Source organism: Chanos chanos, chromosome 1 (assembly GCF_902362185.1).
Source record: "Chanos chanos chromosome 1, fChaCha1.1, whole genome shotgun sequence".
Lineage (NCBI taxonomy): Eukaryota > Metazoa > Chordata > Actinopteri > Gonorynchiformes > Chanidae > Chanos > Chanos chanos.
Genome location: NC_044495.1, coordinates 51,986,247 through 52,058,335, shown reverse-complemented (window position 1 = coordinate 52,058,335; position 72,089 = coordinate 51,986,247). Strand labels below are relative to the sequence as shown.

Sequence of the window (72,089 nt, the reverse complement as noted above, 5' to 3'; positions counted from 1 at the left end):
GGTAATTAACACAGGGGTTTTTTTGTTGTTGTTTTGGGGGGGGGGGGGGGGGGTTGCCAAACTTTAACATGCAAAACCGTATCCTTTTTCCTCTGCAATACTTATTTGGAACCTGGCTTGTTCTTGGAATTTTGGCTTTGTTAATTCAAGGATAAAAAGGCAGGCAATTTTCAACTGGTGATGCTTTAGTGAAAATCTGGCTATGTTACAGATGGGTATTACAATAAACATCTTACCTCAAGCCTTCTCTGCAACCAAGGTAGTGGTGGATTCATTTGCGGAGAACAGAGAGACATAGTTTAACACCTTTAACACCCTCTGCTGCTTTACTCCGTTCAACAAGTTAGACCACTTTTCTTTTAATGAGTGGGTGATTCACACACCCAGATGACTGACACATTCACAATCATCCCCCACTTCACAAACCCCCTCTCACAAACCCTAAATACCTTCACCAGAGAACACACAATAAACTGCAAAACAAAAAGGGTGGCAGAGCCAAACAAAACCTATCTGCACTAAATAACTTAAAACCCAAAGACACAAAAGTGGCATCCACCTCTAACCTAACCCTATACAAAGTGACACACTAACACGGGGATCCCCCTTACCCGTCCTCCTCCCACGGTGACCAAATGGAACCAAGGCCAAGACGCAATCCAGAATCGAAGTCAGCAGATGAAACAAAGTCAAACACGGTGCAGGCAACTTTGTAAATAGCAAAACACATAAGGTATGAAGGATCGAAACAGCTCATTCACACTTCGAATCAGGCATCTTTAAATTGTGGTGCTTCGTCTCTGGTTGGCTGGGCCAGAAGGGGCACTCCGTCTCCGGTTGGCCTGGCCGGAACGAGGAGGTGGGACGCAACACCAGGCCAGACGGAAATTCACAGCTGCTTCGCTCAGTGGCTGGGTACCTGCGTCAGGAAAGTAAAGAGAAGAGAGAGAGAGGAAAACAAGACACAGGCGAAACAGAGGGTGGAGAACAAGCCAGACAAAACAAATGCACAGTGAACCGCACGTAACACAGGTGTTGCAGCCTTTCATTGTTGTAATGAAAAATACTGTTGGCACATGCACAGAGTTGAGCTTTTATTTCTGATAATAGTATTTCCAAGAAAGAAACCTTATCTTATTCATAAGTCACGCCAGAGTGCAGGGGATATTCCAGAAAGTAGGTTTAGTGAAAACTCAGTTAACTCAGAGTAAGTAGTAAACCTCCGAATAGACTAGCCCTATGGCTTCATTCTCCTAATGAAACAAAGTCAGAGGGCTACTTGCTTTGAGTTAACTAACTTTTCACTAAACCTGCTTTCTGGAATACCCAGGAAAGGTAATGTGCAAAACCAGAAATGGGAATCAAATCCAGGCAGTCAGAACAAGCTCACACACAGGAATATCAGTAAAGCAAGTCAGGAAACAATGGATCAGTACATGTGAGAAAACACAATACCTCACAAAGAAGTGCTTGTTTAAGAGTCTCATATAAAACTGTTCCAAACAATGTTGGAAGAATGGTTTAAAAAACAAAAAGTAAATAAAATAAACCTTGGTCCATGATGAAATTTACATTTTAAACTTCTAATTCTGTCTGTACTGTCATTAACACATTGAATGCTTCCTACTCTTAAGAGAGCAGGACACTTTTCACACTGCTCCTTCTCAGCCTTTCCTTTTCTGTCATTTCCGTTCTTTCTGGATTCTTTTATTTTCATTTTCTTGCATTTAGTTAAAAAGGTTAGTGAAACCAGCAGATGTTGACAATAAACTTAAGTGGTTAGTTTTAAAATAAAACAACTTTGTAGGAGCAAGTTGAGTCAACTGGCAACAATTTAAGCCGTTAAATTGTTGCCAGTTGACTCAACCTGCTCCTACAAAGTCACCTTGAAGCTGGAACAAAACAAAATGGGATTCAGCTGCAGTGGAAAGTACACTGAGCTACTACAGAGGATTCCCATTTTGGAATCAAAGATTTTTCTGTTGTTCTTGTTGGAATCAAAGATCTTGTTAGAATCAAAGACTGATGCCATTTAATCGAAGAGGGATTAGCCACCAGACTTAGACTTAGACTGCTTTTATTGTAATTTCCAGATATGCATGGCTCATACATACAGGGGAACGAGATTGCGTTACACAAGGACCACAGTGCCACATAAAACAAATAACAAATAAATACCACATAAAACAATAAATAACGTACAATAAATAGTGAGAACAAAAAAAAAAGTGTTGAGTTATAAATATGACACAGAAAGTACTGAGTGAAAACAGAAAGTCCTGAGTAAAAGAAAGTACTGAGTAAAGAGCAAAAACTTCGACAACATACAATATTTAAAAAAAAAAAAAATCCTACATATTACGAACCTAGACATAACAAACACACCTGGCACAGACAGTGAATTACTAGCAGCAGCATTGGCATTGTGCAGGTAGGTGAGTTGTTTGGGGCGCTAGTGCAGTTGATTAGTGCAATTTTTGTGCAAAGGAGAGGTCAGAGAGTTGCTGTTTGGAAGTTCTGAGTGTTCAAGCTGTTGAGGAACCTCACAGCCTGAGGAATGAAACTGCTGCATAGTCTGGTGGAGGCAGCACGGATGATCTGGTACCTCCTGCCAGAGGGTAGGAGGGTGAGGTGGATGTGGGAAGGGTGGGTAGGGTCCTTCACGATGCTGAGGGCCTTCCAGGTGCACCGTGCATTGTAGATGGCCTGTATTGATGGGAGAGCAGTTCCTATGATCTTTTCAGCTGTCTTCACTATCCGCTGTAGGGACTTGCAATCGCAGGCTTTGCAGTTCCCATGCCAGACAGTGAGACAGCTGGTCAGAATGCTATCTATGGTGAGATAGAGGCATCCCACAAAGTGAGTACAGCAACAGTTCTCTCAGGGAATACAGAGAATGTGCCCCAACAGGCTGATATCACTGTCAGTGGAGTGGCTGAATGCATCGACCTAACAAAGCCAAGTGGGAGTACTGACCGTTGGCACAAGCACAGTGCCAGACCCAAACAACGAAATGCTAAAAGGTCAGTTATTAGCTCAACATCGGTAAACTCAAATGTAGCCAGACCTGTGAACCCCAGGCATCATCATCACAGCAGTATACCCAGGCCTGCAAACTACAACAGTGCTCATAGTCTCAGAGGAAACCCTCAGCCCCTAAGGCTGCATAACAGATTTGAATGCCTCAGAGAGAGGAATTTCCGAGGGAAGAGACTGGAAGTAGAAAATGATCAAACCGTAATACCAGAAAGGTAAGCGCAAACAAGAAGCATCTCTTAACACATCTTCAACCCACAACTCTAATTCTTGGTGACTCTGCTGTCAGACATGTAGACAGAGAAGGGATGATTACATGCTGCCTTCCAAAAGCATCCATTTCTGACATGAAAAACAGACTTTCAGAAATAGTGTCAAAACTTAAAACTATCAAACGCATTATAGTGCATGTTGGTGCAAGTGACATTTACACTGGAACAGTATTACCTTCAAGAAGATTTTATGGAACTTTTTTGTGGCCTAAATGAGTTAGGAAGGCAAACTTTTATCAGTGGTCCACTCCCAGCACAGGGAGTATTTTGTGTTTTCCCGGCTGCTCAGCCTAAACACCCGGCTTGCAAAAACGTGTTTTTCAGCTGGGATGAACTTTATAGATAATTTCGACCTATTCTGGAATGGCAGAGAATATTTCAGACCAAATAGCACAGAACTCAGCTGGACAGGGACCAAAGTTCTAAGTAACAACTGTCTTTTCTCTCTCCATCACCCAACAGCCTTGGGGCCCTCCGATAAGCACTCAACAGCTGTACAGAGTGACTGAGAAGAAAACAACAAGAACTCTGTGGAACCAAAACATCTGCCCCCACAAGCTGAAACAGAGGTGTTGTGCCCAACCACCTCCACTGGAATGACGCAAGAGCATGACAACAACAAGGACATAGCTGGAATGACACAAAGCCAATCATCTGCTCCAAACTCCCAAGGATCTCAGCAGTCAAATGGAGATCATGAGCACACGGAAACAGATGACATTGGCGTGCAGAAGCCACTGTTATCACCTCCCAAGCTTGAGTACAGGCCATCTGACAAGGAGGGCCATGCTAAGGCACCAGCACCTGACCCACTCAGGGAGAGCCATGCCAAGGCAGACACACCAACATCCCACCCCAATTTCCTTGACTCCTTGTCACCATTCCCACCCCATTATCTGAAGTTCTCTGAAAGTATGGAGAGGCTGTCTCCATTGGTAGGCTGTCTTTTTCTACCGAGACCCAATTCCAAGGGCCCAGCACCCAAACCACCTGCTCCACCCCCACCCTCATTCCCCACTTTCTCTCGTCAAACCCACCTCTCCCAAGGGTCCAGCACCCAAACCACTTTCTCCACCCCCACCATCACTCTCCACTTTCTCTCCCTCCCACGTCAGTCCCACCTCTCTACCTCCAGCACCTTGTCCAGCTATCACAGAGACAAAGAAACCTCCTGAAGAGACTCAAAGACAACTCCAAGAGCTGCCATGCAGAAACACTGAGTCTCGCAGAGGTGTCTATTTACAAAAACCCTCGGTTCAAGTCAGGGCACTCTGTGTTCACATACTCAGCGATACCTATCTTAGTCAGAAAGTGAGCATTTTTCAGAGAAAGTTGTTTATGAGTGCTGCTAGAACAGGTAGAACAGGTAGAAGAGGCTACACTATTCAGAGAATCTTTTCAGTCCAAACAGTCATCATTTGGTGACTTTATATCATTTGAATGCCTATGTGCTCTCATTAAATGTTCTCCTCAGATGTTGTTAATAACTTATTTTTAGTTAGTTGTTTTTAACTATGTACACTTGGCTAAAGTTTTTCTTGATGAGCTAAACAAGCTATTTTCTCTAATTTGTACGGATTTTGACTGTCTTATCATATCAGGGGATTTAAACTTGCATGTAGATAATCTGGAGAACAGTTATGCTAAGGAACTAAATGCACTACTTGATACCTTTAGCCTAACACAGCATGTACAGGGGCCAACTCACTCTCTTGGACCTCAATATCTCTAGGTCTCAATATCTCTACAACCGTCAAGGACTTGGCCTTATCTGATCATTTCTGCATGTTTTTTAATGTGTCTATGTCCTCACACATTCAGAACAGATCTATGACTGTAAAAAAGGCAGTCATAAATGATCACACAGGTGCTCACTTAGAGCAGGCACTTTCAAGGACCTTAAGTCAACTGTCAGAGTCTGTAGATGATTTTCTGTAAATTTTAATTCAGAAATGGTAAATATTATGGATGACTTTGCTCCAGTAAAAGTTAAAGCAATCACCAACAAACAAAAAGAACAATGGAAACAAAGTCAAACTGTTAAACTCCTGAAAAGAGAGTGTAGGAAGACCAAAAGACAATGGTGCAAATGAAACTCCACATCCACTCCTGCAATGCCGTTCTGCAAAGAATAATTTATTGGACAGTGATTTAAAGTGTTTTTTTTTTTGGTGTGTGTGTGTGTGTGTGTGTGTGTGTGTTTTCACTTTTCTGTACAATTTATTCACTCAATAATGTAATTAGGTATTTTTAATCTTGTGTGTGTTTGAATGTGTGGGCTATGTGGTCAGCCACGATTCCAGTGGTTCATGACTGTTCAGTAGTAGGATATTGTTATGTGTCTTCCATTTCCCAGCCCAATGTTGTCTGTGAATCTCTTGGTCCTTTATGGATTTAAAGCATGCCTTGCCTTTTGTCAATTTATGAATAAAAAAAGATAAAAAGATATTTGTTTAAAAACATTTGCAATAGTAGTCATGGAAGGAAAACTTAGTATGTTGTTTCCACAAGATCAGATCTTGTATGTGTAGAAACATATGCACTGCTGACAGCTGAATGGCTCGTGGACAAAATTAGCTAATGCATATGTCTTAATCCCTCAGTCACAGTAATGGGTCACCACAACACCCAATATCCACATGCATTCTACTCAACATTTCTTTGTGTAGTAGCCTATAACTCAATAGACCCATTTATGAGAAAATCTGTTTTGTTTTTCCACTTTGGTTTAAATGTTTTGATCGAATTAACAGGGTGAGTAAAATATCTCTTGCTGATGTAAGTGTTCAAACACAAAGCCAATTTAAGGGCAGTATACCAACAGAGAGATCACGCAACATAACATGTGGATGGCTGAATAAAACTAAACATTTTACTTATTTACTTGACATTTTCCCATGTCAAAATAGGCATGCGAACCAAAAGAATGTGCAAACTGTGTTATATAACAATGCACCGCATAATCACATTGCTCTACGCCAGTTCTCAGAGCATTACAAGATCATGTTACACATCAGGACAGTAGCCAAGTGAAACTTTTCACTTTCCTTGGTAACTGCAGTAAGACCGGTGTTTCAGCCTCTCACTGTCGTAATGAAATAGACACATGCACAGAGATGAGATTTTATTTCTGTGCAGCATTTCCAAGAAAGAAACCAAATCTAAATAATAAATCAGGCCAGTGTTCAGGTGTCACAACCTGCACCGCCATTTTGGCCTTTTAGTTGGATATGTCTTTGTGCTCCCGTTCTGTGTCTGTCTCCGCCCCTCACCTGTATCTGTTTGTCTAATTATTACCTTGTTAATTTTATCCAATCCTGTTTTGCCCTGTTTAGTTCTCCCTTGTATTTAAGTCCTAGTGTTTGCCTTGTCTTTGTCTATCGTTGTTTGTGTTAGTTTGCACAACTGTTACGCTGCACCTTTTTGTTATTGGGTTTTTTGTTCCTGTTCTACACCTGTATTTTGATCTTCAGTTCAAGTAAAGTCTTCCGTTTATCACCGTCAAACATCGTGTCTTGCACTTGGGTCCTGCACCACACCACCAGCGTGACATCAGGAGACGTAATGACCAAAACCAGAAACGAGAACCAAATTCTGGCAATCAGAACAAGGTCACACATAGGAATATCAATAAAGCAGGTCAGGAAACAATGAGTGAGTGTGCGAAAACACAATGGCTCACAAAGAAATACTCAACTAGGAGACCCATGTCGAGTCTGAACACGACTAGGCTGGGAGGGTCAAAGTCAAGCAGTGGCCAGAAGTTGGTGTTAAAGTTGTATTTTCTATGAGTTTTAAACATGCATCAACCAGAAGACCTGGAACTTTCTTTTACTCTGTATTTGCATGTTATTTTTTGTGCATTTGAATAAAACATTCTTGAAATCTCAATTAAATGATTGCTTTTGTGCTCTTTATTGAATATGTTATTTACATTTATGCATGGGATGGTTTCATGTCTGAGCAATGGCACTTAACAACATCTTGTAGTAAAAGCCTAAATCTCACATGTTACATTATTTCCTATATCACAGCCAAATTTCTTTTACTGACATGTCCCTTTTCAACCACTATGATCCCATGTTAATACTGTAAATACTCAAATACTGGTCGTTTACCTCAACTGAAGAAAGAACCAGGCCTTTATTATTTGTTTTATTGTTAATCAAGATCGCAAGCAAGTGTCGCTTTTCCACTGCATGGTACAGCTTGACTCGACTCGACTCCATTAGGCAAACCTAGTTCCTGGTACCTGGTATCCGATACTAGTTTTTTGTACCTACTCCATCATGGTTCTAAGCACGCTGAGTATGTACCAAAGCATGATGTGAAAACACTGCAGACTACTGATTGGTCAGAGAGTACTAACTGTTTGTAGTTGTTTGTGTTTATTTCACTAGCAAATCTAACGTGTTTGCTAACGTTAACTCCAGGTTAGTAATTGAAACAAAGGATGCTCTCAATGCATTTTGGAATGGCATTTTTTTTTATATGAAAAAATGCTTTGACCAGCGGTTTTCATCAGAATTAAAGTTATGTGTGAACACAGCCTAAACAAACAATGGTCCTATCGTTCTTTCCTTGTCAATTCTAAAAAGTCTCTGGCAACATCGCTTACAGAAGCTTATAACGCTTTCCATTGATAAGTTAGGTTACCCACAAAGGTAGCTAAAGTCATGTTTATCCGTGGAAGACCACTAACGTTAATGAGCGGTTAAACTATAGCGTTTAACTTATTCTGCCTAAATGAAGTAATGGGAAATATCTGGGACTTGCATGTCTGTAGTTAGAGTCGATGCATTGGAAATTATTAAACCATATGGGGACGCGTAAATAAACGTGAACCGAACAAGTGTCTAACATGGCTTGCTAGCCAAACAAAGTTATTTAGCTGCTCTTTCAAATGTGTAGTGTGATATCCCAAAGTCAAAAGTCCTTGTTGCAGATGGTCATGTAGTATGACGACACCATGACAGTTTCTTGCGTCATCACCAGCTACATTACAGGGATACTAAGTGCAGTGGAAAACCAACGAGGTACCACCTACCAAAAAGCGAGTAGAGTCGAGTCAAGCCGGTACCATGAAGTGGAAAAGCAACAAAAATCTTAACCAAATATAGTAATGCTTCTGGCTAAACTACAAAACTAGCTAACTTAATTAAGAGCCTTCTGAAGGTCCTGTGTTTTTGTAGATTTCTCTAAGATCTTGAATCTTATAATATTTGGAGGTGATATCAGAACAAAAGATGCTACTAGAGGTTGAGAGAGGGGATCACACACTTGTTACGACCCCCGGTCGTTAGTTCTTGCGTATGTTTCTGTTGTTTCGTTGTGTGAGTGTGTGTCTTGCTGCTGTTGGTTCGTTGTGTGGGTGTGTCTCTCTGTGCAGATGTGCGGCGACGGGATTGGCTCCACGAGGCACGTGGGATTCCGTCGTTTTTCCTGTAGACTGCGGGGAGAGCTTTTAAAAAGGACCAACGGACCAGCGGAGAGGCGAGGAACAAACGGAGAGAGATTTTGTTGTATTGGATTAGTGGGCTATGTGTTATTTGTTAAGTGTTCCTCCTTTGTAGAAATGAAACCGTTTGTTAATTGTGTGAGTGTTCTGTTAGTTTCTGTTGTGTAAAATCGTGTTCTCCGAGTGTTTGTAATTTTTGTATGTGCGGTTAACATCTGTCTGTTTCCGCCCTGGGAGCTGTAGGGGTGAGCTGCCATTTTTTGTTAACTTTATCGTTTTCTCCTGTTTTTGGTTAGATAGGGAGTTAGATTAAGGTTTGTCTTTATTTTGTCTTTCCTTTCTGTTAGAGTGGGTAGTTCTTTTTTCTAAAATAGTTAGTTTTCGTTTTGGTTATTATTTTGGCCTGGGCAAACCCCGACGCTATTCTCCCCTCTCTTTTCTTTTATTTTTGTGTAAATAAAATTGTAAATATCATTGGCAATCATATGGTCTCGGTCACTTTATGTTGCGCCCAGTACCCCTAGAGCTGGGACGTAACACACTGTATGATGGACTACTGGGACTTTTGCATGGACATTGTAGTTCCTGTGAAAACTGTGCTCTGCTTTGCTAATAACAAGCCCTGGATAACCAGCAGCAATGTGGAGATAATGTGGAGAGAGCAAATGAGTTAAGCCTGTTCTATAACCAGTCTGACTGCCCTGTTCCAGCTTTAACACCTACTGTCTGTCCAGCCATCACCCCCTCGCTTCCCCCCATAGCTGCTCTTGCACCCCTCCCCCAGACTGTCAGCACAGACAGTGCACCCCCCCTGCAGCCCGTCCTCTCCCCCTTCCTCAGTGCAGATCAGGTCAAAGGAGAGCTTAGGATACCTCACTCCAGAAGAGCAGTCAGCCCGGACAAAGTGTGCCCAAGACTACTTAAGACCTGCGCTGCTGAGCTGGGGGAACCCCTTCAACACATATTTAACCTGAGCCTGTGAATGGGGAGGGTTCCCACTAGTGATGCACGGATCGCAGTTATATCTGGCAGGCCGAGTCATAAAATTTAACTCTCTGATTAATAGCAGATGGGTTGTGGGTGGTTGGAACAATACATTATTAATGAGGAAAATATTAATTACATTCTCAAAAATGTAAACATTTTGTAAGCTTCATTTTTTGACAGGCACGAATTAGCATACTAGTCTCTCATTGAGCCAATTGCGGCGTCCATTTATCTTAAGCTAATTGAAAAGGGAGAATTAAAAACAAGAAAAGGAAGGGCAGAAAAGTTCTGTGTGGGAGCAATTTAGCAAAAACCATGACGAGTCAAGTGCTGGGTATGTCACATACAACAGCATGGAGCACTAGACTACCAGATGCCATTTTCATTTTACCAAAAAAGAAGAACTTTTACTTTTCAATGAAACGTTTAAACGATACACAGCCCTAGTCAGGGCCTAAAAGTGACTTGGGCTGCAGCTGGATGACACGCATGATTGGACAGAGAATACGGACATTCTTTTCAGGAAGTGGCAGACCTGGCTCTATTTCCTGAGAAGGCTGGGGTACTTTAACATCTGTAGGAAACTCCTGCAGATGTTTCACCAGCCCATAGTTGCCTGCATCCTCTTTATGCTGTGGTGTGCTGGGAGGCAGCATTAACAAGAGAGACACTGGCTGGACAAGCTGGTCAGGCAAGCTGACCCTGTGGTCGGTATGGAGCTAGACTCTCTGGCGACAGTGGCAGAGACAAGGACACAGTGCAAACTGCTGTCTATCATGGACAATGACTGTCACCCACTGCACACGACCATAACAAAGCAGAGGAGTACATTCAGTGGCAGGTTGCTGTCACAGAGCTGCTCAACCTCAGAGCCATTAAGGCGCTTTCGGACCGAACAGTTCTAGGGTCTAATTCGATAGGAACTACCCCCTGTGGAGCTTCCCCTAGAACTACATTCGTTCTAGGGCCTTTTTTCTGTTTGCTTTCGCACCGCCAGTAGGAACGCTGAAGTGACGTAAGCCGGCCGACGGTATAGCAGCTAAGAGCTGTTGTTTATGACTAACCAGGATAGCTGCACATTTTGAAGTACAAATTTAATGACTTTTAAGACCTTTTAAATACCTCCAAAAGGAAAAAAAGAACCATTACTGCGGCAAAAGAAATCGACAAACTGGACTACAGTATACGCAATGAGTTTTATTGAATTTGAATGACAGAAATATTGATTGCACATTAGATAACCTATAACTGCCTTCTCATTAACGAAAATAAAATTGTATGGCGATAGACCCAGTCCAATGGAGAAAATAATTTCCCAATGCATTTATGCATTTACCACCGCAGTAGCAGTGAATGACTTGATGGGCATAGTACTTTTCGGGTGCTAGCATAGCGCTTGTGCCTGACCCTTGCTCGCAGCATCGTGTTTTTTTCCCCCCTTTTTCCCCGCCGCAGCCCTAAAATCATAAGCTGGATAAACACACTCTTATTTTAGGTTAAAATGCGGATCACAGCCACACAAGCGGACACACAAGCACCTACCGAAGCGGAGTGTACGCTACCTCTTCAATGTACAAATATACATTGGACGTTGCAAAATGGTCATTGTTGGGGGATATAAAATACCGGTAAAATAAAACATAAAAACCATGTGCCCCCTCCTACAATTCCAGACATTTTGAGACATGAATATCAAAAGCTAAATGAAATAGGTTCTAAGACTTCATATTTTGCACGGATCTTTAAAAATGGCGGTTGCAATCATCGTATACCTGCGTCTGGACCAATGGCTGTACACCTACGTCACAAGGTTCCTATTGTGCTGCAAAAGTACCTACCCTGGAGTAGGGGCTAAAAAAGCCCCTCAAAACGGCGTTCTTAGAACTAAAATCGTTCTAAGTTCCTGCGGTGCGAACACGCCAAAAAGGGGGTACTTTCTCCAACAGTTCTAAGAACTATGAAAAGTTCCTCCGGTGCGAAAGCGCCTTTAGACTCTTCAACTCTTCCCAAGGGGAGGTGGGGGGTGATTGAGTACTAGGCCTGACGCTCTGCTCTCTGTTTCTGTTTTGCCTGTTTTTTTGTGTGTGTTTTTGCTTTATTTCACTGGCTGTATCAGCCCTGCTCACTAAGCTACTTATTGTCATTGCACATTCTTTTGCACTGTGAAAATATTTATTGTCATTGCACATTCTTTTGCATTCCTTTTGCACTGTGAAATTATTTATCTACCGCGTCAACATTCTCCATATGTACAGGAGTTTGTAGTTCAGGTCTTTAGTTCCTCATGTTTACATTTATACAGGTCAATTTTAATTTTATTTTATTATCTCATATGTATTGCTAAATGTATTTATTTATTTGTTTATTTATTTATTGTTGTGTGTATTTAATAGTGTTACATGGAGCTACTAGGTACCTAAATTTTCTTTGGGATTAGTGAAGTACCTATCTGTCTATCTATACATCTGTCCATCTACGCTGGACTGGGCACTAAATTGGACAATCAGTCTCTCCCTTATTGAAGTGTTCAGGAGTTCCACAATCCCTGGTGTCATCATAAGATATGACATTAGTGTAGTGACAAAAGGATTCTGTGACAATGTCACTGAGCCCATCATTTCTATATGACCTTTCAAATAGTCTATATGACAGGTTTACATTAACATTTTACGTAAGGATTTCCCTCCAGACTATTATGTATTATCCCAGTACCATTTTTTGTACTTTTTTCATTGCCAGTGCAGTTCATAAAAGTTAGAGGCACAGTCTTTAAGTGGAGTCTGTAGTGAAACTGTGGCTGACCAATTCAAAAATCTCTGCTCACAAGTTGTATCAGTGTTTCATCAGGCTGTCAGTTTAAAAGTTAATGACGTTATATGAGTGATGTGATATGGAACTGTTTTCAGATGGTGGATGTATGGGAGAACAAGTAAAACTTCATGGAATGACACTGATTATCAGAAGTAATTCATTTCATAACTCTATGTGTATCTAACATTTATTAACCAGGGTGGCTTAATTATCTCTACAACTTCCTTTACCTTTTCTTGTGGAGCCAAGGGGACAACCCATACCCGATGGTACACTCCTTTTGAAATATGCCCTGCAGTTCTTTATCTATGCGGTGTTGCTGACATACATAGTGAACTATTCCCCTCCACTACACCAAGGCAACACATTAGTATCCTCACAGCACCACTAAGAGATAATACATTTATGTCAGTGTAAGCTCATTTCAGGTGTGTAGGAACAGTGTTTTTGTGTGTTTGTTTGTTTTTCTCATTCCCAACTGTGTTCATGAGTTTGTTTCCACGTTGAGACAGCAACGGCATGTAAATTTTAGGCAATAACAAACAAACTTGTGGGTAAGCAACTGATTGAGGAAAAAAAAAAAAATATATATATATATATATATATATATACCACTCCTTTGCGGTTGCATTAGTTCTCCAGGATGCCGTTTGGTATTTCAATAGCTTATGTTTAATGGAAAATAGGATGAAATCTTAATGGCACTGGTTGACATGTCAGGAGCTACATTTTTAACTGCTTTTTAACTTTGCTAAATATTTGACACTTTTTAAACACACTTGCTAGAGGGTCATTCAAATGCCAGTCTCATGTATTTACTGGAACATTCAGTGAGATATCAATCAACCTTGAATAGAATTGTGTTCTGAACTAGTTTTACTAGTCTCACAAGTTGTGGCACCCTGAGGTCAGGAGCAGTAGGGCTTAGATTTAGTCAGATGAGCCGAAGCAGCTGTCCTTGCCCCTATTGGATGCTGGCTGCAGCTCTGACATCATTGCTACATATCCATTAGTACTTATTTCATCTGTACCTGTTCATCTGTAATGCTTTAAGGAGTCTGTGACAAAAGCCTTTTCCCACTCAGTGACTGCACATGAATTCATATTCCACAGATTCTCTGTGAAATTAGTTCTTTACTCCTCACCTGAATACCTGGTAACTGAAGTATTTACTGCTGTCAATGAGGTAAGTTGTTGTTCCAGTGTCATGAGATTGTCCTGTCGTTCTTGCAAATTATGCTGGGTTAATATGCCAATACTTTTTTTTAATTTAAATAATAATGGTTTGCATATTTTGCCATAATTCTTTTATGGTTCATGTAACTTGTAACATGCAACAGAGAGTGCTTTCACTGTGAGAGGAGCGATGTACCAATAACAGACATAAAAATACATTGTTACAGGAAGACAGCAGTGGACACTTATCAAGACTTACATGTAGAAAACTTAAAAAAAAAAAGGATAGAAATAATCATAATATTACTGTCTATTTTTTATTATGTTAACATATTTATATATTATATAATATTACTGACTACTATTACTGACTACTTGTTCACCCAACCCCACAGTGATTAATTTCTTCTGCCTTATTTAATCTCATGTACATTCGCAAAGCCTGTTATATGAACAACATTTGTTGTAAAATCCCAACAAGGACAAAAATGCCCCGTTACATTTTATAATTTAAATCGATACAAAATTGGTCCGTTTGAAACAAATCTAAGTTGCACAGCAGGAAAGCATTTCATTGCCATTGTCTTGACATTGTGACATTGTGTGTATGAAACTTGAACACCATGAGGTTTTATTCCTCCACCTAGGGAAAGAAGAGGTATGTTTGCTACATAGCTTTTTTATGTTTTCATCCTTATTGTGCTCTAACAATGTGAATACAGACTAAAATGTTGGGTCATTTTACTGACTAAACAAACTGAGTTTGCATTGTGCTTTAAAGTAAGGTGGAGATGTATCTGGGTTTGTTTGCATAGTTAAAGCTACAAAGAAATAATTACAGTATCAGTAAAATATCAGTAAATGAATCTAACTTTACATATAAATACAGAGACTCTTATCAGATATTACATGTAATGACCTATGCTTTTAAACACAATCATGAATGTGTTAAATTCATGTCCCTGCTTGTTCTATCCTATTGAGAAAGACACTCATGTTAATATTTTGTGTAGCCTATTAAACCAGTCAGTACTCATAAGTATGGAAGCCCGTTTCCGCAACTCAAAAGGAAAAAAAAAGATCACAACTCGTTATTTCGAGATATCATCTTGTTATTTACAGATAGTATCTCATTATTTTGAGATATTATGTCACTATTTTGAAATATCATCTCATTATGTGCCTCAACGCCACACCTGAGTGGCGTGTACATAATAATCTCTGTGGGTCCTAATTATCCATGTATTCTTTCGATATTGGACACGCTAAGGGAACTAGTCAAAGCGATTTATGATAGTCTAATTATGTTAAGTTATGATGATAATAATTATGGTGACATTACTGGAATTTAACCAACTATAATTAACCGAGGCAGCTGAAGCAATCAAAACTCTAGTCAGTCTGTGCGTCGTGTTATCACAGACAACAGAAAGCCTGACAGAAAGATGTTATGTATGTCATCTAAAGAATTTCACAATTTGTGAGTCCACGTCTAAAATAGCTTTCAGTGACTGAATCCATCATTGTTCTAGGCTAATTGTTCACTCCTCTGCTGTTGACGACTGACCGCCACAGATCAGAAACGTCTCAATTTTGAATTAGCCAACTGTCTAGAAATAATAATATAATATCTCGAAATAATGAGGTACTACGTCTAAATAACGATATACTGCTTCAGAATAACGAGATACTATCTCTAAATAACGACACACTATCTCAATATTTCAAGATAGTATCTCTAAATAACGACTGATTGAATAAGTTGTGATCTGTTTATTTTTTTCTTTTGTGGCGGAAATTGGCTTCCATACATAAGTGACTTTGGGAGAAATTACTCTGGGTATGAATGTGTGCGTTTGTCTGTATGCCTGCCCTGCGATGCACTGGAGACCTGTCCACGGTGTTTCCCCGCCTTTCGCCCTATGGATAGGCTCCAGCACCCCCCGCGACACTAATTATCCTAATTAGCAACCCTAATATATGTTGTATACAGCGCCATCTGTTTGTCGGTCACAGTTACAATGAATAAAGTCCTCAAAAGTTCCTTACCATATTAAGCATTCACAAAATATGTTCCACCTTAAATGACACTGGATAACATGTCAGGAACTAGACTACGTGGCAAAGAGTGCCAGCATACTTCGTCGCATCTGACATATTTCAAGCTGTCCACAATGTTCAGTTCTCAAGCTGCACAGATACCGTTTAAGCTTATTTAAAAATAAGTGCCAAAGGTGTCCCAGATGAAAAAAAATCTTGTCATATGGTATGTTCAAGGTTCGAAGCGATGGGACTTAACTTAATGCGGATGTTCACAAACAGATGCAAAATCGTATTTGTCTGTAAGCCCACGGACCTAGCCATGATACTGGTTCCGGCATGCACTCATTATCGCCAAGGTGAGTTATAGATGACGAGCGCCGAGGCGGTTATGGTTGTCTGGCAGTCTATCGCAATGCCAGTTAATGAATACAAATTTGCAAATGATAAGCTCGGCATGTCTACAATACGTTGTCAGGACAACCAGGAGTTAATGGTCGCCTTTCAGCGTGTGGCTATTGTATGTTCATCGACCATTTCTGCTTCTCCTTTTGCCGTCGCTCACCATTAAATACCCTGCAACTAGTGTGCGTATGTACACCCTTGTGAAAAAGAAGTATACTTAAATATGTTAGCAGTAGATTTGAAGTATCCAAAGAGTAATGTTTTACGTTTAAATTCAAGCATGTTTTAATTCAATTCAATTAATTGGAATGAATGAATGAACTGAATTAAAATGAATGAATGAATGAATGAATTCATTCATTCATTCATTCATTCATTCATTCATTTTAATTCAATTCAAAAGTATGTTTTAATTCGATGTATTTTAATTACATGCACTTCAAGTATACTTTAATGTTTTTTCAAAAAGTATGTTTTAAATGAATATATTTCAAGTTTCACTTAAGCACACTGTTCTGGAATGCATTTCAATGACTATTTTTGAAATATTGAGGCGATCTTTTAAAGAAAGGAACTTTGTCATAATGGTAACTTAAGCACATTTAAATTGTGCTTTAGTGTACTCTGCTGAGGGGCACGTTGTTGCAACAATTTCCATTCCATTTTAAAACATACATTAAGAGAGAAAATATTTTCAATTAAACTTTAAACTTTGGGGATATATACTTACTAAATCTTCTGTTTGCCTGTTTTTTTTTTGTTTGTTTTGTTTGTTTGTTTGTTTTTACGCAATGTCAAAACAGGTTTAGGTTATATATTTGCATTCTTTTAAACAAAGTGTTTTTGATGAAACATTTTTGTTTAATGCATTTTTTACATTCACTTTTAACTTCATGTCATACATACACTCAAACTCTACAACTGAATGCATATGTAGGGCATTTTATTTGAAGCAAAGTAGGTAAAAAGGTAGTCTTCAAACAACAGTGTACTTAAGTGCAATTATATTGTTCCTAATTTTAACACCAAAAGACAATGGATCTGAGCAGTGATTCAGTGTACCATGACTATGGGCTATACTAACATAACGTTAGTATACGTCCGTCTTTAACTGTACTAAAGTACACGAAGGGGAGCACTGTAGCATGTTGGGACACACAGTAGTATGCCTTGGGGCGAAGGGCTGTTGCTTTGTCCCAGTTCTTTATTGTTGCGTTTATGTTTCCTTTTGTGTCTAGTAGAAGTGTATGTGTATCATTCATAATTCGACACCCGTCTCCACGGTGACCCCTACTGACAACGATTCGCACAAACGTTGACAAATTCTAAACTACTTATTATGGTGGGTTATGCCACGCTATCAGTAAATATGATCAATACATATTTACTAAAATCACCATACAGCAAACAAAGAAACATGAGCTTTCGGATTGTCAGAGACAGTAAAATGGGACTGTAATGAACAGAGTGTTTCAACAAATATATCATTTTTTTCTGTTGTGTTGTGTTTATCAACATCTGTGATGCTATTTCAGCCGCTTGGTATTTCAGTTTCATGTGTAAGACACGACATTTAGGAAGATCATGTATTGACAAAAGGCTTCTACGTTTATTGGGATACATAACCACATGGGTTTTGTGGGTTTAAGTGTACTTTGTAGCTTATGAAGTGTAGGCCCCTTTAATGTACTTTCTTTGTGGAACATCATGTGGCGGTCAAGCCCAGCAAAGGAAGCCCAAACCTCACCTTTTGATCTATATTTAATTTCCCCCTGTTCCCGTTTATCCGCTTTGATTAACAATAAAACTAACGATTCGCAGAGTAATCAACACCAATCGCGTGAACACAGTAAATGATTACCAGTGTCATTTCGTCACTATGTAGCATTTGTTAGGCTGTAGCTACACGTTCTTGTAATTGCTGGACAATTTAATCATTTGCTCTCAGCCCGACGTCAGAGAATGTGACATAAAATGCGCTGGTCTGCTTTCCAAGTTCTGGTGTGTAAATGCTAGCGAAACGCCTTGGATTGTCTGAAGCGAAAACTACAGCGTGAAATTGTTTAACAAGGATGGCAATTATCTGGATACGTATTGGAATACTAATACCTCAATGTATTTTACATTGTAGCTTTCTTGTGTTACGAAACTCAGATTTAAACAACGGAAGTTATTGAAATCGATCTCAACTTCTGAGAGTAGCCTAAACTTTTAGGTTAGAAATAACAGGATGCTTTACCTGTGTAACGCATCGGCGTTGAGTGCAAATCACAATAATATAGTTTGCAAAAAAACGGTAACTCTGTCCCAAAATGACATTGATAATCATTTACTCTGTTTACAAGATCGTTGTTGATTATTCAGCGAGTCATTAGTTGTATTGTTAATTAAGGCGGATTAACGGGAACAGGTGGAAATTAATGATAAATATAAAGGGGAGGTATGGGCTTCCTCTGTTTCCACCTCAGCAGCCGCCACGTTTGAGTGACTGTAGCTAATTATACTTATGGAAAATGAAGATCAATACGGTAAATGGTCCTGACACTGTCAATCAAACGTAATAGCGGCAGGTACACCACCTGTCCAAACAGGGGATGAAAACGGGGGTGAAGCGCACTGAACCTTCACTTAGCCTTTATCATGTGACATGGGCGTTTTGAACCAAACTTCGGAGCAGCGTTTCGAAACGTCTGCGCTTCGAAAACTCGGCACAGCGTCGAAACGTCAGTGCCGAGCGTCCCATCCCTAGACATAACTGAAATGTATAAGTCTCTGGTGTGCGTGTACGTGTTGGGAAGTTCAAATCTTTTTACTGACTCGGATTTTTGAATCTTGTTCAGTAAAATCAATGTCAATGTCAAGTCATTCGCTCTTTTTGTTCATTGGAGCTAGTTTGGCACTGCAGCTGTCATCTGAGTGATGACAGGAAGACAGTTCTCAAACACTAAGAGCAACATGGTTTGCTTCACTTGGTAAAGTTCACTTTTGTTAAGTTCTTACGCAACATTTTGGACCCTAGCCTACTGAGTTATTCAGCTGAAATGATCAACAATCAACTGCAATTAAAATCAAACAACGATAAACAGTACCTCTCTCAGTAAATGTTCCTTCTTATATAAAAATAAATGTAAAAAAAAAAAAAAGACAATATTAAATAAATTAAATAAACACTTAAATAGTGAGATAAAACGAACAGGGGAAAATGTAACAATATAGCAATAAAGTTTCAGGACTAAAATATAAAGCTGAACAAGTATTTTTGAAAACTATGTACAGATGTGCAAAACGTTCAGAAAAAAAAATCCAAAATAAAGTACTTTAATTCACATATTTACTCTTCTTATTTCTTCCTCTTAGAAACTATCTCAGCATTCTGGAATCTGTGTTTCCTGGCTTCTCTGGAGGCAAAGTCAGTCATTATATCACTGTATGAGATCTGACGGCCAATTTTGTTATTGATACTAATTAATGCAAGTCCACTCCATTTTTCCTCATCCTCGGTTTTCTTCCTCTTCTTTTTCTCTGCTCCAGAAGGATATGTCCTTTTTGCGACATTACTTTTTTTGCTGCTGTTTCCATCGACGCAGAGGAGAGGACTGTAACCTAATGTTAGTCTGACTGTGCTTGTATCAAAATACAGTTAACGTCTGTAACAGCGCGCATGCACATGAACATGAACGTACACCGGCTCTGACAGAGGCAGCGGGAATCGATTAAACCAGTAGTATTAGCTAGCCAGCCCCTTAACATAATGTTTCATTTTTGTATGACTACCACTGACATAATAAAAAAAAGAAATTCAAGAGCTCTTGTGGGACATTTCAAAAGCTCTTGGGGGCCCTCTGGTGGAGGCTCTAAGCAGGCGCTTATGCGTCGGGCCAGCCCTGCACAATACACACACACACACACACACACACACACACACACACACACACACACACACAGATCTTAAGATCTCTTTAATTATTAACTGCATGTTCTATTAATTCTAAATAAACAGTTTACTTGATTATAAGATGATACGGTGGAGATGTAACCAAGTTTGTATCTATAGCGAAAGGTATGCTGCAAAAACGAAACCCTTTCAGAGTTGTATGATGACAATGTGTCTGTTGCATTTGTTTCTTCTCTCCACAGGTTCCACAGTCAGGAATTGATTTGAGATGGGCAACATGAAGGCAAAGCAGTGTCTCATTCACCTGTTAGCTGCTTCCATATTGATTACCTGTTTCCAGCTTCTATTCAGGTTAAATATAGTATTCTCAGTGAAGTATTTAACACAGAGCAACATTTATGAGAACCGCATGTCCATTACTCCCATACAAGACACCCCACATTTCATGGTTTCTGCTTTCTTTGATCACAGAGAGACAGAGACTATTCGAATAATTAGCATCATTAAGAGGGACAGTCTGAACCCACTTTACTGCATTTACTGTAATGCTCACAACAACTGCCAGGCCGGCAAAGCAGATGTTGACACTCACAGTGATCATTTTGGCTTCCCATTTGTGGCTTCAGATGTGTTGTGTCGAGACAAGTACATCCATGATGCTACACATGTCACAATCTCAGTCACCTCAAACATTTCAGATACCCACAGTAAAAAACTTCTTCCTGTCAAGAACGGGCAGAAAAGAGATTCATTCCCTTACAACTTCACTGTCTGCATCTCCAGCCTCTTTGGGGACTATAACAATGCTCTGCAATTTGCCCAAACCATGGAGATGTACAAGCTCCTAGGGGTGCAGCGAGTGGTCATCTACAACACTAGTTGTGGTCCAGATTTGGAGAAGCTACTGCAGCATTACAGAAGAGAGGGTATTCTTGAGGTTGTGCAGTGGCCCATTAACCAGTTCCTAAACCCTTCTCCGGGATGGAACTTCAAGGAGCACAAGGGGGACCTCCATTACTATGGTCAGTTGGTCACTCTTAATGAATGTATTTACAGAAACATGTACCAGTCCAAGTATGTTCTCCTGAATGACATTGATGAGATTATTATGCCTTACAAACACACCAGTCTTCCATTGCTGATGGAGAAACTGCAAGAAGAGCAACCGAAAGCAGGCGTCTTTCTCATTGAGAACCACATCTTTCCCAAAAATCAATTTGAAGACAGTGGAAAATTCAGTCGCCCAGAGTGGAAGGACATACCAGGTCTCAATATCCTCGAACACATCTACAGAGAGCCTGACAGGAAACAAATTGTGAATCCAACTAAAATAATCATAAACCCAAGGAGTGTTGTCCAGACATCAGTACACACCACACTCAAACATTATGGTGCGGTTTTCAAGGTCCCATTTGATGTCTGTCGGATTGTACATGTTCGAATACCTCTACAAGGGGGCCTAACCAAAGACAAACTGTTTGTGGACACAAGATTGTGGGATTTTGAGAGGGAACTTGTTCCAAATGTAGATAAGGCACTGCAAGGGTCAGGTCTCCTGAAGCATTCATCACAGAAAACTCATTTTCTGTTATGCAAGTCCTTTTCTTTTTCATGTTGACATTATGAATATAATTTTAAAAAACAATGATTACATTTTGTTGTAGAAAAATAAATGAGTCTGTTTTAAATAAAATATGTTCATACTCTGTATTTTCATGTCTGGATAATTACCAATATTATTGTGATTAATGTTTTTCATGGTTGCACTTTTTCAAATAAAATCAGGTTTTGTAAATAAGAGGGGTAGAGAAATACTTTTCCTTTACATCTAAATGGTTCATATTCATTTGTTTTTCCATACACCACAAAATTTACATGTTTTGTAAAGTATTGCATATTCTTTGTTTGCTTTTCATTAGGACAGATTTCCCTGCATGATATTAGTTCAAATATGAGTATTTTCCACAGATCATCAACTATAATGCTTATGACGTCCAGTTCTATTTCTGCTGTGTTGGGGGGGGGGGGATAATATGTCCCCCTGTTTGTCTCTCTCTGTCTCTCTCCCTGACCCTCTCTTCCTCCCCCCTTGCACTGTCTGATGTAACGTTTTTCCCCCACTGGCCCCCTGGGCCAGTAGATCAGAGTTTTACTGGTCCCTTGTGGATTTTTACTGGCCTAGGGGGAAAAAAAGAGTTCAGAACTTTTCCATAAAACTGTTTATTAACCTTATATACATTGTCATGATTTGTCCAAACAAACAGGTTCTTGGACTTTCCACGGCTCAAGATCCTGACAAAAACCCCTTCCAGGTCTCTGCCATTCACATCAGCTGAAGAGTCTGACAGAACACTTAAAATTTTTGCTGCTTTGATTTCTGCTGCACAGCCCCCACAGCTCATTAAACATAACATCCACAAACCTGAAAACAAACAAAGGACAAGTTAGGACAAGTACAATATTGGGTGTATTTAATGTGTTTAATTTATTCACTCCTACCTTAGTGTTCATTACTATTTTGAAAATGGAACAGAGGGACTAGGCTACCAGAGTCAACCGTGGACAGTATGTGACTGGCACAATTGGCAACAATGTTAACAAGCATACGGATAAACAGCGCTTGCAAGTGTCAACGCTGGACTGGAGTTAACGACTACCATCGCCAGAGCAATGCAATATATTCATAATCCAGCAGCAGTGCCGAGTACCCAGCATGTCCGCGACAGCTCACTTACAATTACAGTTCTCATCTTTTGCAGACTGAACGTGAAGATTGGATATTGAATAACATATGTCATTCAGACCTGTCAACCCTCCCGTTTTTTCCGGGTTTCTACCGTGTTGTAGCCTTCTCTCCCGCGGTCGTGCCGTTTTAACATTTTCGAATCTCCCGTATGTTTAACCTTTCATAACGTCAGGTTCTGGGGCCTCGTAGCAGTGGCGTGAAATTTCTTTTCAAAAGCAAAAGCGGACACGACTTTCACTTACGGTCAACATCTTCAATCCACATAACACAGCTAATGGAAACGCGCACAGACATTTCCTTAGCCGAATTTTCATGTATGCCCTTAAAATACGCAAATGTGTTGGGTGGAAAACCAGCTGCTATCTCCTGTTGAAGGTTTACACCACTGCTAGTCAAAATCAAACTTGTTAATAGGCTAATATAGATGTCAGTCAAACCCATCAAGCATTATACAAATAAAAAATAGCAATGCCAGTTTACTATTTAGTACACTATTTAGTTCACTATTTAGTATGGTATGGTGCGAAAATAGAATGGCATTGGACAACAGTAGGCCTACAGTTTGTTCTTTACTGTCACAAACTGATAAAGATGAATCCCAATGAAGACTAGATCACCTTGGAGATTAGTTTTCCGTTAAAATTCAAACTATTACTGTGGTGAGTGCAGGGCTAGGTCTAAGTGTGGGAGAGATGGCTAGTAGAAGCTGAGAGAGAATGGGGTCTACGGGAAAGGCTGTGGGTGTGTCAGTAAGAAGGTCAGAGAAGTCTGAGTCGGTGAGAGTGTAATGCTGCATATGGAAGCTAAATGGGACTGTGATTTGTGGTGAGCAGATTGGTCGCTGATGGTAGCCAGCTTCTCTTCAAAGAAGGTTGTAAAGTCATCAGCAGCAAGGCGGGTGGGTGGATGAGCTACAGGACGGTTGAGGTGTGTGCTGAAAGAGGAAAAGAATGTACATGTTTCTGTAGAGCTGGTGATTTTGTTCTGATAATATGAAGTTTTGGCAGCTGCAAGATGAGTAGAATAAAGATGATAAAATAGATGTAAGTGGACATAAGCGGTTGAGGCAGGAGGTGAGCGTGGAATAGAGTGTGTTTGTTACAGCGTACATGTTGAATGAGGAAAACTGTTGAGGTGGGGGAATTGTGGAGGAACCTGAGGAGGAATAGCAGGCGGCAGAGAAGGAGTGTAGGTTGCAACGAAAGGACTAGGAGGCAGGGAGGCTGCAGGGCAGGTAGAGACAGTAAATTTGATGAAGGAGTGATAAGACATACAACTGTGTGTATGGATGAGATCTGGCTGGTTTCCAACTATGTGCATAGATGGGGTGTGGAGCTGTTTCAGATCAGATGAGGTCAGGAGGGAGAGAACATTAGTGGTTTGTGGTTTATTCATATGGATGTTCAGATCTCTGAGCAAACTGAGCGGACGGCCATCTTCTGAAATGGATGACAGCAGCATTTCCAGTTCCTTAAATAAGTTTTTTAACAGACCTGTTGGGCGCTAAATGACAGCAATATGCATTTTGACAGGGGTAGGGACAGTAAGAGCATGATATTCAAATGCAGTGTTATTGCATAAGGAGATGGTCTTTACATGAACTAGGACTCATGCAGGTAGATTGCTGGTCTTTACACAAATAAGGACTTGTGCAGTTAGATCCAGGGGTCTAACAGGGTCTTCACATGATGAGGGCCTCACACGAGGGCTAATGCTCCTCTTCATGCTGTTGTGTAAGTGCAATCAGTTCCCTGAAATGATGTGGTGCTGATTGTTTACAGATGACAACATGTGGCTAGTTATCAAAGGAAAGCGAGTGGGTGTTGTTGCCGTTTGCAAGTGAAAATGTACGAAACCAAGATGACATGACTGAGGTGCTAATTCATCTTTAATGAACCTATTGAGTTAAGCAGCACAAACTCTCACAGATTCCTTAACTAACAACTAGTCTTTGGCAATAAAGAAACCAAGCTACGACACGAAATTTGTAAGATCATTTTTTACACAAGTTTCAAGTTTCAAGTTCAAGTTTATTTAGAGCCCAATATCACTGTTTACAGTCTCAGAGGGCTTTACATGCCCACAGGATTACAACAGAACAGAGCAGGGTGGCACCCCCTGACTTGATCCTCATAGCGGACAAGAAAAAACTCCTCAAAAAACCCAGACGTTAGGGAAAAATAGGAGAAATCTTGAGAAGGACCACAAAGAGAGGAGACCCCTTCTAGGCCAGCCAGGCATGCAGTAGGTGCCAGCCCAGAGGGCAATTTACAAAACAACACAGTGATAATAAATGAAAACAGTTGCTTCTTCAAACAAGAAAGGGAAAGGGTTCAAGATGTGTGGATCCTGTTATATCAATAGCTATGAGGGTAAGCATTCAATAACAGGGCTAGCACAAGGTCTGTGATCAGTATTAGTAGTTGCTAGCTAGTTTGTATGTTAATACTTCACTTGCTATGTGAAAACAAAGTAAGGTACATAATCTTCTAACTTCTAACTCAGCAATTAGTTATTACTTTGCTATTAAACAGGTCATATAATATGGTTGACTCTTTTCTTTTTGTTTTATTTTCAAACAAAGATTATGTGACTGGAGCGATTTGTGTGATAGAACTTTGTGTGTTTTAGGTCAGCAAGGAGTCGGAGAAGCTACCCATCTTGAGAGTAGGATGAAAATAATGTAGCAAGTTTTATGCTTGTTTGGTTCTCTTTTTCATGTTTCTGAGGATCAGCAATGCCTCAAAAGTAGTATTTGGTAAATTTAAGGTTGAATGCTTCAAGTAATATTTCCTGCAGAGAGAACAGGGACTCATAGACTTTCATTTGTGAAGAGTACATATTCAACGTGAAATTATGCAGGTATATTTGTTCAGTATGTTCTGTATGTTAATATAGTGGCAATCAATACTGTTTCATCATTTCTATATTTGACACTCCCTTTATTTTTGCAGATTGTTCAAATGTGGCTCAAAACCAGTCCCACCGTTCCATTGTTCTTGTTCTTGTGTTGCTGGGACCACTTTGAGTAACCATGTCTCGGCACTCCTGTAACAGACAGCACATTATGCTCAGTTTCAAATTCCTGCTGTTCCCCCTGTCCTGAGTTGCACAAAGAGTGAGCATAAAATGTACTAAATTTACATAAGATTCATAGTATAATATCTCCCCTTCTAGTTCATCCACCAACATAAATGTCCACTGCTGGAAGGCCCCAAATGCATACTTTCGAGGAAGCCCTTGTCCACTATAATGGCCAATTTTGTTTTTGATGGTTCAATAAGACGGCAGAAATGCTATGGTTGTAAGAGGAAAATGTCAGTAGAAAAAAAAGTGATGATATGGACCAAATCAAGGCAAAGTATGCTGACTACACAAATATTTTTTCCTTACTGTAACAAAGGAAATAATATATGGACATACTAATCATGGTGCTATTTTTTTTTCAATTCACTATCATAGAGAAAACATTAAATAAGCAGTGTTACACATCTGTTAACAATATGTCTATAGCTGCATTCTCCTCTGATGGGGAGGGGGGACTCTCTCTCCTTTCCCAAATGCCAGGTTGTGACTTGGTCCACCCGTTTTACTTGAAAATGGTGGGTATTGCGCCATTTTTTAACTGTCTTCACTTGGTCCAGTCAACCAAATCAGAATCAATGAAATGGGTGCTTCACACCTCGGTGTGCTTCGTAATAGTGAAGCTGTCCCTTGCTATTGTCACAAGCCATTTTTTTTTCAAAGAGTGTCATCCACGGGGAGTGAATGAAAAGTCACAATTAAATCGTATTTGGATCATACAGAGTACAGGGGTACTCAGCAATGCTCTGAAGAACTGGGTCCCTGTTCATTTCTATTCATTTCCTTCAAAAAGGCCAGGTAGAATGTAAATAGGAGTTGAGAATGCTGGGATAAAGAGATGCGGAATAGAAAGAATTACTACTTACGTTACTGCTTCTGATGCATGTAGTCAGTTAACTTAATTAGATATTCTTAATCTTGTATGTGTGTATGTGTGTTCAAATGTGTGGGCTGTGTAGTCAGCTTTATTAATTATCTTCCATTTCCCAGCCCAGTGTTGTCTGTGAATCTCTTGGTCCTTTAGAGATTTAAAGAAATGTCTTGTCATTTATGTCATTTTATAATAGAGGTTGATAAAAGACATTAATTTGCAATGATCAGTGGGGTAGTTACTCAAAAAAGTAATTAGTTATAAATGACTAATTATTTCTTTAAACTTAGTGGGAATACTTTACTCGTTACTCCTTTTGAAAAGTAATTACACTACTCGTTACTTTTGGGCTACTCTCTAAAACTACAAACTCCCAAATTTACCACATAAACCACATAAAGGACAAACATCAGTCTTTTCATTACTTTATTTTCAATGCAATAGCGTAGCGTTGCGCCTAAGAACACCTCTTAGCTGTTCTTAAACTAACTGTATAGTTAAATTGCTTAAGTTCAACAAGATTAGCCCCTCAGTTACAGTAATGAGATATCAACCACATTTCTTTGCTCAGCGCAACTCAACAGATCCATTTGTGAATAAATCTGTTTTATCACGGTGTGGGGGAGTGACCATGTGAGTCAGGAGACTGATATAGGTGTGATAGGTCTCCTGTTGTGCACTAAAATGGAATGCCGTTCCACAGGATTTCCATGTGTGCAGGTAAACTTGATAAAATCTGAAAACATGAAAAGTTCCTCTCACTTTCGGGAAGAAGTTGTCTGTTGCCACCATTCTCACAACCCCCACCATAGCAGCATCAGGCCCATTGCTGTATAGTTCTTCTGGTCGTTTTTTTTTTTTTTTTTTTTCTAAATATCAGGACCGTCACAGGGTATTTTACGATACAAGGTATATTAGTATCTGCTGGCTCTTTTCCCTGGTTATCCAGCCTGCCAATGCCTCTGTATAGAGAATATGCTATTAGACAGCGATTTAAAGTCCTTGATTTAAGTCCATGATTTAAAGTGAAATCCTAGTTCTTCACTTTGATATACATTTTATCCATTAATTAATTAGGCATTCTTAATCTATGTGTGTTTATGTGGGTGGAGGTGTATGGTCAGTGATGGGTCCAATGGTTCATGACTGTTCGATATTAGACTATTCTTATGCATCTTCCATTTCTCAGCCCAGTGTTGACTGTGACTCTGATTCTCTTTTCTTCGTTTATTCCATAACAGCATAAAAATACACATCACTCCGACATTTTATCTCGCTCTGTACTCTCCTCTCTTTTTAAGTTTTATTTCCTCTAAACGAACCAGGCAATGATGTCTTGAGTAAACAGCCACACATTCTGTCCAGGATGAAACACTGGAGAGGGGTGACAACATTGATCTGCACACTTATTCTGAGTATGCATTGCTTTCCGCAGAAGCTCCTAAGCGGACTCCCATGCTTGGCCACTTCAACTAAAGCATTTGTCTACAGCAGGGATGTCACTTGAGTCAGTCTTCCATGGGATCAACGGAGGTTGGCAACGTAAAAAACACACTGGAAGTGTGTCAGTCATAGAGATGTATGTGTCAAAGAATACCCAGCCCAGTCCAGATACCGATGATAGTCCCTTTGATTAGAGGAACAGGATTGTCAAAGTTATCTTCCAGTTTCCTGGTTTTACCTTTTGGTTTGACCATCTGACTGTGGGTGCTAACCAGAAGTTAAACTGATGTTGACACCTAGGCACTAGTAGAATGCTCCTCACACTTGTAATGTGAATTGTGATCTCCAGTTAGACAGAGTATACTTAAGAATTCCAAAGAAACTACTCTTCCTTCTTCTGAGTTGTTGGTAGCTTTTGCTTTAGCTACTCGTTCACTTTGATGAGCTAGCAGATTAATTTGCTCTGCTGGATCCAATCCAGGTGAGGCATTCTATAAAGAAACAGACTGGGGATCCAAGCACAGAGTTGTTGTTTTATCTCTGGGGAGACTTTCTAAGATCGACACTGAATCTGAATCATAATGAAGGTCAGAGTTCAGGAAACCATACATCCAAATAGGACAATTACCAAAACCAGAAACATTGGACAGAATGTTGATCTCTGGTGAAGGTATTAGAAATCCGACTGATGCACCAATTGTAAGTCGCTTTGGTAAAAAGCGTCTGCCAAATAACTAAATTGTAAATTGTAATTGTAAATTGGACAGTGAATCAAATCCAGGAAATCAGAACAAGGTCATACTAGGGAATATCCATAAAGGGGCTAAGGAAACAAGGGCTCAGGACATGTGAGAAAACACAAAACCTCACAACCAAGTGCTTGAGTAAGGGCTCCAATTATATTGAACAGAATATTAACAACAGGTATTTCTCATGATCAGAGGAGGTTAAATGTGACCAGGTTTAGAGGGGCTGAGTCCGGCATTGGTTTTGTTAATAGACCCACAATTACTAAAGATGTCTACCCAGTACTAAAGATTCATAAGTCATAAACAAGTCTCGAGCAGGCTGCTTGGTACTCCATACTCAAAGCTGCTAGTGGCCCCTGGCAGGTAGAAGCTGTGTGTGAGGAAAAGGAAAAGACTGCCTTTACCACTCCTCTGCAGTTGTAGCAATTCTCCAGGATGCCATTTGGGATCTCAGTAGCTTATGTGCAATTTAGAATATGAGATCTTAGTAAAAGCTATGAAATCTTAATGGTATTTGTTGACATATCAGGAGCTAGATTGTGATACCTGTACTTTGACATATCTTGGGCATTCCACAAACACAGATTTGCATTTTTCAAGCTGCACAGATACTGTTTCAGCTCGGCTGAAAAAAACAAACTGGCAGATGTGTTGGCAATAGACATGAAGTATGATAATCAAAAACATATTATACTTCATTTAAGAAAAATACAACTATAAATGGACCAATTACAAAATGAGCACTGGACTCAAATTTAGAATCTGAAATCAGAGGATTTTTTGTTGTTGTTGTTGTTGTTGTTGTTATGGTCGCACTCTTGCAAAGGGAGGCTACTTTTTGTAGAACTCACTGGAACATACACTGTCAATCAAGCTTAAATGGAAATTTGTTCTGAACTAGGTGGACTAGCCTCACAACTTCTGCTGAAGTAGCGCTAAGATTTAAATATTAAGTTAAGCCCAGGCAGCTGTCCCCAACCCTACTGGATGTTTGTTGCTCTTGTGATGTCATTTCTATACATTCACTGGTATTTAGATGTATAATCTGTAATGCGTTCAGGACACTGTGACAAACGCCTTTTCCTACTCATTGACTGCACATTTAATGAATTCATGTTGTGCAGAAGTTCAGTGGAATTAGATCCTTTCATTCTCAACCAAAAATAATTTTGAACAGTAACTGTCTTCACAGCTGTCAATGAGGTAAGTTATTGTTCCAGCTTCATGACTGTTCCTGTAGCTCTCATTAATTTCAGTTAATATAACAATACTTGATTAAGTAAAAGTGGCTGGAATTTTTTCTTTTACATTTCATGTAATACTGTACCAATAACAGACATAAATATAGCCGCAAGCAGCGATGGCAGGCCCTCGCACCTCCGGCGATCTGGACCCGTGACATTTCATCATCCAACAATGCACTCATATCAGATGTGTGTCAAATTACATGGTCAGCAACAGCTAAAGGGATTCAGGCTTACAACCATACAACCACAAAATATGAGCAAGTTATTTGCTGAGGTATTGGCAAATAAACACAAATATTAAAGTTATATTAATGTTCATGTGTGTCTTTGCATGATATAGACATGATTCTAAATAAAATTACAAAAAGGAGGAAAAAAAAGTTTCGTAGGAAGCATACAATTGCCTGCCGTCATGGGTGAGTTAGCAACGACACGACTTGAAGCTGATTTTGCCTATGACTCATCCAAAATTTTCATACCTGGACAGCTTGTCAACTGTTATCCGCGATTTAATCACCAAATTAATACAACACCACAGTTAAAAGAAGTCGTTTTTTACTAAGCATGCAAAACGTCTCCCCATTTCGGTGATTTAACAACACTGCTAACGTGCCCAAAACACATAATCAAACATGACCGCTCTTCTTGTCCAAATCAAAGACATGTCGGGGGGTACGACGTAAGCGCTGCTAGACGAACCTTGACATTGACATTAATTTGATTGATTAAAAAAAAAACACCTTTTCTGTTACGAGTTGGTGGCGCTATACCAGGGTGTCACTCTGGGCCTGTGGATATCATCATTAGCATCATAACCAATAACCTGTGAAGTTTTAGCCGTATCAAGCAGTGCATGGAGAATTTATGACACATTGCTGTCCTGCGTGGCAAGACATATAAATTCATCATTTCACCATTTCAACATCTTGCAAGATATCAAAAATCCCTTGCCAATTGAAAATCTGCAACATCTTGACATCATACATAGCAAATCTGACATGAATCCAATGAACCGTCTAGGAGGAGAACGTCAAAATATAACACGTGTCAAAACGCACAAAATCCAAAATAACTCACTTTCTGTTGGGAATGGCTAATACAATGAAATTGCAAATTTGTTCGTCTTCGGGAGACCAACATGCCTACAAAATTTGGTGCGTGTAGCTGAAACTACATGCTGACACTACACTCAATGCACTATAGAGTCCCCGGGCCACACACGGGGCCAAGCCTCCGTCCCTGAGTAACTGTCACAAGCACTGATGTGTGTACCGAATTTCATGAGTTTTCACCCATGGGAACCACCTCAAAAGTGGCCAAGTCTTGAAGAAAAAGAATAATAATAACAACAACAACAATAATAATAATAATAATAATGATAATAATAATAATAATAATAATAATAATAAATAAATAAATATTCCTTAGGAAAGCAATAGGGGCCTTGCATCGTCGATGCACGCGCCCTCCGGTGGACACCGGAGGCACAGCACCTTCGGTGCTTGGGCCCTAAAAATATGTCATTACAGGAGGCTAGCAATGGACACCTGCCCAGACTTAAATGTAGAATTTTTTTTTAAAAAAAAGTTATAAATAATCATGATATTACAAAAACCTAGCTTTTTACCTAACCTCATTTTCTGCTGCCTTACTTAATCTCCTGAACAAATTTACCTGAACAAAATTTGTTGTAAAATCCCAACTGGGACAAAGATGCCCTATCACATTTTGTTATTTACATCCATACACAGTTGGGCCATTTGAAACAATTGTAACTTGCACACACAGAGCTACCATGACGTTTTATTTTTTCCATTTAGGACAAGGGGGTGGTCTATTTGCTGATCAGTTTGACTTTCTTTTTTCTTTTGATGTTTTCATCCTTGTGCTCCAGCAAAGTGAGAGCAAACAGGGACAAAATGAGATTTTTTTCCAATTAAATTTTGAATAAGCATTGTGCTTGAGCATTTACAAGATAGTAGGGTGGAGATGTATTCAGGTTTGAATCCATAATTAAAGCTGTAAAGAAATAATTAAACCTTTCAGATGTGAAAAAATAGTATATGAATCTATTCTTATATGTAAACACAGAAATTGAAATTACATATTACGTTTTGTGACTCTCATTCCACAAGAAAATCATTAATTTATAAAATTCATGTCCCTGCTTGTTCTTTCACATTAAGGAAAACACTAAAGTCCGGTTATTGTGTAGCCTGCTAAACCAGTCAGTATTCATAACTGTCTTTGAGCAAAGTCCTAGAGTCCCATGGGGCACATAGGGTTAGGCAGGCACTGACTACATACATGACAGCTCACCTTCTTCCACGTTAGAGGGAGCTGTAGGACCACAGTTGCTTAAGTTATGAAAAAAAATACCGTACCCTTCACATCCAATCTTATGAGGTGATTTTGTTTTCTGTGGAAGAGCATAGCTAACACTGGAAGATGACCAAGTGCACAACTTAGTTAAGTTCTTCTTTAAAAAACAGAAGTGGGACTTTTGTATTTAAAAATGTAACTGTTTTTATTAATGCAAAGGATGAAACAAAGTTGCAACAATACAGAGCTATTATATTATATTATATTATATTATATTATATTATATGATTTTACATTATATTATACATTCATTGTATATATTATAGTATAGTATAGACTCGTTATATTATAAACCAACAAGTGTTTAGAGATTTTGAAGGATTCTGTTGCTGTCTGACCCAGGGTGGTAGCCCAAGTAAAAGTGTAGGGCTAGTGGCAGGGGCATGGTTGGTGGGGGGTTTTGGGGACTGTAGACCGTCCAGATGAAGAGCCATCGTCTTGTTATTGCTGTCCAGGATTGCAGACACAATGTACTCGCTTCACTCAAAAGCATTCTGCATTTGCTGAGTGATAAACTCATTTTGTCTCCTGCTGCTCAAAGAACCCTTCCTGTTGTTGCCATCTTGCTCCAGCTGATGCCTCCTCCTCCTCGACACCCAAGCCTCTGCAATTAACATAAGTCAGGGTGACACTTTAAACTACATGTTCAAAGTATCTTTGGCTGAGCACAAGAGATATGAATATAGCTGAGTGTAACACAGCCCTCACCTGTTGCTTGATTAGCAATTCTTGGTGGATTGGCACTATATTGGCCTTTTCCTTCAGATTTTAGGACCCCAGTCTCTACATCCACTGAAACATCAGGCTTCACATCTCCACACCTGCAGAAACCTCTAGAGCAGTGTTTCCCAATCTGTGTGCCGCCGCACTGGTGTGCCGCAGGAAAAACTAACAGCCAATCACACCTTGCTCACAGCACAACGACATAGCTGCATTCAAAAGTAGCAAATATAGCCCACAGTTGTCCGCTAATAACTGCCATGCTGTGTAGCCGAAAGGCATGGAAAGAAAATGGACAAATACTTAAAAAAGAATGTCTGACCATGAACCTGAAACATCCCCCTCTTGTAGCGCTGCACAGAAAAGTAAAATAAAAGCGGTGAGCAACAGACAATACAATGATCGACACTTGAGCTATGGGTCCAAGTTCATTGCAGATTCCTCTGCTCCGATTCCATTGTGCCTTGTTTGCGGGGATTGTGTATGTGTAATGTTACGGTGGGGAATCGTGAGATTTTTCCATAATAAATAATGCGCGCGCGAGAAAAAAAAGTTTGAGAAACACTGCTCTAGGGTGTCTGAAACAGAGGAATAAAACAGCATTTAAGTATGTTTCGCTGTACCGGTATACATCCATACATTGAAGGCACGGCATAAATACAGGGCGACACTTGTCTTGTAACATGTTGCACATGGGATACATGTCGATTCTAACATGTTGCACATACATAACCCGTAGCTACGCAATTTGGGCGAGAGTGCAACCCAATAAAACAAGTTTTCTTGTTACTAACAGTAACAACGAACAAACGTTCCTGTCAGCTTGTAATAAACGGAAAACATTGGTTAGCTAACTACCGTCACCTCGTAGCAGGCTATAACATTTTAGGTTAGGTTACTAAAATAGTAAATATCATAATCGGATTGTTTACCTGCATGTACCGCACTGAATGATTCATGCAACCCCACCTTGCCTCAACCACTGTTCTGTAACAACCTACTGTAATGGTTTACAAAATAGGAAATTTAAGATCGAAAATGGCATAGAGAAATTTTCCACCTACCAAGCCCTTCGAGACACTAGATAGGACTGAAGAGAAGACAACAGGAATATAGATGTACAACGATTACGTTAGACCACTAAGTGTCACTACTTACCCATGGTAGTGGGCTACGTTATCTTCCATGTGTTTTAAAGAAGGCAAGAAGTTGAATAGACACAAATATGTTGGTGAACTGCACCATTAAGTCCACAATCTATTTTTCTTATGTTTTACAAAGTCATGAAAGCAAGCTCGAATCACAAATACCATTTCTGAACATTGGCTTAGATTTCACTCACGGAATCACAGATTGACACGATGTTAAACTATAGGCTGCGATAAAAATTTATAACGGATTTGTCGTATTTCCGTGATGTTTCGTGCGTTCCAAACGTTCTTTTAGTTTTTTTTTTTTTTTCATGCTTTTTCTCAGTATGAATTTGCTCGAGTTGTGGGCCAATATGCCATCTGTTGTAGGGTTGGCAACCGTATTAGCTGCGACGTCCCATGTTGGGGGATTTCCCTTGTAAAAATATCAGACATCAAAATAGAATCCTGGGTGCATTATTCTGAATCACCACTAGATCCATACACGTTTATGAGACAACATTATCAGCATCATACACTGCATGATGAAGTTTAACATATATGTTTATCGTGTTCATCACCAGCAGAAGCCCTGCCAGGTTTCTGGATGTAAGCACTAAGGAAATCTTGACCAGGATGTGCTTAAGTAACTGCACATGGTGAAAATTCAATAACAAAAATAATAAAATCACACTCTTTTCTTTTTTTTCTCCAATTCTTCAAGTAGCGCCCAGTGGAGAAGACCAGCTGCCCCCTAAGTAATTTAAAACCCTTGCGTTGAACGATAAATGAAGCAGAATTAGAAAATTTTACTACATTATTTTTTTAATCAAACTCCACAAGAAGAAATCAAATCATTTGATAATATACCACTTTAGTATTCAATTCACATGCATTTTTATAATCATATGAGAGCATCTTAAATAATGATAGTAGGCTCACATTTGATCAAGCATATTTTCAACAACTCTGTTTTCACCGCCACACATCAGTGTTATTGTGAACAGGAAAGAAAACCGGAAGCTCTGCAGCTCCACCCTAGCTGTCAGGAGCACTGCAAGGGGGGTGGGGTGGGGGGGAGTTAGGATGATTCCAAAGTCCCAGCACTGACAGGGGGCGCTCACAGAACGTTATTAATAACACTGTTAAGGTTTTGGGGGGGGGGGGGGGGGGGGGGGGGGGGGGGGGGGTAGAGGTAACTGAAATGATCTTTAGTTGTCTCTACCCCTTATGCTTCGAGGCACATGCACACAGCAGCATCGTTGTGAACGGGAAAGGGAACCGGAAGCTCTGCAGCTCCACCCTAAGCGCATTGTGAATCTGATGTTGAATGCTGACAACAGGAGTAAATTCAGAGTTTTTGTTAGCACGGAAATTTGTGGTGTAGCCTGTATTTTTCAAAATAACAAATTGAGGTGTGGTTGTGAACACGACAAGAAGTAGAAATGCAAGGGAAATGACTCATCTCTTGTTCATTCTTTCATTTAGCCCAAAATGAAATTGCATCCATTTTGTTCAACATTTTTGAGGTAAAATTTTCAAAATAATAAATTAACTATGTTGTTATTTATGTTCCAAACTTCAAACTGTGAGTGCACTGGAGTTCACCAGCATAAGCCACACATGTCCGCAAAATGTATAATACCTTTGTTGTGCAGACAACAAATAAGTGGCAGGGGCTGGTTCATGTACATCCTCATTATGTTAACAAAATGTAGTGCAGAGACCTCATGAACATCAGATTAATGTTAGGGTGCATCGTCCAAAGGATGACGTGATGTTGGCTGAGCATTGGGCAAAGATATGTTGGCGACATTGAGCCAATGAGCAAATGGTTTATTATAGAAGCCTTTGCAGTGTACCTGTACTGTCGGTGATGGTACCAAGTAATATCAGAGAAAACGATGATTGCATGCTCCCGAACTCCCCAAAATAGAGAGCAAAAGTGATGAAACTTCCTAACACGAGATATTCAACATGCATTTATTGAAAGAAAGAAAGAAAGAAAGAAAGAAAGAAAGAAAGAAAGAAAGAATATAGCTGCAAGTTGCGATGGCGGGTCCTTGCACCTCCGGCGATTCGCGGCCCGTACATTTCGTCATCTAATAATGCACTCACATCTGATTTGTGTGTCAAATTATATGGTCATAGAAACAGCTAAAAGAATTCCAGCTTAAAACCACAAAGCCACATAAGATATCCAACCCACTTCCTGGGGCATTGGCAAACAAACACAAATATTAAGGTCTTAAGGCTTTTCTGACCAAATTTGAAGTGGGTCCAGTCAACCCGCAAGGAGGGGTATGTCAAAATAAAAACCATGTCATTTTCTGTTGCCAGTAGGGGGCGGTATGTCTAAGACTGAATATTTGCATTTTGCAGCTGTGTAAATTCCACTGCAAGCCCACACTGCACAGGTGCTCAATGAGCTGTATGGGGTTATTTACTGTTTTGAGGCTTAGATCTAGAGGCTGCTATGATAGTGGCTGGTGATTTCAACAGCGCCAATCCGAGGAAAGTCATGCTGAAATTCCATCAGCACATCAACTGCCCAATGTGCGGATCATGTTTACACTCCCTTTTGGGGTGGATATAAGGCCCTCCTCCATGCTGCCTTTGGCAAATCAGATCATGCCTCGATCCTGCTACTGTCTGCTTATAGGCAGAGATTAAAGCAGGAAACGCCTGTGATGAGGACCATCCAATACTGGAGAGAGACCAATTGGATGACACCTTACTTCACTGTTTCAGCAAAACAGACCAGTGTATGTTCCAAGAGGCATCAGACAACAGCATGGAGGAATTCGCTAAACTGTAACTGGTTTAATTTCTAAATGCATTGTTCTGAGACATTTTTCTCCCCCATACCATAAGACTGATTAACCACTGACACACACACCTCACATTCTCTCTCTCTCTCTCTCTCTCCCTCTCCCCCTCACCCTCTCTCTCAAAGACACTCAGTCACTCAACTGGAAGTGTACGGGCCACTTTTTACTTTACAGAGTATTTATCTCACTTGTTTTTTATTATGTCACTTGTTTCATTGTTTAATTTAATTCCTTGTTTGTCTTTTTATTGTACATTTATAACTTACAGTTATGTGTATGTTTACAGTTTATTCTTTATTTCTACATATTTTTTTAGCTGAGGATGCCTGGAACCAATGCATTTCATTGTCATAAGACTGCTCTGCTGCTGTTATTGCACATATGACATATAAAACTTGAAACTTGAAACTTGAAACTTGAAAAGCATCTTGATATAGGATCAAGGCTAATGATGATGTTTCAGTTTTAAGTAAGACATTGCCAGTAGTTTTCTGTCCATCCTATACATCCTCGAACACATCAAGGGTAGAGAGGTGAGAATGGGCCTTTTTGAAAGCCTCAGATTCAAAGAGAGAAGTAAGAGTTTCCTTTATTGGTACACACTGTGCAAAGCATTCTTTTCCTGAGTTATTTGTAAAAAGGCAGAGGTTCAACATCATTGGTGCTGTTTTTAAACACTGACTTGAAGTGCTGATTAACGATGAGTCGGTCGCAAACAAGCTGCCTCTATGAGCCGGCTCCTTTACGTGAACGATGGGAGCTGGCTCCCGTCTGAGAGACGATTTCTTTTTTTCTTTCTTTTTTTTTTTTTGCTAACTAATACAAGACAGAATAATAGGATGATCTTTTCATCACATTGCTCGGCCACAGGCATTCCACGCACTGACTGAATGCTGTGTTGATGTGCGTGCCGTGCATCACATGTGATGACAGACAAAGAAATACCATCAGGTTAAGGGGGGGGGGGGGGGGGGGGGGGGGGGTCTACAGAGCACAGAGAGGAGAGGAGCACATGAACAGCGGAAAACAAGATGAGTGACAGTCGCAAACAAAGTACAATTTGGATGCATTTAACACAGACAGCACAGAGGCAGAACGTAGAATTTAGAACAGGCCTCACCAAAACGGTGCCCGCGGGCGCAAGGTAGCCCTCGGGGAACCTATGAGTCACCTGCAGTGCACATTCTAAAAATAGCCAGTGAGTCACCTGCAGAGCATGTTCTAAAAACATCCTAAATTTTAATGTTTTTTAAAATACTTGATTAAATGTAGGTCAGAACCACTTTAAGATTTTATATAACATTTGAAACATTAATTTAATATTTGTAATAATTTACAAATCATTGTCGGGTCAAAGTTTAGCCTCCGTTGCGCCAACTGTCCTTCTAGTTCATTCTGTGGTAGGTAGCCTAACTATAACACAATAATGATTTATGAATTGTAGGCTGGTCTAATAATGATGATTGGTGAATTATGGTACAAAAGCAGGAGAAGAAGATGTACCATTTCCAGGAGGAGTGAGAAGAAGAGTTTTTCTTCACAAATGTAAATGTTCTGTGTTTAGAGTTTGTAGTGAAATGCTAATTTACAACATTAAATATAAATAAAACATTCGATAAACATAGGTAATAGTTTTTGATGTTTTTACATAACATGTTTTTACAAACATAATACAGAATAATGGTATTCTGGAAATTATAAGGTTTAGTATAATTACATTGAATAATTTAAATGATATATGTGCACACATACCAATCGTAGGTCATTGCTAAATTTGTATGAATTATAAAAGCCAGAAGTGGTACTAAATGAGCTGTTTGGGAGCCGAAAGAGCCAGGTCTTATGGCTGAGCCGAGCCAAGTGATCCCACTCACCAAAAAGAGATGCGACTGAGTAACATCATGAACTTCTTGGACCTCTTCAATGATAGTCTGAATTACTGACACTTGTAAAAGTGGATTAACCTGAAGCGTCAAATAAAACATGGACAAGTTCTTCAAAAAGAGGTCTTCATCTACACTATCATAAAGTTCACCTGTCTCCAGCTGTTCATCATTCTCAGTGAGAGACGTGGAGGGCTGACTCCCAGATTGGGACGGGTTTTCAAACTGTGCTTCTTGGGATGGGAAACACCGCCTCATGTATATGTTCAGCCCAACTGTTTTTGTGTATTCTCAAAATATGAAATGCAAATGTAGAGTTTACATCAAATGTTTCCTCACAACCCCTAAAAGGACATGTGATTTTCCTGCCCTCTTGTATATGGCCTTTCAAATGATTAAGGAACCCCTTCAGGTTTGTAAATGTAATCTGACAAAATTCAGTCTGACAAATCAGTGTTGTGCTGATTTGTTCGTCTCTAGCACTTCTGTGAGACTTATACTCCTTATGATCTCTGTATAGATGAGACTTGAAGGCTGCAAATTTTCTGAATGCACAGGTACAATCACCACAGGTAAAAGGGCAGTTTGGTGCATTACTGTGAAGTTTCATATGATGAGTAAAACCTATTACAGCTTTACTCCCATGGGCACACTGTTTGCAGTGACACATTTCTGGGCTAAGAGGAGCAAAAAAGAGAGAGAACAGAAAAAAGTCATTAAGGCTGTGTGTACAAAAAAAACAACAACACAAAAACAGTAAGCACAGCTTTAACTAACCATGTGTGGCTGTGCTATTAATTGGTGCCACAACCTTAAGACTAGTGTTTCACTACCCACACCCTAACTGTTCTGCAGAGTATTCTGCATTGAACTAACTAATCTGATTAATTAACATAGAGCTCATACTGAATCCCAAATCTGTTTTAAAATGCCACAAAAAATGATTACACAGTCAGTCGAAATCATGAAAATGACAAATGTTTCACCTGAAAATTGTCTTCAACGATGTTCGTGATCACTGTGCCTCCAGCGGTGGCACTCACTGCACATGGTTTCCCTCTGCACCTGTAGCTAAATGATGCAAATATGTTAACGGAAGTTTTCCTCCGACAGTAGCAAACAGTTGAGGACTTTATTTGCCTCGTCCTCAGTCATTTAAAATGTAAGTTAACTTACCAAACAGACTTTTCACAATTCGATCACTTCTTCTGATAAATTCAGCATCACGTTTCACAAAGCAGAACTCTGATTTAATGAAATCACATGTTATAATTGTTATACTCACATGTTATATTTAGTGATATATGGACGTGCTGACTGGATGTGTTCTGGAATGTGAAACAGTAACGTTACACATCTTACTTTAGTTTATTTAGCTTGGTTCACAGAAGAGCGGTTAAAGTTAAATATGAGCTGAAATTAAGTCTTTCTTTACAAAGTATGTTATGATTTACGTTGTGATTTATGCGTTATCTGTTAAACTGAGCAATATGTTAACAGAGTCTGGAAAGTAGTAAGGGCAGCAACTTCAGGGTGTGTATTATCGCAGCAATGGACCTTCGTAGCAGTGGACTTTTGGACTTTGGGCTGTCAGACTATGGGCGTTTGGTCCAATAGGATATTTTTCAAACTATAAGGGCTTCGGAATAATGGGCTTTCGGACCAATGGGCAGTCCCTCTGTTTTGCAGGCCATAGGGCTACTGCATGTTGGGTTTTTAAACAGGCTGTAGGTCTACTTGTTATTGCACACATATTTTAAGAAAGGACCAGTGGCGATCCTAGACTTTAGGGGTCCCAGGCAAAGAAGCTCATCAAGCCCCCCCGCCCCCTTTAAAAGTGCATTCAGTCAACTCAGTTAAGAAATGCATTTGGTCAATTGTGTGTCAGTTATGCCAACGTCATTAATCATTTATTAAAAAATAACACATAACACCATGCACCCACACACACAAAACTGACAGGGTTTATGCTAGGATTTTTTTCTTGTCGGTCCGGTGTCTGGAAAGAATTTATTTTAAATTTGAAACTTACTGGTCACGTTTCAATAACGGCACAAGCACAAATATAATATACACCTACGTTGATGAATGAATGGCGACCACCTCAAATCAGTTTGACTATTTAATGAACAGTAACAATTAAACAAAACGAACAGTAACAATTGAGCAAAACCTCAACATTAGCAAACTTCAACCTAAAAGGCTATCACAAAACATCTGTTACCTGTAACATCTGTAGCCTGTTCAAAAAAAGGCTACGCCTACATGGTGTCAAATGTAGCTTGTAGGCTAACATTTTCTTTTCTCCTTTTTTTCACTGTGGCAAAGCCCTGCTGCTGACTTGAAATCAAACGTGTCCTGTGTGTCTTTACAGTGTGCAAGGCTGTTTCACTGTAAAAACACAAATGTCCTCTTTAGGGATAGGGGGGAGGGGGGATGCCATTCCCCTTGTTAGCAAAATGACCAAAATGCATCCCCCTTGTTAACCTGCCATCCCCCTATAGACTCTATACAGTAGTGTCAGTGACCATTGGGGCATCCCCTCTGTTAAAAAATAACAAATCACTTACTGACTGTATGTTATATGTATGTATGGTCTTTATGCTCTTTTTTTATTTATATTTTATTTTATTTTATTTTCTACTGCTTGCAAACCAAATTGCCTATTGGGGACAACAAAGACTATCCAATCCAATCCAGTCCAGTCCAGTCCAGTCCAATCCAATCCAGTCCAATCCAATCCAATCCAATCCAATCCAATCCAATCCAATCCAATCCAATCCAATGCTTCTAGCTTTAGCTGGGTTTAGTTGGCTAATGTCTACTAAAAAAAAAAAACACTGCAGACTGAGCTCATGCTGAATCTCAAATCTGTCTAGGTTCAAAACACGACTTAGCTGAAATAGTGGGAAATTATAGTCACTCACACAAATAAAACAACATTGTTCTCACCAAAGAGCTGAATTTGTGGCCTTAAGTTGCTGCTTACTGAGGTGGTCTGGTGTCTGCTTCATGCCTGACATTACAGACACATAGACATAAGATTAAGTCTATTATACTCAGTTACTATAGGGAAATTTGAAATGGGTTAGCTAACGTTGCCTAGCCGCACTGTAATATTCTATCCACTGTACTTTTACTTTTGTTTTACCATTAAACTGTTCTCTGGAAATTCTCTCACTAACTTTATTTGGGAATGTACAAACCAGGTTGATACATGGTCAACTTAGGTTATGTTAACTAATAAATTGAATCTCATTTTAATTTTGTAGGCTATTTATGTTCAGCTTAAGGGTTATGGTTGAGTGGATGGACACCACTGTTGCTCCTCTGCTTCCCTCATCAAATGCTCTCATGTCAAGCTCCTCTTTCAAACCACCTTGTGAAACACAATCCAATATCAACAGTATTTAACGGTAATATGCATCATCTACAGTCTGAACACAACTTGCCTGTAATTTTACAATATGTCACTGTGGTAAAATGCTGTCAGCTACTGTAATTATTTTGGACCCATGATGCATTGCAATATACAGTTAAACTTTGTAAAATGACAGGATGAGAAGTTTTACTGTAGAAATTACAGCAGTTTGTTACAGTGTACCTTATTGTGTGTGAATAGCAGGGGAACAAGAAATGGATTCTGTTTTTAAATAAAGAAGTAAAGTTTAAAAACAAAAAGCATGGATGTTTAAGTAAAATCAAGATGCACAATAAATGCACGAATATAGCCTGTAAAGAGGATAATTAATCAAAGTCCAAAGTTCAAACCCAGTCAAACTCATAAATTACTCACAATTATGCTTTCATCTTTCCTTCCTACTCCTTTCATGGGATGCATTGCCCAGAGGCCCAGATATGTCTAATTCAGCTCCTTTGTCATGATATACCAAACTGATGACCATTCCCAGTGCAATCAGTCCTCATACTTCCTAATTCTCTGCATGCCCATCTGCCACCCTTCTCACACATTACTGTTTTGTACCTATGTATGTATAGCTACTACTTGGTACAGCATAATGTCACAACCACAGACATCATCCAACACCGTATTTCTTATTTATCTGGTCTCAGCACAACAAGTATGCCTTAAAACACTTAGCACCTTATAGAAATACTTGCATTTCCTATGCATCTATGTGCTTGTGTGACCTAAATATCACAAGTACATTAAGCAAGACAGAAGGAAGGGTTAACATATTGCCACTTTCTGAACCATAAAGTCGCCCTTAAAATAATCATTTCTGTGGATGAGACAAATAAATGAATAGATGACTATGGAAATAATGTTGCACTGTGTAGGCATATTTATTGCTAACATCTAACAGTGGAACTTTCCCTTGTTTTAGCAACAAAAGTAGTAGCGATACAAATCATTTTGAAGTATGGAGTAACACGTTGCTACAAATTATAATTGCAGTACCCAAGCAACTCCTTAAGGGGTTATTGCAAAGTATATGTCCAAAATACATTTGTTGTACCAAGTGGGGTAGATTTAGGCATGGGCGACATGGGCAGCCGCCCAGCGCGGCATCTTAGTGAGGGTGGCACGGGGTGCCCGGACAAAAAAATTCGGAATGGTGACATTTCGGTAATTGGGTTTCTATCGCTTATTTGCACATCATGTCAATGATATCATGTCACCTTGTTGGAGTGGGCACCCTCTACTTGTTGAGCCAGGTAGGCTACTGCCTGGGGCTCGCACTCAGAAGTATGAGATGGGGAGGGGGTGGGATTCGGTTGACATCAGATCTCCCCACTGGAAGCCCAAGGTTGGGGGAACGGGGGAATCTATCAAATATCGCACATCTATCTTTGTACAGTAGCTACTAATGCTACTAATGTTAAAGTTGCAAATGACCCATTACTGGCCTCTGATCAGGGTTGTGTCTCCTTGCTTGTGTTGCTTGACCTCAGTGCAGCCTTTGACGCCATTGATCATACTATTCTCCTTGATAGACTACAAAATGTTGTTGGAGTTAAGGGAACGGCCCTCTTATGGCTTAGGTCAAACTTGACTGATCGTTATCAGTTTGTTGATGTAAATGGTGACTTCCCTGCACATACTGAGGTAAAGTTTGGAGTCCCGCAAGGTTCTGTTTTAGGCCCACTGCTTTTCTCTTTATATATACTACCTCTAGGTAATATTATTCGTAAACACGGTATTAGCTTCCATTGCTATGCTGATGACACACAGTTGTATGTCTCAGCGAAGCCAGATGAGAGACACCAGCTTAACACAATTGAGTAATGTCTAAAGGAGATTAGGCACTGGATGCTTACTAACTTCCTCTCACTTAACTCTGAAAAAACAGAAGTACTTGTATTAGGATCACATGCAGCTAGGAGTAAGCTTTCCGATCACATAGTTACTCTGGATGGCCTTTCTCTTTCATCAGGTGCAGCAGTAAAAGACCTTGGTGTAATTATTGACCCCAGTCTTTCATTTGAAGCTCATGTAGATAATATTACCAGGATAGCCTTCTTTCATCTCAGAAATATTAACAGGATAAGAAATGCATTGTCATTTCAAGATGCTGAAAAATTGGTTCATGCTTTCATTACCTCTAGGTTAGACTATTGTAATGCCTTACTGTCTGGATGTTCTAATAGGTGTATAAATAAGCTACAGTTAGTTCAGAATACAGCAGCCAGAGTTCTTTCTAGAACCAAAAGATATGATCACATCACCCCTATCTTATCCACACTGCACTGGCTCCCAGTCAAATCTCGTATTGATTATAAAATCTTACTACTAACCTATAGAGCACAAAATGGTCTTGTGCCACAGTACCTGCGCGAACTCCTGGTCTTTTATGATCCACCATGCCTACTTAGATCAAAAGGTGCAGGCTATTTGTTGGTACCTCGAGTTGTGATGGCTACAGCAGGGGGCAGAGCCTTCTCTTACAGAGCCCCACAGTTATGGAACAGCCTCCCAATTAATGTTCGAGACTCAGACACAGTCTCTATGTTTAAGTCAAGGCTGAAAACTCTGTTTAGCCAAGCCTTTTGCTAACAGCTCTTTACTAGGCAAAGGAGCAGATCTGGAGGGTTCTCGGGCATAGAATGTTTGGTGAACTGGGATGTTTGGATGCTGTCGACCCCCCCCCCCCCCCCCCCCCCCCCCCACTCTAACATGTTCACTCAGGTTTGTTGACGGTGGAGTGGGTGGCTGCCTTGTGTCCCAGAGTGCCATCATGTCCGTATTACTTTCTAGCTCTCCCTTTTAACTATGCTGTAATAGCTAGTCTTGCTGGAGTCTCTGCCTGCACTGGGCACACGATGTATATTTTCCCTTAACCATTAGGCCTGTGTGGAAATGAACATTTAACAATGTGTCTCGCTCTCTCTCTCTCTTTCTCTCTCTCTCTCTCTGTCGAGCCACACATGCTACTCGCCACACATGCTACTCCTGAGATACCAGTGATCCTGACTCCTCCTGCCCTGTGGACCGATCCATCCTGGTGTTATCATCCCCCTGTCAGCCTCCTGTCAGCATCGCCATCCCCTTTGTTCATGCTCCAAATTACTTTCAATTGTAACTGCCCACGTGGTCGGCACCTACTGCACACCTGTCAAGCCAAGGAGGGGTCTCCTCTCTCTGTGGTCCTTCTCAAGATTTCTCCCATTTTCCCATTTCCCTTTTGGGTTTTTGGGGAGTATTTTCTTGCCCGCCATGAGGATTAAGTCAGGGGGTGCCGTCCTGTCTTGATTTGACTGTTGTGGCCTGTAAAGCCCTTTGAGACTGTAAACAGTGATATTGGGCTCTAAATAAACTTGAAACTTGAAACTTGAAACTTAATGCAAATTGAAATCAGTCACACTGTAGCCCCTTCCACACATGCACTGCAACTCTAAAATAATCTAGACTCTAACTGGAGGGGCTGTATGTGTGAATGCAAATGTCTGAATCAGTCATATCGGATCCTAATTCTTTATTCTACCAGCCCCCAAGTACAAAGTCCGTTGTATGTTCGATTGAGTCCATGTGTGAATAGAGCAGATTATAGTCCGGACAATGCACAGCGCACAAGTGGGCGTGTTGATGCCATTACTAACATGCGACGGGTCAAAACCGGAAGAATACAAACATCCGAGAGTGAAGAAGAAGGTTCATTTACACCGAGACGCCAACAAAAATGTCTAACTGGAGAGATGACAAGATTCGGGAACTTCTGTTGGTAAGGGTTGACGCCAAAATTGTCAGACAAAAATTGGTAGTGTTGGAGAAATATTACTCTCCTTTAAGATAACCACTGTAGTAACCATGATAAACAATGTAACAATAATGTATTCATTATTATAGGGGTGAATCAATGTAATCTTTATATTAACAGCTATAACTATACAATCCTTTGTATTGTAAGAAATATCAAGTTCTCTTTGTTCAGAAAGAAGAGACCTGCGTGGCCCTTTAGGGGACAGCATGTGAGATAAGGTCGGCGCCTCTGCCAGAGTGTTGTGGTCAGTCATAATATATGGGGAAAGAACGGACCCTCTGCCAGAGTGTTGTGGTCAGTCATAATATATGGAGAAGGTGAAATATTCCAGGTTTGTGATATATCTTACTCCACCACTTAGCAGGGCAGTAAATATTGGTGACGACGTATGGTAAACGTAAAGGAACTAAACAATAATAAAGTAACATAAACCAGCGATGAGAGGGGTCTGTGAAGATGGGCTGGCAGAGGTGCCCCACATACAAAGAGACAAAGTAATGTGTATCTTTTTTTGAGAAAACGTGTATAAAAACCGGTGCTTTGTGAGAAGGCGTCAGTCACTCCCCGGGACCTGACTCAGTTTGTTGTATGCCTTTTGAACTATGCAATAAACTTACACTGCATCTGACTCAATGTTAGACTCAGTCTCATTTGGCCCAGGCTGAGAATTTCACCCACAGTAGCCTCGTCCACCAATTTTGATATGTAGTAAGCAAAACACTACTATTTTCGCAGCATACTTTTTGCATCATGTCCTGCTTCCTGCATTCTCTACCCAGATGCCATCCCTCACCTAAACGAAATGGAGTATTTCGAATAGGTGCGAACGCATCTGACACTGACAGTCCCTTGTTGCGTGCTACATGTGTGAAAGGGCAACTTCAGATGAAATGCAAACCAGATTCTGTGAACATAGTCCGTTGTGCATATGTGAAAACGGCTTATGAAATACTACCAAATAAACCACAATTCATACATAATACTGTGAATATATCGTTTCACAGACATATTGTTGCATTTTTTCTGGTTTGTGCAAAATCGTTAAGAATAATATAAAACCAGGCCCCACCTAGGGTGCCAGAAGCAGGACTTTTGGCTCTCAGAATATCTGTTAATCAACACCATCCATGTTATGCCAAAAGACAGGGAGAGAAGTTAACCATTGCAGTGGTAACCTAGCTCGTTTGTAATGAACAGTTTCGTTGATTTGTGCAGGTAGATATATTTCTATGTCCGGGGCGGAGGATGACGTGACTTTCGTTAGCTGATCCATATAAACTCTGGACGAAAATAAGCAGAAACGTTGTCGTGAGTGAGCAAGGGAGCTCATAGCCAGCCCAATCCACCATATTTTAGAATTATTGTTTGACCCTTTTCCACCGAGTGCAGAGCCCTGTCCTCCCAGTGCAGAGCCAGCTGACATAGGAGTTCATGCCCCCCCAAGAAGAGTCCATGTGAGACCTGTTGTTCATGAAAAATGTCCTATCTGCAATGTTGTAATGAACAAACGTAACATCAGAAAGCATATTGACCGCAAACACACAAATCCGGAAGTTCTTCACATAAATTCCAAATACCACCTCAGGAGTGAGTGTATTGATGAGATTGATGGTATTTTCTCTGTCCAGAAGACTTTCCACAGTCACAGTGTCCCTCTTCACGTACAGAAGAAAACATTGGGTGAAAATCACTGTGTGTTGTATGAATCTCAGGACTGCCAGATGAACATGGATTTAGCATGGAGGAGTGGCATGAGGTCATACAGATGTGTACATCTGAGGTCAATCACTTACTGCACCAACACAGCTAAATCTGACACACTATGGGCAGATTCACTGACAAAGATGGTGGAAACCAAATGGTTCAGGGAGGAGACGAGGAAGAATTGCCTTGCACGGCAAAGCCTGGCCAGAGAGAATAATGTTCCTGTCTCTGTCTGTCTAAATAGAGGATTTCCTCAAGTGAAGAAAATCGTGTCTGTATTTGAGCCCACAGTCTCATATTACAGATGCCTTGAATGAGTTATGGTGGTGTACAACACCAGATTAAACACATGGCATTGTCCGTGTTCCAAAACAAGATGCTCTTGTCCACATATTTATGTGGCCAAGTGGCATCTTTTCCAAGAACAGTCTGAATTGTTTAGGACAATCCAAAGCATGGAAGAGGTGGTGGATCCATTCGCTAGTGCAAGCATGCATGAATGTCTGGGGGACACAGATGAGGAGGGAGTGACCAGCCCAACATATCCACCAAAAGATGATGGCCTGAGCAGTATGGTGAAATACATACTCAAAGGCACGAACGTACCTGCTGTTGCCAGATCATTTACACCTCCCATCAACAGAACTGCAGCACCCAAGACAACTCATTCCAGAGGAAATGATATGCCAGAGGTGTCCAAGGAATGTGCCTCTCAGTGAACTGGTCCTCATCACTGACAAAGCAAGAATCCTTACAAGCTTTGACATTGTTCACGGTAGGTTACAGTTGTATCCACCAGCTTTTACTTTGTCATTCTTTGAGAAAAATGTTTGTGCCCAATTTCTAAGCCTAATTTCTAATTGCTCTGTTACCATTCATGTGTCTCCGGCTGAATCATCCAATCACTAGATGTTTCCACTTACTGAAAACATTGCCCAGTCTGTGACTGGTGGTACCAATATCAGGAGTTCAATAAAAATAGAAAGATGTTGTGCACAGTTTCAGTGACCACATACTGCTTGACCTGCCCTTGTGTATCAAATTGAGAAACCTACTTCAGGTAATGTCTTTTGACATCATTCAACTAATTTATAATCCCTTTAAAACTGCCTTTTTTTGGAGCATATATATGCACACAAACAAGTAACATTAGCATTCTATTATTTTTCCACACAGGTCCATACAGCAGTCAGCAGAGCGGTAGATCACCCTCAGCTTACCACAGCAGTAAAGTTCCCCTCAAAGGACATGGTGCTCCATGCATATCTTCACTTTGAGGCCCTCACGGACCATGAATACAACTATTCATGTGTCACCTATGGTGATCACCCTGCTGTGGTCATAATGGATTTGCATAGGAACAGTGCCTTTCATTTGTCAAGTTAGAATGTTTTTGCAGAATATACTGATGCAATTGTTGTCTGAATTTTGTAAATAATTGAAGTTACTTAAAAATATGCTTATTTTATAAGTTTCTCTTCTTCACTACTTAGGTAAGTGACATGGAAGAACCTCCAGAGAATTACAATGGGACAGTGGATATTCAGAGGTTTTGGGATGCTCTGGCCATGGAGATGATTGGTCGTGGATTTGTAAAAAGTAATGAAAGCCTAAGAAACTATGCCTTATGGTATCAATTCCATATGCATAATAGACCAAAATGTATTAACAAATAACTCTTTTGGCATTTTCTCAAGGTTCAAAACATAATCCATTTGCAGTATCACCAGCCTATCACTTTTGGGCTCCATGGATTGGTCCACACACAAGGAAGTCTGATATTGTGCTCAATACTGAGTTTGCCAAAGTACATGCTCCAAAATCGCTTGCTGAGGTAGAAGAGATAACTGTCACGAGGACTGTCTGAGAGATGAGCTTTCTAAACAAAGGGTAAATATGTCTGTTGAACCAACAAAACTTACTAACACTTTCTTTACATATGGCAAATTGTGTTTTGTGGTGTTTTTAAAGTGTGTACACATACAATGACCAAATTTAAATTAATATTATCAAATCTTATCTTCTCCTAATAGGACTACTTTATCTTGATATGCAGTTCTGTTTTGCTTTGTTGACTAGGTGGGAGTTATCTGAAAATTATGTACAGAGTGTGGTTTAGGATCTCGTAATTATCTCCTTCTCAGACTTTCCAATGAGATGAGAGCCAGAAACGCTTATGATGAAGTGTTTGATAAAATTTGGGCTGCCTCAGGTAATCCCATTTTTGACTGAAGCATAAAGTGTTGTTGGTGAGTAGTGCATGTTTCATTATGCTGTTTGGAAAAGTGTATAAAAAATATTTTTTAAATATTTGAGGTTTAACATGGCAGAAACCATTTTATGATGCATTCACTCTTTGATTATTTGAAATGTAAAAAGTATTTGTACTCAAATAGATTGACTGTTTAATGTGATGGGTAATGGCTGTCTGTCTTTTTTCTACCTCTGACATTGTTGGAGTCTTATTTGCACATATTTACTCTCAGGAGGATGGGCAGTCGTCATGTGCCCCTGTGGGATTGTGTAAAGTATTGTGTACAACATTAATGTTTAAAAAATAAAGGACCAGAATTTTTTTTTTAAAAAAAAAAAATCATTAATAACTCATATAACTGCAAATCTCAATATCTGAACATTGTTTCAAGCTTGATTATGTTCCGAACACAACGAGGACTCCAGATGAGCCAACAGTTGAAGTAGTATATATCCTACACTTTCTGTCAAACTGTCAATCAAAGTGATTGATGGCCTTCTATAATTGATGACCCCCCCCCCCCTCCATTGCTCCTTTTCCACCCTGTCTGGCATGATTGACTGACACGTGTGAGGAAAAACCGTTGTGTCGCTACAGGCGTGTTGAATGACAGGGTGGGTGTGGTTGACAAGAGGGTGGCCAGGATACGTATCGATTGGTGCTGTTGGATATAAACGTGTTTGACCGGAGGTGGTCGTTCTGTCCACATCCTTGCGTACACGACAAAATCTATCTCGTGATCTGATTAAACACGTCTCCATCTACAATAACAAATAGTGTAAAGAGAGTACCTCTCAGCACAATTTCTGCTACTTATGCTGATGACAAAATCACATTTGCACCAAGAAAGAAGAAGAGACCTGAGAGTTTGATTCATTTTCTTCAGAATGAGAAGGAAAGGGTAGAATACGAATGGCCGTTGTCTGATGGTCGTGTTGGTGGATATGTTTTTGACAAAGTCGCGCGTTCCGTGAAACTGTACACTGTTGAATCTGGGGGAACGTTTACGGAGGACATGATACACATACCATTCCCTGCTAAAGACTGGAGTTTGTTTAGAAACAAAGTGTGGCGAGACCTTGAAGTCCCTGGTCTGGATCGTATTTACAGTGCGGCGTGGAATAGCGTAACACCAAAAATAAGCTACTATATATTCGCTAATCGTCTTGAAAAGGATCTTAATGATTACATTTATATGTGTTGTAGCAAATACACAATCATGAAAGTGGATGAACATATAGATATTGAGAGGATCATGCGCGGCCTGAAAGAAGATAGACGGTTTTCAAGAAGATAGACGGCTTGTTCAAATGGTGCGAGGCCTTGGACAGATACCAAGACATCAAAATAAATCTTTTTCAGGCGTGGGAGTCCGACATTGAGTGTAACTGCGGGGTGGTCCATTCAGAATCACCACCCATTCTCTACAAGCATTAAAAAGGCCAGCGCGTCCCAGATGGTCACCATCTCAAACCCTCAACGCGTGGACTAAACATGTTGCTGGTAAACGACGTCGTAATACCTGAAGACAACAGTTGGCTTGACACATTTTGCGAGAATCTAGGGAAAACGAATTGGACTTACTTACCGATGTCCGAGACTACCGAAACACTATCCGTGTTGTCTTTTCCGCAGGATGTAGAGACTATGTCCACACAACCACCCTCTGTCGAGGACGTGGATGGATGTATTCCCCCGCTGGGGTTCAAACTCATAAAGGCCGCTGTGGGTGTCATACTAGTGTAACGGTAGACAGCGAGTAGAGTGCTGCGCAGTGAGTATGCCTCACTCCCCTGACACGTTAAGAGGCGTGCTAGCGACAGATGCTAGCGCCCATGGGCTTTAGCCTCCTTGCTAGCACGCCCGCCTCCCATCCCAAGGGTCGCCGGTTCAAGTCCAGTGGTATACGCAACACAAAGCGGGTTACACTAGAACAGATCATTAATGTAAAGCTGCGTGATGGTTTCCTGGGTTGTGAAATGAACCATCCAATCCAGTTACGGCATTTATGCCTCTTTGAACATGACCCCTACTTTTAGTAGTGTAATTAAATGGATCAAGACCCGACGTTGTTCCCTCAGCAGAACAACGTCATTTCTGCCATAAGTGTACAGTTCTTTCTTAAAGTCAAAAACACCACCAGAGACTTCGTTGTACCACTTGTCAAACTCTGCCTTGTCCTTATCCGACATGGTCTCATAACCCTAGTAGCATTTGTTGGGATAAGCACCACGGTAGTTGTTGTTTTCCCGTTTGTTAAACCTGTGTGGGAAATGCCCTTTCTCGACATTGCTCAGATTTAAGGCCGCGGCCGTTTTAGCAAGACGCATCGGAATGAACGAATAGCTGTCTATGTATCGTTGCTTTAAAGCCTCGTTGTACATAAAAATCAATCTACACCCCATCATGGTAATTTTGGAGTGATACCTATTTTGGAAAAATGTTCCAAGAGAATGAAATTGTCAAACCCTGAAGGATTGTGCGCCAACCACGTGTAACCCTTATACTTGGGGCGTCTAAACTTCTTCATAAGTTTTTCAACACAGTCATCCCCTTCAGCCGTAAACTCCTTACCCTTAAACGTAATGGCACACACAAAATTGGCTCTATGTTTGCCATTCTCAAACCGAGTCTCAAAGTCAAAGAAAATGTATTTATGGTGTGTTTTTTTTTTTTTTTTCAATTTGATGGGTTGAATGTAACAATCATGCACGGCGTCTGGCGACAAATCTTCGCCGCAATAAACACAACGCCCTGTAATACATTTATGAGCCTTTGGTTTTTTCACACTAACGTGATAACGACGGTTACACTTCTTACAATACTTTGTGACATCACAAGGTCCCGCTACCACGCTGCCCTCAACTGTGGACACCAGCTGTTTGTGTCTTTCAAAACAATACTTGGATTTGCAGTACCTTGAACAGTCATTGCAAAATGTTGACATTCCAGTCTTTTTGTAACACTCAGAGTCGTTGCACACGTCACAACTGAATTTACAACAGTTGTCTCTACGATTACTAAATCCGCCATAGCAAAACTGACAAGCATAAGTTTCTCCAAGGAACGCCTTGAGATTTTCAATCTTGCAATAATGGTCGTCATGAAGGTACGAAATGAAGGTGTTGTAATGGTCGTCATGAAGGTGTGATGTCTCACTTGTTTGGTACTTCTGCAACATCCTTGTACTGGATCTATATAACACAACAATCTTGATCCCTAAGGCATGCTCAAACTTGCAAACATTTTTAAATCCTATTTTCTGCTAAATCATGAAACTTGTGCCTGTATGTATGTCTGCAGCTAACTGCTCGAAGGTGTTGGGGTGTACTTGCTGGTTCAGATAGTGTGCTAGACAGATTGCGAAACATAGGTTGTTTGAAATGTTAGAAGGACAAAACAAATTCATTTTTGTCTCACTAATCACTTCATCATGTGCCAGGTTGCACAATTTTCTATACGCGCCACCGTTCTTACTCCGTGTGATAGAGACCATCAGCTCTAAATTGTCATCAACCATAATTCGTGCGTTACTCTGCAACACTCTCTCAATAGCATCCAAGAAACGTTCAGCCCCGTAACCATTTTCTGGAGATAATATAGCGCTTACATCCGACGTTAGGCTGGACCGTCTCAAACTAATGTTTAGAAAACTCAACTATGTCACTTAGTGTATCGTGTAGAAACTTTATGTATGCGGCTATGTCAGTGTCAGGGGCGTATCTGAAATTAAGTGATCTGTGTAAAACCACACTATTAAATCGGGGTCTTGCCACTACCGTATAATCACCAACCACACCACCCTCTCTAACCAATCTTTTTATTGCCCTGTCGTTTAAACCATGAATAGATGATACACTAATGTCGCCAGCACCGTTTTGCAGAGCACGTATTGTGTTATTAAAACTCATGATATCATCAGACATGTGGTAAATGGAAACATCGTTCAAGAAGTTGTTTCTATTCGTGTCTGTGTCTTGTGCACTATGCTCTACCGCTAACATAGTGTTAATGGTATGCAAAGTGTTGTTGAAGTCTGTAATGTCCTGGCGTGTTGACCTTCCCCATCCACGCTATCAAGTCTTCTACGCTTGGGTGGGTGTAACATCATGATTGTGTCTATTTGGGTGCGTGTTGTGTGCTACTTTTCTGACACTAGGCACATTTTTTAGACTTTTAATGATTTCGTAAAATAGTTTCACAAGTGGAAATAGGCTAAAACACTACCATTAACACAATAAAGGAGATCGGTGTGACAAACATCAGCAACGGGCAATGTTTGAAAGACGGGTTAACACCTCTGACAATGCGCCCCAATCCACATGACACAATTTGAACACCTCCTGGATAACTTTGGTTTTATTGTTCAATATTCTAACCAAATCGTCGTATCCACGCTTCGGTTTCTCATGAGCTTCAACCAGCTTATGCAGGATATCTTTGACCTCGGCCGGATTCTCCACTATCTTTTTATTGGCTTCACACAGACACCCAAAAGCTTGCACATGACTGTTAAATTGCCCTGATAAACACCTTAATTCACAAACAAGCGTCCTACAATCATCTTGTATACAATGGGGACAATACCTCCCGCAGTCAGTGTTCCGGGTTGCTGCATAGTTCATGTGCTAAATCATCCTCAGGATCTCCACAGTGTTCAACCCGCGATGGATCTTCTGTGGATGGACTCCTCGTGTCCGTGGGTAGGCCTATACCGATGTTCTCCCCCGAGGTTGTTTCCCGAGCTGCTGGGTCCGCATCGTCATACTTTTCAATTTGCGTATCCGTCCTGTGTCCGATGTCATCTAAACTTGTTAACCTAGGTTGAATTACTTCTTCTTCCCCTTCAGACAAGCATGGACTTGCTAGCGCAGTATTTGCATCTGTGTAAAGGTCTGCAATTCGGTGTAATAATTCATTGTTAGTGGCAATAGGGATTTAAATGGATCCGTTTCATTCATTTCGACATTAAGAAATGGGTGAATGAGAACAGATTTAGTTATTCTTACCTATGATGCTATTATAATGTGGTCGTTTTTCCGAAACACGGTTCTCCGCATCACAGATCACTTCCGGCTCCTTACGTTTAGAACCTCCGGTGCATGCTTCACCATTCCGCCGCGGCGACTCGAACCCCGGTGGTGTGATCGGTATGGATTCAATCAAATTTTGCAAACCTACTGAAAAAGAAAAAAAAAACTAATGTTAGTGAAACACTTTTATCACCGAAACGGTCATTCTTGATAAATAAAATAGGTAAGCTAAGAGAATTGTAGTCATAAGGACAATACCGAAGGGTTGCTCAGATGTGCTTTGACCATGCGGTGAGGTCGTGAGAATTTCGCCTGACACTAATAAAAACATCATTATTATTAAAAAAAAAAAAAAATATATATATATATATATATATACACACACACACACATATATGTATATATATATACACACACACACACACACACACACATATATATATATATATATATATATATATATATATATATATACACACACATATATATATATATTAGTAGTAGTAGTATTATAACTATTTTCAGACACTCACCAAGTTGCGACAGTCCTTGAATCTCACCGATTGTGTTGATAAAATCACGTTCTGTGGGACCTAGACCTGTTAAACAAAACAAATCAAACAACATCACGCAAGAAATCTTGGTAACATAACATAACATGCAAAATCCAAATAAACCATTTTCTATTAGTGCATAATCAACTCACTCAGAGCAAAGGGGTCCCTTGCAGTCATCTCAAGAATCTTTTGGGCCATCATCTGACTTGGAAAAACCAAAATGTTGACACTCGCAGATTTCGGTTTTGCTTTTACACAGTTTTTTGCGGTCAACCATCAGGAGATGGTGTCAAGACCTCATACCAATATTTCACACGGTTGTCCCGATGTGTTAAAACGTCACACCGACCTTTCACTGACCACTGATTCCAACTGTCAGTATTGTTTTTTATATTGACCATGTTGTAGTTGCGCTGAAACGTGTGCCGGGACCTCGGTATTTCTGACAGTCTGCGCCGACTTAAACGCATGACCGTGTTTATTTTTTTTCATACATTGCCAAACATAAAGAATCAACCATGTAACCACCCGTCATATGAGCTAGCGGTTAGTGTTTCAGACTTTCACGCTGGTGACCGAGGTTCAACCTTTGGTGAGCTAGGACCGACTCCTGGTATGGGCACTCACACGTGCCTGTCAATCATACCGGCCCTGACAGGGCAGAAAAGGAGCAATGGAGGGAGGGAGGGTCATCAATTATAGAAGGCCATCAATCACTTTGATTGACAGTTTGACAGAAAGTGTAGGATATATATTACTGTTGACATTGGCACAACCATGCTAAAATGCTCTGACTTCATGTCATTGGGTTTATGTCAAGAAGTAGAGGCAACAGTAAGTTTAGTTTACCACCACATAAATATCACTACACATAAATTTGCTAAACCCTCTAAATTTGCAAAACCCTATTTACTTCTGTTTCTGTATGCCTGATACAATATTACAGATTGCCAGTTGTGGTTTATTGTGATGGGTAATGGCTGTTTGTCATTTTTTCTACCTCTGACATTATTGGGGTCTCATTTGCACATATTTACTCTCAGGAGGATGGGCTGTCGTCATGTGCCCCTGTGAGATTGTGTACAGTATGAAGCACAACATTCGTGCTGAGAGTTCACGTGACTTTGCAGATATCCTTATCTCATGGAGGCACATGCCAAATGTGGCTATATATGACTTTGCGCTTGGACTGGCCACCCACACTGACTTGGAGGAACCAGAAAGGGTGCCCTTCAGTCCCTTTGAAGGTCATCTACTGGCACCTTCTGAGGAAACAACAACCCTTGCAAAACAAGGAAAGGTGAGGGTATCACTACATTGGCTGGAGAGACCCAAAGTAGTCCCAGACAGGGGGGGTCACCTACTGACTGGCTCAGCAGAGCATTATTGCCTGTATGACAAGTTTCATGAGGCAAATACAAAAGATGACAGGGATCTTCTGCGGAAAATTTCCCCGGTCCCACAGCTGGCTGGCAAGGTAAAAAGCCAAGTCGTAAAGCAACTCTTTGCCAAACTAAAAAAAACCCCAGCTACTTCATGAACGTGAGCCAGCTCTCTATGCATGTATTCTTGATGAGGAACATTGTTCATCACATGAATGCACAAAAAAACAAAGCAAGATTGGAGAGAATCCAGAGGACCTTTGGAGCTGAGGTGTCAATGAACATCCACAACCAATCTGTGATAGGTGGGCAACATGCATACAATATTCAAATCATATTCAATTTTTTTTCTCTAGAAGCCCTGTGAGTTATCAACAATAAACAGTACATTTTATTGCTGAACTCATGCAGTTTATTCCTTTGCTGATATGACTTGATGCACATTGTGAAATATCTTCAGCAGGTTTATATAACACTGCATGGGTTCAGCAGGTGTAGGGGAGACTTAAAAGATGGTGTTTTGTGCACCCAGTTATTTGTTGCAAGCAGTTCCATGTTTACCAGTGAAATGTCAGGCTGTTATGTCTTCCAAGAATGTGTGTCTTTCGCTACCAGCAGATAACTGATTTTATTTCAGAGCAGCTTAATTACATTGATCAACGCTTCACTGATACAGTAGCTTTTAATTTTTATTAAAATTCATTAATAACTCATATAACTGCAAATTTCAATATCTGAACATTGTTTCAAGCTTGGTTATGTTCTGGACACAATGAGGACTCCACATGAGCCAATAGTTGACATTGGCACAACCACGCTAAAACGCTCTGATTTCATGTTATTGGGTTTATGTCAAGAAGTAGAGGCAACAGCAGGTTCAGTTTACCGCCACATAAATATCACTACACATAAATGTGCTAAACCCTATAAATTTGCAAAACTCTATTTACTTCTGTTTCTGTATGCCTGATACAATATTACAGATTGCCAATTGCTGCTTCAAAGTGATAAGTGAAATCGGAATACACCAGGTATGTCGGTACAATTGATTGCACTCACTGATTACATTTGACATGTTGAGAATTAGCTGCCATGTCTGTCAGAATAATGATTGAATTGATTAAATTTCAGGGAAAAGATATACATGCCATTGATGCATAAGTTATAGCAAGTTAGATGCCTCCTCTGGAAGCAGACCCAATCCCATCTCTTCCAGTAAGTGATCACTTTCTTTCTGATTCACTTTGAAGCTGCACTAGCTTCATTTCATTTGAAGCTTCATTTTCTCTTCAATCTAATCCCTATGGTTGATGCAGCATCTAAGGACATGATTCTCCTTCCTGTATGGGCACTGGGTTTTGTGTGTACGTTTCTGCTTTTTACTGAAGAGTACAATACTGTTTGGACTGTGTGCTGTACAATTAACCTGCCTTATAATTATTCACAACCAATTTACCAGGGAGCCATTTTACTTTTGAGGCAAAGGAAATGTTGTGAAATGGAATATTACATGTATTCTACAGGTCTTGAAGCCAAAAGACAGTGTGATGCACTTTATTGACTCCCTTAGCCCCCATGCCTACGGCAATGGGCACCTTGTGGCATTGTTCAGGTTTTACACACCCCTTATAAATTTGGCCCAAGTTCGAAGTTGGCCGTTCAAAGTTCCCTACTCCACTGTTCAAAGATTCTTTGCTTGCATGTTTGTTTTGGTTGCTGTTCTTTATGTACTTTTTGCATGCTGTTCAGAGTTTTTAGCATGCGTTTGCACTGCATCTGGGATGGATAAATATTTAAATAATAGCCATGTGTTCAGTCGGTTTCAAAAACAAGTTAATGAATTGTCGCCACCGCAAACAGTTCTGCAGTGCTGTAAGACAAATCTACTGTATTTATATAGTACTGTTCACACACAAAGTCAATCAGCTTTATAAGCAAAAAGTAGTAAGTAAAAGAATGACACAAAATCAGTAAATATTGACTATATGTTACTATCAGATAGCTCACATGTATGATACTAATTCATAATGATTCAGAAAACAAAGTTTAACATACATACTTTCATGTTGCAGCAAACTAGCTATGTCAATAGCACCTGGCTGCTGGATCCTGATGAAAAACAAGGTGAGGGTGTACCATAATACACTGTAATTCTGTCATGTGTCCTGTTTGATTTCTTTTCTTTTTAAATGCTGTTTCATTTTTCATTTTTTTCATCATAGACATGGAAGTCGATTTGCATACTTAGTCTGGAGCTGCATAATAACTGGGACAAGTAATACGCTTCTTTAAATATGTTTCATTGTGTTAATATGATTGTGGCTCTGTGGACAATTTAAATATGGTTTATCACATTGTACTACTTTACAGTCAAGGAATGGAAGAGGAGAAATGGAGCATGATGGAGGGGCACTTGAGGTCACACCACCACAGAGTCTTGAGGTATGCACAGGAAATATTTGTGTTGCTTTACAGTTCTTCAGAGTGTTTAGATATTTACTCTTTACATTTTATGACATTTTGCCTCACATTGTAAAAATGTTGATTACTTTTTGTTTTCAAATATTTCTCACAAAGAACAATGATGTGATCGGAAAAATCAGAGCAGGTGTTGAATGGCTGGAGAAACATCAACATCTGCTGAAGACCAAATGGTTGATGCCACAGATTCTTCGCATGGAGGAGGAAGATGCACTGAGTGCCCTTGCACAACTGCATGAACATTGTATGGCACTTATGGATGATAATGATGAAAGAAGAGCCCCGTTTTATTTCACATTCAAAACCATGGAGGATATGAACTTGTTCACGGCAGAGGTTAGGGATAAGAGAAACATAAAGGTATCATCCCTTTACAATCCCAACATTTAAGTAATGCCCTTACCTTTCCTTACATAGTTGTTTTCCTGAGCGTGTAATTGTTTTTTATGGTTCTTTATGTTAGATGTTAATAATAATAACCCCTCAGGTTCAGTATGCCAGGGTTCTGTTCTGTGAGTGATTTTTAGGTAAACGTTAGTAAAGTCATATTTTCACTTGTGTAACTCTTTTTGGTGGTTTCAATAAAAATAATATTACGCTCATTTTATGCCTTGTGGGAGAGACTTCCCAGTCTGGGTCAGATATGAGTCCCTACTTCCACACTTTAGCCTTCAACTTAACAATTATTCCATGTCTTTAAAAGAACAAAGTCTCAACAAGTCTGATGCAGTATAAGTTTATTGTCACAGATCAACTGCCTACCACAAACTGAGTCAGGTCCCAAGGGTGATTAAATCAACTTTTCACGCATTACCCACTTTTATGCCAAAATCTTATCAAAGTTTATTCAATATTCAGTCATTGGAGGCCTTCCCATCTTCTTTGCCTATCTTGCTAGACACCATCTGTTCCTTTCGTCACCTATTAATCTGTACACCATTGTTTCTCAGGTCTCATTCTTCGGAATAATTAAAACTTCTTTGTTACCTCCCCCTAATGACCTATTTTCAGGACCCATCTCCTGGACTTATGTCAAGAATTAGTAGTTATGCTGATAAAAAGAATGTGTGTGAACACAAAGAATAAATGAGAGTACTGTCTCACATTAGCACTTGTACTGATAAACAAACAAGGAATGTCATCCATGATAGACGATAAATGAGAATACACAGAATAGTGTTTTACGCTAACACCAGCGATGATGAAGAATACCAAGAATAAATTTCACAGTCATGTAACAATTCACACCTGCTTGACCCAGGTTAAGACAGTAAGAATACTGTCTGAGAATACAAAAATAACTGAGAGGGCTGTTTCACCTTATCATATTGACCTGGGTTACATTCATACATGGGCAATCTTTTTTTTTATTATTTTTTCTCCAACAGCCTGTTTGAAGTTAAGTTTTATTCATGCACATGTAGTGTATGTGTACATGCCCATGTATTATTAAAGCTCACGATCAACTTTGAGGCTAAATTCAAGGATAACTGAGGGATATTTTGTGCTGACAATTATTTCAACGAATTAAGGTATTAAACTGTAATAATCTCCGATTTCGGGGTGTCTATATAGTTTAGCCAGGCGACATCAGCTATGGGGTACTTTATGTAATATTTACCTTATGAATGTCTATATGGGTTCAAAGATGCAGGTGTGGTTTAGCGTAAAGCTTAAAATATAACATTAGCCTGCCGTTTTTTTTTTCTTTTCTTTTGGAAACCCACGTAAAACAATTAAAATGTTGATTATCTTAACAGTCGGTAAAATAAACCCCAAAAAAGTGTCAGCGCATGCGTTGAATGCCACTGGCTTGAAACTGCCGGTCTGAGACCGCTGGCGTAAAACTGCGGTACTGCGGCTCTGCAGACAGGTACTATTGGCTGAGACCGCCCTTTTCCATGCAGAACACTGAGGGGCATGGTCAATTAGCATATTTGCTATATATTTAGTTTTAACATTTAACATTTACATTTACATTTAACAATTACATTTACATATAACATTTACATTTATACATATTTATATATTATTTTATAATTTTTCTTTAATGTAGATCATTACTCTTGGAAAAGGTATTACAATATTTTACATGAATTTCTCTCTAAATGTTTTTAAAAAAGTGACAGCTGAAAATTGTAGTGCTTTTTTTTTTTACATTTGGCAGTGCTGAATGTGAAAAAACTGAGCAGGAAAACAGAAAGTGCAACGTTTTACAAACGGCGCCCCATATCTCTGTACCACCAGCCAATTTTAGGTCCAGATCTCAAGGTACATAATGTGATAATGTTTAAGAAGAAAGGCGAAGCGTACATTGGCTGTGCAATGTATTTTATTTATTTGGGAAATCAGGATGACCAACAGAGATTATTTCATTGTGAAGCACAATTTCTTTGCAGCTCCGTCTAAATTAGGCTACCCTCGACGCTGACAATACGTTCCCGTCCCGCTGGTGCTGTCCCGCTGTAGGCTCCAGCTCTGGCGACTGTGTTCTAACAGTTTTGATTGCATCAGATTAGAAGTTGCAAAGTTGCAGTGTTGCATCCTGGTAACACCACTGCATTTAGGCTTACCGTTTCTGTCTCAAACTGCGGGAAAATGGTGAATTTAGCTGCCAGAATTAAGAAAATTTTCCCCGGGGGCATGATGCCCCAGGACCCCCTACGGGTCTGCGTTTACCCCGTGTTCTTGCCCGCCCACTTTGAAACTCGTTCCGGCGCCGCTGGACTGCACACCACCAAGGCGAATTGGTTTAGTCTTGACTCTTGGTTGACAGTTTTGGGGGATTTGTAATGTATTTATGCTCGAGTGCCAAATCAACAAAAATGGAAATTTGTCTTTGTTACTTCTTTTTGATGTTTATGAGTGTTATTTTTGCACATATTTTATATATTTGTACAATTTTAAATGTTATGATTATTTATTTGTGTTGTTCCAAAAGTCTGAATAAAGATTACAGTTAGTGCAGGGCAGGGCAGGGCACCATAGAAACTGAATCCGCCACTGCTACCACCAACAGCATTCTCCACAATGCACCAGTACTTTTCTGTGAACAGTCATGCTGCGTCCCAAACCGCTTACTAACGTACTTAGCAGTAGGTCAAAACAGTAGCCTAAGCCACCATTAGTAATATGTCCAAATACATAGTATGCATATAGTGGTATGTGATTAGTGCCTGGATGGCATACTGCTTCCGTTAGAAAAACGAAGTACACGAGCACTGGACACTTTTCAATCCCATAAAGCCACATGGGAAAGGAGGCGTGTCTGTCGCGATCATTTGTGACTGAGAAAGTGACGGACAACTATCAGACGAATTCAATGTGCGAGTTTTCCTCTGGCTCAAATACGCTTGAACTTTGAAGTCTTTGAAGTTGTCAGTAAAATACCAATAAGTGCAATACAAACTCGCATAAGAAACATGTTGGCGCAGTCAGGTAGACCGTTTTTTTTAAATGTAACGCTGTCTCTTTGTATACAGGAAACCATCAGTAAACCGGGATTATAAAACTCACGCGCAAAAATATGGCGCGATTAGGTTACCTCATTAGTGCGTCCTACAGTCTTTTAGTGCGTGCTCCAGCACTACGTACTTGAGTGCAACTTTAGTGCGTAGCATGTAGTATGCGGTTTTACTGTACGTTCACACTGAGCGCGGCGAGAGCGTCAAAGTGACCGGAAGTCATTCATTTTCAATGAGAGCCAGCGTCTTTAAGCGGCGAAGAGCGTCGCGGCAAAAGGCGTCGCGGCGAGGGTGGTTTGGGCGTCAAAATACAGTTGAAGTTCGGTTAACTTTATGGTAATGAGATATGACGCGGTTGGGCGGCAACCAATAGAAACTTGGAAGTGCTCCGCTCTAAAGAATTGTAGAGAACACGACAGTATAAACTATTGTTCCCACAAAACTTTTGGTCCTAAGCAAAATGGAGGAGAAACTGATTATATCGGTGGTGGGTTTCCCCATGTTGTACTGTAATGTAGGTTATGCACAAACGTTAGTGTTAATTAAAGACCAAGGCTAGTAAACGTGTCCTTTAAACTCCATGCTGGAATTTGACCTAGCCTATCATTAACACAAAAGACACACAACAACAAAAAGCTTTTAAGTAGTGTTTTTCATTAGTTAATTTTGTTACGAAATATGTAATTAGCATTGTTTATTTATTTCTGTAATCGGTCGATTTCGCACCTTCACATTTAAAATATCTCATAAGGTTAACTCATAGCCTACTGGTGGTCAGTCAGCACAAAGATACCGCTCGACCTGTTTGTTTGCTTTATAGCCCCTTTAAAAACATTTGCATAACCAAGCTTTCCGAAGGAACTTGTACCCGCCTATTTCATCAACGGCAGAGCGTCCACAGTGTTCAACAGCGTCGTTGGCAGGGAGGTTTGGGCGACTCTTGACGCTCTCGCCGCTCTCAATGTGAACGTACAGTTAGACGCACCCTCACTGTGGGTTGGTAATATATGAGCGACGAATACATGTAGTGGTAGCACAAAACCACATGTAATGTAGTTGTTATCATGTCAATAATCACGTATAATGGTTCACCTTACTTACGGTGTGGTGTCTGCCTACAGCGGCTTTTATTTTCTGTTCATCCTTTAGAAAAAAGGGAAAAAACAGCTTCGAACAACAGTCATTTTAAGGTGTCATGACAGTGAGCAAGTAGACTGTAAACATAAACAGCATACAGTTTAATTTAAGGTTCACCTTCAAGAAAATGGCTGCAAGAAAATTAAACTTGAGCACGAGCTATTTTAAGTTCTTCTCCTTAAAAACCAGTGGAAGAAAATTAAAATCCAACCGCGGAACTGCTCCTAGAGTATGCCGTTCCATTTCAAGAGAAAAAGAAACACACGACGATTGCAGAAAGCGACTGTTACACACGAATTTAAGAAAAACAGCTTCTGCTTCAATAAACCGAACGTCAACTTTGTTAGTTTATGTGGAAGCATATATCCCGATGTAACGTTTTTATAGTCCGAGTAATGGCACCATGTGTTTTGCTGCTATTTAAAACTGTCTACTCTGTAGTTGTAATGTTCTGCATGGCGCGATGTGCATAATGTATCGCAGTGAATCTTTGTGAGCTGGCGTCACTTTTGAAGAAAAAAAAGAGAAATTTTTCACTTACAAGAGCTGAGGTGATATAAAAAAAAATCCGCGATTCACTGCACACATACTGTAAATTAAAGTGAGTACTGCAGAACCGTTACATTCATAGGTAATACTATTGCCCCCTTTACCTCTAGAAACGGATGCACTTCATATTTCTCATATGGACAGCTAATCTTTTAGACTAAGTGGGTTTCAGTTCAGCAAGTTCAGGAAATGCTCTCTGAACTAGTTCTAAGAATTCTTGTTTCATATTTCCTAACTGCGGCACTCACAGCTGAGTTGAGCTGCACATTTTATGAAGGATCCATAGTCGGTTTCAGATACCGTTTCTATTTCATATGTAGAGCGAGGTGGACGAAATGGTTCATAATCTTGAGGAGCGTCACCTCTTCGTGGGTGGGACATGTCAACTGTGCTATCAAGTTCTTTTTGCGGTATCTACTCTTATGGCAGAAAAAGTGTGGTGTTTCACCACTTCCTGCGAGTTCACTCAAGGTCATGCCGTCAACGGAGTCCACTGCAACATAACAACATAACAGCCATATGTGTGATATGAGTTAAATGATGCTTATAGGGACATCAGAATATTATGAAAACTATTAGTATATGAAGGGATTACAGGGGACAAAGACAATGGTAGATGACTATGTTACTTGTGTAATCAGTCTGAATAAACTTGCAGACTGGCCAAGAAGGACCACACCCGTGCACCCTCCATTTTGAGCAAAGTTTTAAAAACAGAAACCGGAAAGTAGGGGTGGAGGTAAGGGTGTGGGGTAACTGGGCAAAAACGAAAGTACAAAAGTACGAAAAGTACAAAAAGAGCAGATTATTGTTCAGAAAAACATTTTCAACAAGAACGTTTTAGTGTTGGCTACAATGTAATCCAGGAATTCTGTATTCTCGATAGACTGTGATATTCTTGGAACGGAAACTCCAATGGAATTTTATTTTAGATACGCGTGTGTTAGGAGTTAAAATGTTACCATACAGTGTGGCCCGTCGAGTCTGAATGAGACCTACTTGTTCTTGACACACCCGACTTTAACGGCGTAAAAGTAATGGAACCCCGGAAGGTGGTCAGTAGTCAATTTATTTATTTTGATCACCATTCTTTTTATAAAAGAATTTGTGCTTCATCAACCATGTCTGAGTCCATCTTAAAGGATAATTTTGTGGTATTATGATTAATGATGAATGACAGAAAACACTGATCAATTACAAACTGTTACTTGTCATATTTGGCGAACTGCATAACAATGTTGTTGTGTAGCTCACGGTTTGTCAAATTATCTTTGAATTTATAACATGAAGTTACAATTCATCATTCGATTTTTCAGTTCAAGCATTTTTATTAATTTTAACAACTTTTAATTCATCTGTATTTTCACAGACTCCAACATTATCAGTTTTTTTTTATCACTTCCACCCCTCATACAGCGTAACCATGTTCCGCTCGCGACTGGGTAAGGTAGAAAAATGAAAACGTATTTTGCATCTCAACTCCTCCTAAGGAAGAGCGAAGGCATACTAACGGCTCGCGAAAGAAACAATAACCACACGTTTTGGATGAGGATGCAGTTTATTTGTAACTGAAGGAATGTTGCCTCGAGTTAAGCACAAGGTTAGTTTGTAAATTAAAACAAGTTTTTATGTATTTCTACAAATTAGAAGACGGTTGACTGCAATTTACCTAAACAGCTCACGTATTGAAAGATACCGGATGTTCTGTCTCTATTCAGATGTTATTATGCAGTAGGCTTTCAATATAAAATATCATTAAAATGACTGTTTTAATGTAATTATTTTCCCAGAATGAACCGTAAAACAGTCCTAATCGTTTTCTGTGTTGCGACTCTGCTCCTCCTTGTATTCGGCTTAATCTTCGAGTTAAGGCAAGTACCATAACCCTACACTCTGAATAAAGCAGACCATTGCCTGGGTCTTATATGCATTTAGGAAACACCTATTTCTCTTCATTAATAAAGTGTTTATTAATAATGTGCTCACAGATATATTAACAGTGTAGACTTTTTAAAATGTCCATTAAATTGATAATTCATTTCCTAGAAACTTAACACTTAGAATCTGAGCACCTCATGGCACAGTATGTGACATTTTGTTAGACGTAGTCTTTATAGAAAAGTAGGCTTTTTTGTGTCTTTGACGAGCTCTGCAAACAGTGTCAATTTGTTTGCTTATAAGATCACTCCGACGGTATGCAGTGGAAATAACCTCTGGAGACTGGGACGCTGGAAAGCATGTTACGTTGGGGGAGCTCAAGGTCAGTGGTATACATATAGTGTATACAGTAGTACAACGTCTTACTGTATGCTGTAGGCTACTTGTACCCCATTGAACTACACAGACAGGATATCTAATGATTTTAGCCAACGAGCCTTACACAAGGCAGAAAGTCAAAACGATCATATAAAGGCACACCAATCATCTGTAGCTCAGTCATCAAAAACTGCATTAACAATACATGAATCAGTTCAATAACTTTGACTTTTACTACAGCTGAATTAATAGGCAATGGCTAATGTTTCGTAGAGCAGATATAAAAAAAAACAGCCAACTTAAACTAGCTAAGGAGAGAGGGAGCAAAGAAGGAGTGCCAGACAACAACGACCCGTTTCGACGCAAGTGACAGATATTAGCAACCGCTGACACAGGCTAGCGTTAGCCAGCTGCTGGTCGGGCTTGATAGGACCAGTAAACTCATTGTCGGAGCTGGGGCCGCTGTTAGGGATGGACACCGTGGCTGAAGCTGAATCATCACTCGTCATTAAAAGTTTCGCTTTAGGGTTTTTGAAAAAATCAGAAATTCTCTTCTGCGACATTTTGAGAAACACTAGGCTACATGTGTGAGGTGCGTGTTCTCTATGTACCAGAAATTACGTCCTTCTGTGGTTGCGTCAAACGTAATCGGCAAAGATAAATCCAACAGTCAGATTACTCATTACACATCTTGGAAATAAGTAAATCAAACATAAACATGAAATTTCCACCCTCTCTGTTCATAGTCTTGCACTAAACTCAAAATATCCCAGGATAAAAACATTTTTATAGTATATATTTTCTAATTGTCCTTGCAGTTAAACTACACTAAAAAGGCAGAGAGTACTGCAGCACCCCCACGTCCCACGTCTGTGCTCGGAAATATCATTGACCAACAGTTGAACTACGGGTAAGCATTTTATTACAACTTGTGTGAGGAGAATTCAGACAGTTAATCTAGTGTACAACTACACGTATGAACTAAAGAATAAATAGTTCAAACTTGGATATGGGTATAGACACAATCAAAGGACCAAAATGGCAAATATACCAAATACTAACCCGTAAAAATGTAGGCCTATATATATATATATATGTGTGTGTGTGTGTGTGTGTATATATGTATGTATGCATGTGTATATATATGTATGTATGTATATATATATGTGTGTGTGTGTGTGTGTGTATATATATATATATATATATATATATATATATATATATATATATATATATATATAAAAGCACTGCATACTTAACAAAATAAATAAATAAATGTACCAACAAACAAAGAATCTAATATAAAAGTAAAATTATTAACAGTATTTGCTGTTTGAAATGTAAATAAACAAAATAAATGTAAAAATGCATGAATATAAAAATGCATAGAGCACGCAGGTGTATCGCAGGTGTGTTGTTACAGGGATTAGCTCCCTGTTACGCCTAATTATACATTTTTGGCAGTCAACACAATACTCTTCAAATCTTATTTGGATTCCCCGGAGCCAGAAAGGAACGAAAATAACAAAGAAATGAATGATAATAATAATTATAATCAGTAAGCGATTTGTTGGGGGATGAGGCGGGATGTCATCCCCCTTGTTAGCAAAATGACCAAAATGCATCCGCCTTGTTTACCTGCCACCCCTCCTCGCTATCCCCTAGTAGTCCGTGGTGCTGAAGTAGCAGACGGATTTGTAATTGCGCCATTTCCTCTCAGTCTCGCCCCTCTATCAGTTTAATCTTGGATCTTTGATATTCTCTCAACTTTATTACACGGCAATGCGGAATACTCGATTCTGATCGGTCATTAACGGCATTCTACGGTCCGCTGCTATGAATAACAGACTGTTGTTATGGACTATTTTTTTTTTTAGCCGAAGCAATAATGTCGTTGTTAGTTAAATAAAATCATCTTTAAATCAATATTTTGTGACAAATGATTGATTTCTTTAGTAAGTAGTCGTGTAATGAGCGGGATAATGTACAGCGGGCCGGTCATATTTGCGAAATAAACCCCGACACGGTGATGATGCCTGTCCCCGACGCGAAGCGGACGAGGAGGTCAGAGGCACACAGTAATGCAAGCAGCATCGTCAGCTTCATGAATTTGTGGCCAGAATGGCACCACAAAGAACAGGGGGACAGCTTGCCCTTCGTTTATTTTTCAAAAAGAAAAAGACAGGTGAAAAATTAGTTTGGATTTGATTGCTGTCCAGACAATTAAATTAGGCCTATGCGTGAAAATTGGCTCCTGTTACACAGGTACAGATGTAAACTTGTTAACTTGTAGTTTACAGTCCACTAGCAGCATTATTTACACAGTAGCCCTGTGGGGAACAAAGCAGTGAATTTGTTTAAGTTCATGCCAGTACTTTTGTAGAGAATGAACAAAGTCAGATAGCAGCAGCAGGGCCAGAAGGAAGAGGTGAAAGGAGAGAGAGAGAGCAGGCAGTTCCACAGTAGGAGCAGTCAGAGAGGACACATGTTTGTTAAAGCTCATCTTCGAGTTGAGTTCAACTAAGCATGTGGACACAAAATCCACTGGTATTGTTTACACAGACGTGTTGTAGAAAATAAGCGATTTCACTGAAGTTTATGTCATTACTTTTGTAGAGAATGAATAGAGTCAGAGAGCAGCGGGACAGTTATATACAGTTATAAAAAGACAATTGTAGTAGGGAGAGAAGGAAGATAACTGGATAAAATGGAATTGTAGAATTAGAAATGTCACAGTTATGGTTAAGGCATCCTGCAACAATGCCCTTTGGGAGGTGCGCATGGGTGTGTGTGTTGGTTGGTGGTGTGGGAACAGGGGGGTGCTGCCATTGGGCCATCCCCCCTTAAAAAATAACAAATCACCTACAGATACTACTACTACTACTACTACTACTACTACTACTACTACTAATAATAATAATAATAATAATCTCGGGACTCCTTGCTCGCAACCAAAGACAACACAGACTTGGTGGCAATGGAACAACATATCCGACTATTTAAACATGGGAAACTCTCATTCTATAAATAATCCTTTTATTAGGATTAGTATTAATAATAATAGGCCTAAGCTATGAAAACAGAAAACGTTGTTTTTTTTTAAAATTGCACCACGTGAAAACAAAAGACAGGGTAACATAGCCTAGCATGTCTAGAAAGTGTGTGTGTGTGTGTGTGTGTTTTCGATCGTTTTGGAGGATACATTGTGTTTTTCAAAACCATTCAGTAATGTTCTCACCATACCAAAACTTTCATTTCAGTGCTGACACCAAGACATGAACTTTGGTTCTTGTTACTTTTTCATACCTCTCCTGAAAACAGGGGATACAAAGTCAAATGCCATTATTGTGTTTTATTGATTTTACCGATTGCATTAGTAAGCAGAACCCAGAAAGCCTCAACAACTCTTGTAACCTCGGATAAATTAGCAAACTTCTTCATAGCTTTGAAATAAGTTCTTTTATAGAGCAAAGTGTAATTTGAAACTAGAGGCATTGCTTTTATTAGTGAGAAAATCCCAACACCAAGAAGTGGAAGTCCCATCTGACAAATATAGAGCCCAGACATCCGCATCAAAATTGACTCCTACAACAGGAGGGCTCGAAATCTATATTTCACAACTTCATGCCTGTCATTTGCCTAAGCAAATCTTGTAGCAACTACTGACTAATCAAAGTCTGTGTTGTGTCACTAAATTTTACAAAGAAAGGAAACTATTACAGCCAGTCATAAATGCTACATCTGCTTTTCTTGCCCTTGAAAAATACGTTCCCAATTACCTGTGCAAACAAAAAAAACAAACAACAGAAGCCTTGAAAAGTTTAAATGTTGAAGGTGTTGTGATCACCAAAGGTGTTATCAAGCATGTCCCTTGGCAAATACACTTGTATTAAATCTAAGCATTTCTCGTTCCTGCAATTCTGTTACAGTTGACTCACAGTAAAACTGCTGGGTAGTTGTGACTAAGGGACTCAATTTCCAGTAGAGAGTTCAGTTTCTGCTTTCTCTCTCTCTCTCATTTTGTCATTCTTAGTGTGCCAGAGGTTTACTGGGCTAACTTATACCCTCTAGAACTGTAACAATCCATATCATTCCTGTATTCTCCTTTGTTGTGTCAGTCTTTTAATTGTAACATGTGCACAACAACAACATTATGCATATAATGTTTCTCTTTTGATCATCATTCATTCACCTTACCATATTTTATCTGTCTTCTTGTTTTTCTTGTTCACAACAAAGCTCTACATACCCTGAGTACTTCCTGAACCCCTCTTAGTTTATACTAAATTTAACTTATGCTACTGCTTATATGATTTGTGCAATAAAGTGGATTGGTAGTCCAAGTTATTAATCATTGTACTGGCAATTATTTTAGGCTAATTCACAACTTTATTACTGACTACATCAAACATCTTGCTTATTGGTGCAAATAAATATGCCTGTGCGTCTCCCCACAGTTCAAGGACTCGTGTTCTGACACGTACAAATTGGAATGCTCCAATCATGTGGGAAGGGATGTATAACCCAAAACTCTATGACGAGTACCACAAAACACGTGGCACCACAGTAGCAATGACAGTGTTTGCTGCTGGAAAGTGAGTATTTGTAATCTGATAAGGGATGTAAATGTCAAATTTGTCATTATGCCACACCCGTTCAAGTATTCATCATCATGCATCAATTTCATGTTTGTGGATTTACCAGGTACCTGGATGCTTACCTCAGAAAATTTTTAATATCAGCAGAACTCCATTTCATGGTGGGTTTTCCAGTGACATATTATGTGTTCACTGATGCCCCAGAGAATGTACCTGATATTCAGCTGGCAGAAGATCGAAAACTGAAAGTCATAAAGATAGAGAAGCGTTACCACTGGCCGGAAA

General features: G+C 39.8%; 2 protein-coding genes across 2 annotated transcripts in view; both read left to right on the top strand.

Moving 5' to 3' along the window:
- Window positions 1-20,489: 20,489 nt before the first annotated feature.
- Window positions 20,490-52,093, top strand: LOC115804693 (uncharacterized). Its single transcript, XM_030765203.1, has 4 exons — window positions 20,490-21,667; window positions 48,536-48,695; window positions 49,587-49,685; window positions 51,983-52,093. Exons 1-4 carry the CDS (start codon window positions 20,490-20,492, stop codon window positions 52,091-52,093), a joined length of 1,548 nt encoding a protein of 515 aa, XP_030621063.1.
- A 13,853-nt stretch (window positions 52,094-65,946) lies between these two features.
- LOC115811738 (alpha-1,3-galactosyltransferase 2-like) overlaps window positions 65,947-72,089 on the top strand; it is a 6,822-nt gene continuing 679 nt past the window's right edge. Inside the window, exons 1-7 of the mRNA XM_030774080.1 lie at window positions 65,947-66,005; window positions 66,367-66,550; window positions 66,741-66,821; window positions 67,132-67,210; window positions 68,025-68,116; window positions 71,664-71,801; window positions 71,911-72,089. The exon at window positions 71,911-72,089 is cut by the window's right edge and continues 679 nt beyond it. Of these exons, the coding sequence (XP_030629940.1) occupies window positions 66,742-66,821; window positions 67,132-67,210; window positions 68,025-68,116; window positions 71,664-71,801; window positions 71,911-72,089 (568 nt within the window). The 5' untranslated portion in view covers window positions 65,947-66,005; window positions 66,367-66,550; window position 66,741. The remainder of the gene's footprint in view (window positions 66,006-66,366; window positions 66,551-66,740; window positions 66,822-67,131; window positions 67,211-68,024; window positions 68,117-71,663; window positions 71,802-71,910) is intronic.

Bases quoted from the DNA above. Each gene is read 5' to 3' on its own strand.
- LOC115804693 (XM_030765203.1), top strand. From the start codon at position 20,490: ATGTCCATTACTCCCATACAAGACACCCCACATTTCATGGTTTCTGCT. The intron at 48,696-49,586 runs GTACCTGCTGTT...TTCACTACTTAG, and splicing joins ACATACTCAAAGGCACGAAC to GTAAGTGACATGGAAGAACC. The intron at 49,686-51,982 runs GTAAAAAGTAAT...TCTTTTCCGCAG, and splicing joins AGATGATTGGTCGTGGATTT to GATGTAGAGACTATGTCCAC.